The sequence below is a fragment of the Pinus tabuliformis genome, chromosome J, assembly GCF_031772625.1.
Source record: "Pinus tabuliformis cultivar Carrire ecotype Pingquan chromosome J, CPIR1, whole genome shotgun sequence".
In the NCBI taxonomy this organism is placed as follows: Eukaryota; Viridiplantae; Streptophyta; class Pinopsida; order Pinales; family Pinaceae; genus Pinus; species Pinus tabuliformis.
In genome coordinates this window covers 320,313,875-320,385,963 of record NC_142295.1, presented here as the reverse complement: position 1 = coordinate 320,385,963, position 72,089 = coordinate 320,313,875, and the positions used below count along the sequence as shown (strand labels likewise).

Below are 72,089 nucleotides of genomic sequence, written 5' to 3'. Positions count from 1 at the left end.
ACTTATTATTGATTCACATACATTGGTGTATCGATTATTGCATCCTTGATCTCAAATGTGCTAGATGAAATTTATGCTGCTTCAATCATTAGTTGGTATGGTTCTCCATTGTATGAATTCCATTACCTAGAAAATGGTGCTAAGAATTGAACTTGTTTATTATATGCTAGCATTAGATATATGTTTTATCACTTTTAACTTAGTAAAGATGTTACCTTATTACTATTTCTAACCATTTTAGGACATAATTGCTTCTGGATAAGTATGCCTTAGAATAGACCATTAGGTGCTATTGGGAAGTCAAGGTGGGTAGCATGCAAATATCCCTTCCATAATTAACATTTTATGTCAAATATTCTTACACTTTCCATCCCATTTATAAAAAAAAAAAATCCATAACCTATGGTTAACTTGCCAAATATCATTCAAAAAATAGTCGTGAAGAAAGATCAAGAAAAAAATGCAAGCGTAAATAAATGATAAAATAAAAGGCTAAAGAGGTGAGGACAAAAATAAAATAAATAAAGGAAACTACTTAATCATGCCTCCCCTCCCCTTAAAAGTCCTAAGAGTAGAACACTTCTCTAAATAAAAGAGATTTATAAAACACTAAGTTAAAGAAAAATTTGTCTGAGCACACACAAAAATACACAACAATTGATAAAGTGTGTGGTACCTTTCTCATCCATATTATAAAAATTAATACAATGTCAGTGACCCTTGGTTTTCATCTTCTAAGAGGTCCCTTAGACTTCTCATGACTCTTGGCATTCAATTGAGGATTTTCACCTTCCTCTCAAGCGAATAAGTCAAATTTGCATAACCCACAATGATTATGTTTCCAACATTTCACCCCTTAATCCGAACGAGTGTACATGAGCCTAACAAGAGAGTTGAAATAAAAAGGTGGATAGAAGCCAATAGTTGGTTTTGGTCTTTAAAAGTGATTTTAAGGTCAAAATCCAAATGAAGTAGTAGAAGCCAAAGTGTTCTATTGGTGGTGGTTTAAGGCTAACCATCAACTTTGGAACTTGGCTCGAAATAGTTCTTGGAACAATTCCAAATTTTGTTAGAAGTTGAAGTCTCTTGTGAAATCTAAGTTCTACCTAATGATTCTTTAAGTATGACCATTAAATTGAAATGTGGGTTAGCAGAAACGAAATTTTTCTGTTGGTGGTGGTTTAAGGCAAGCCACCAACCAAAGCGTGCATATAAAACATGAGTTTGTCTCTAGCTACAATTCTGACTCTAGATTTGGATGATTGTGGCTCTAGGATTTGGAAGGTGGATTTGGTTCAAGATGTGGCTTAGGCTCATTTGATATAACTTCAAATACAATATTTGAGTATCAATTCCCCTCTATCAGATACGAGGTGAGAAGATGAAGATCTCTCCACTACAATACATGTCAGTATGACCAATATATCTTCTTGTCTATTGAAGGCCATTGCAAAGAAGCAATCCATCCAAGGTGAATATTTGTACTTGCAGGATCCTTATTTCCAGAACATTTGTATGAATGATGTGTATGTTTTCCACAATTCTCATAAGGATGAAGATCAAAACATTAATCTTTAGTGTGGCCAACTCGATCACAATGTTGCCATTTGATATCTAACTTGGTTGTGGAGGAGGAACAATATTAGATGAGTTTTCCTGAAGAAATTCGACACTCTAAAATTGGATTGGTTTAGAGTAGTCTAGAATATGAAAGTCCACATCCTTTTCATATATGAGACAAATTTTGTGCATATTGCCGATAGCTTCCTCCCAAGGTCTGATGATGGGTTTGGGAAGTGCAAGTAGAACCTATGCATCCTCTTGTAAGTTTTCTCCTAAAATGGCATCATTGATTTGATCATGTGTTAACTTTTGAAAAGAGTCTTTCTCAAACTAAAAAAGAGATTTTTTCTAAACAAGAACTAGTTCAAAATGTTAAAATTATTTCTATAAGTCATTTTTCTCGAGTTGTGACTTGAGTTTTAAAAACTCAATCTTATCATGTACATATTGTAAATAGGTTAGAATGTTTGAGAGAGTGGCTTTGTCGATTTCGACTATACTATCAACATTAGATACTAGTATAGTGTTCAATAACTCTAATAATCCATATATATTCGTTTAAAGATATCAAAGGGTTTCTTGCAACTCCACCATTGAACAATCAATTAAAAATATAAAAATGGAAAAAGAGTGAGGAAAAAACAGATATCAACCTGGACTCTTAGCAAATCAAGATGAAGAAAAGAATCCAGACTTTGTAGAATCCTAATGATAACAAATATGCCCCTGCGATAGACTTCATAAGCCACTTGCAAGGAATGGAGAGCAATTTTAGTTTTTGAGCAGAAGAATTTTCTTACCAAACTACTTCTGTATCAAAAGGAGAAGAACGTTGATGTAGTCTTGAGCTTGATGATTTTCCAATGAGTTGAGCTTGCATATCCACTCTACAGAGTTTATCTGCCAAAGAATTATTGTGCTTGTGTTGTCATATCTACTTTAATCATTGTTGAAATCAATATGCCTTGTTCACGATTGATTGTAGATGGATCTCTCTTTTATGTTAATATTTTTGGCATAACTACCACTAAACTAGATATGATCTCACACTAGAAGTTTTGTCAATTGTTTACAACTTAGTATACTCCGTTAACTTTGGCTTATATATCTATGCAAGCCCACTATTTTCACATTATAATGTGTTATTCTCATCTTGTTGAAGTTGAAACAATAATAGCTACATTGATCCCTTTGATGGTTGCATAAGCTGCTACCTGGAAGAGGTGGCCACTTCATTTGAATTAGTTCAGGGAACCAAAATATTTTGATAGCATAGAGTCTTTGGAATCAAAATCCTTTGATATCATGGAATCCAAGGAAGACAATGTAGAGGTATCTGAACATTCCAACAGTGAAGAATATGAAAACTCTAACTATGAAGTTTCTTGAAACTATAATGTTAAGGAAGCATTAGAGAAATTTTGAGGTAAAAAATAGGCCTCAAAACAAAAATGTATAACAAAAATCAATTTTATGAGAACCAATAGGATTCAAGATGATGATGTCAACCATGGGGGATGATTCAACATTTTTAGAGTAAAAAGGTAAAAAGATTGAAAAAATACAAATAAAAAAAACTACATTTTCAACTCGTATTTTCAACTTATCTCCCTACAGTTTTACTCAAATTTCGAGTAGGAGCATTGTTGGGTGATTTAATTGTGAGTTAAATCCATGTCATTAAATTTTCAACTTGGGATTTGTGAACTAATGAGGTATACATGTAATATATGTACTATGTGATTATTTCTTAGAATAGATTAATCTAATGCAATAAAATTGAAACTAATTACAAAGCAAATTAAATCAATCAAATCCAATCCAATTCAATCCAAATATAAAGAAATTGAATCAATCTTAACAAAACAACATGAATAAAAATAACATAAAAGAAAAAACTAAACTTGCATAAATGAAACCACACTTGCTTAAAATAAAAATTACACTTATGGAATTGAAAATCATACTTGCTTAAAATGAAAATCACACTTTCTAAATTGAAAATCACACTTGCTTAAAATCAAAATAAATGAAATAACATAATTACGCAATATTACCAATATGTAAAAAAATTGAAAAATGTGTGCGAACCGTGGTTGATGGGGGCCTCCACTCCTCAACAAGCACACCGAATGGTTATCAAAACTTGGAGATCGAAGAAATAATATGTATTCCATAAAACGAAGTTGGAGAAAAGCTCCAAAGATATTACAATAATTAAACTCTCTTCCTCTCTATCCTCACTTTAGAAATTACATATCTTGGATGGAACTTGGAACTCCTTTCTATGAAGGATGCACTCCTATTTATACAAAAATTTAAGATAACTAATCAATAAATATATATCCTAAAATCTCTCATAAAGCCACATTTATCTCTTGTGGTTACAACCAATCACCTAAAAATATGAGATACAAATCCTCTCAAAATTTTCACCTAGTTTTTATAGGAGACACATATCAAGACATCCATGACTTTTCTCCTTTGGATGTGCTTAGTCAATGACCCAAATCTTCTACAATTCTCCCACAAATATTCACGAGTTGGAATTGAAATTCGAATTTTTGGTTGAGTAGCCAAATAGGGCCCTTCTATAATCTTCAAATAGGCCTACAATATCAAAAAACTCATATCACTTTTAGATATATATGAAAACATGTTAATTTCCTAATATTTAATCATAAATTCTCTTAAAATAATTAAAATAAATGACTTGGAAAATAATAATGATAAACCCATATTGTTATAGACATTTTTGGGCACTACAACCCCAAGCATGAAATGTCCATAAACCAAGGGCTCCTAAGTCCCTAAAAGTGTTGTTCTAACCCCTAAAGGAACAAGGTCAACAGATTACAGCTTCTCCCAGAAGTTCTCCATGAAAAACTGCTTAGAATTGGTCAAAACGGGATCATTTCAGCTGCTCCACTGGCCAAGTGTGTTGCATCTCACCTAAATACACTGTGTGGGTGCATTGCATTTCAAAAATCCCTTCTATGGGGTGCGATGGGCGAGAAATGAAAAATGGCAGTGTCATTCCGTGAGGTGGAGAGGCAATGGAAGCTTCCAGAATCTTCTCCTGTGACACTTGCCTCTCTGAATTCGACCAAGGATGAGTAAGAGATCATAAATCTCCAAGTGGAAGCAAAAACTATCAAAGGGAAGACACTAATCAAATCATAAGCTGAATCACCTCCATTACAGATATCTATATATGGATCCCTCATCCCAGAGATCCAGAGGCTGGAATTTTGCATATTGTAAGGAATTGCTGTTGATTTCTTGAGACAAACATCAGATTTTTGGGTGATCTAAGCTTTGTTTGAGGTGAAGAGGGGCTTCCTTGCTGAGAGGTTGATGCTGGGTCAGAACAACTGGTTGTAACTCCTCTTGGCTCTTTCTTGTTTATCAATAAAAGCTATTCAATTTTTCCTCCATGTTCTTGTGTCAATTATGTTTGCTACATTTGTATGGTCAATTTACATATGATCCTAGATTGTTTATGATTATAGATCCATGTCTTTGTATAGTGCTATGCTACTTTAATCTTACAGGTACTTTGTGAAGCTGGGCGTGCAAGGGAGCAGGTAGCTAAAGACTATCAAAGAAGAGAGGAATCAAATCAGGAGATTAGCGCAAGACAGAGGTTGGTCTTTCTGTTCCTCTCTACCTATAATTCATAAAGAAAAAACGAAAGTAGCTTTTCTCTGTTTGTTTCTAAGGCAGCTGTCACACCTTAGTGGGATAGAGCAGTTCTATATAGACACTTCTCCCTGTAACACATATGATCATGAAAATGGTTATTAATGTAGGGTTATGGAGCTACAAAATATGGTAAAGAGTTATGGAATATGGTAAAATGATGGAAATGAGGGTAAAAGAGGATGACATTCCCCCCCAACTGAAGATATTGTGTGTCCTCATGCAATTTTGCATTGATACCCCTAATTATAAGTTGACCTTTTTTCTTTTATATGAACTTTGGCTTTGTATTGATTCTATTTTAACTTTGCATCATCATATCATTTGATAACTTTATTCTCTTTGCAAAGTGTACTTTGAAAGACATTTGATTGCAACGTATTTTTTATGGTTGTTTCTTGTGTGACAACCAAAAATTTATGAGTATTGGTTCTTGTGTTACAATACATTTCTTATTTTTGCTGCATCAAAATACTTGAAAACATTGAGAATTCCTTTTTAAGGCCCCATTGTGTTTGTAATCCATTTAATGTTCTTATCAATTGATTAATGCAAAACATATAAAAACTTGGAATCACAATGCAATAATAGTAGATTGGGAAAAAATATGTTGGTTAGGATGAATTTAAATGTGACATGTGACATGAAATATGAATATGAATTAAGATCCCTTCCCCCCAACTAAAGGTGCTTTCAGTTTTTTGCAAACGAGAAAGGGAATATAAATGTGGTGAGGGATTTTCCAAAATCACAATTTCAACATTTAAGGAATTACATGATTAAATATTAGAAAACAACATACCTTCACCTACTTGAAAAGTGGACAAGCTATATGTATAGAAGAGTGTGGCTCCAGCTATTGGATCATGGAATTGTTGGATTGTGTTATATTCTTTCCACGACCCTATATTAGGTGGGAAAACCTACCTATGGTTTTTTGCATGGATTTAGCACATGGTTTTGGGCATGATGGTTTTCCGTCCATGGTATTTTGTAGATCGGTCAGGGGAACTACGGTTATGTTCTAATCTAGGGTTAATGGATTGGGGTTGATGGATGCTTCGGCATATATATATATATATATATATATATATATATATATATATATATATATATATTGTAACATTGACAGGAATATAATGAAAAATCAATTTGGTAGTCCCGGTTTTGGGATCCAGGGGAAAATCTATGTGTATATTTGTTTTATGTTTTATGCTCTTGCCATTGTTTATTTTCTATTTTTATAATTCGTATGCAAGAAATTTTGTACAGGGCTATAAACTACATTTGGTATCAAAAATGTTTTGGCTTCAAGGGGACGACCTTACTACAGAGGGGTTTTTTCTCGGGCCTGTGGTACAACCTGTTCAGTGGGAGATAGACGATATTGATTCTTATGGTAAAAGAAGATGGTGAGCAATGGAAATATAGAGATCAAGAAATTTAATGGCTAGATTTTTGAGTTGTGGAAAATAAAGATGGAGGATCTGCTGGTGGATAAATATCAGTGGATCGCGGTAGATCTGAGTACTAAACCAACAACAATGTCAGCTGAAGACTGGGAAAAGTTTGATCGGAAGGCAAAGAGCACAATACGATTGTGTGCCTCAGATTTAGTATTGTTGAATGTATCAGGGGGAAGCTTCGACGAAGGCTTTGTGGGACAAATTAGGCCTTTGTGCCAATCTAAGTCTCTGGTGAATAAACTATTCCTACAGAAAAAGTTGTAAAGATGAGGATGAAAGATGGAGACTCTGTGATAGAACATCTGAACGCATTTAATATTGTGGTAGGCCAGTTATTATCCGTTGATATTAAAATTTCAAATGAAGATAAGTGCATCAGTTTGTTGTGTTCTCTACCAGATTCGTGGGATAGTTAAGTTGTTGCAATAGGTATCAATGCAACTGCCTTGTAGTTTGATGAAATAGTCTCATCCTTGTTGTTGGAGGCGATGAGACAGAAAAATATGAAGGGCTAGAATGGCGATGCCTTATCTATACGAGGATAGTCCCATAACAAAAGAAAAAATAAGTCCTCGAGTGGGAGATCTAGATCTAGAGGGAGATGTAAATCTCTAGGAAAACTTGTAAAGGTGTGTTGTAAATGCGGAAAGGAAGGGCACTTCAAAAGGGATTATAAATCTAAAGCTCCTGAGAAAGGAAAAGGATCTGATGATGCTCCTTCTACAGAGGCGAAAACCACCTCAAATGAAGTTGGGGATGTGTATTTGGCTTCTTCTTCAAGTATACATGTAGATCATGACACATGGTTGATTGACTTAGGTGCATCCTTTGACTTCACTCCCCATAGAGTTTGGTTTTGCGAGTATGATAAATATGATGGTGGTGATGTCTTCTATGGAAAATTTTAGGGGCTAATGTTCGCCCAGTGGGCTAATTTTCCATGATTTTTCCACAAAAAAGATTCGCCAATTTCCAATTTTATAAAAGACGATTCGCCCAAATTTTAGAATATAAAATTATTTTACCTTAAAAATCGCCAACATTATATAGAGACTATATATAAAATAATTATAAATTTGAATAATTTTACAAATATATCAATAAACATTTATAATTTGCATATTAGGGATTAGTGAGATTCGCCAATGATTTAAACTTCAAGAAAATTTTCCATCCTTAAAATTTTCCCATTGTCTTCTTAGGGTATGGAAGGAAGGTTAGAATTGTTGGTTGCAAAAGATTCAAGTTGAAGTTGCAAGGTGGAAGGATTAGAACAATTCCGGGTGTTCTGCATATTCTTGTATTGGCTAGAAATTTGATTTCTATAAGCAAACTGGATGATGCAGGTGAAAAAATAGTGTTCGAGAAAGATACCTACAAGATGGTTTGGGGAGCACTGGTATTGATGCAAGGAGTTCGAATTGGAACTTTTTACAAGCTTCAAGGTAGCATTGTTACTGATGGGTGCAACAATTATGTGGTTCCTGAAAGTGGGGCAGAAAATCTTGTGGTCTTTGGAGAAAAGACCATGTTATGGCATCAAAAGCTTGGACATACTGGAGAGAAGGGCCTTCGAATACTTCATGGTAATGGTATGATAAAAGGTATGTCTAATTTCTCTCTAGATTTTGATTTCTGTCAAAATTGTGTATATGAGAAGAAAAATCCGGTGAGTTTCCCTTCTACTGCTAAGAGGGCGAAACAAATATTAGAGCTTGTGCACAGTGATGTGTTTGGACCTGTGTCAGTTCCATCACTAGGTAAGACAGTGTATTATGTATCATTTATATATGAATTCTCAAGGAATACATGGATATATTTCCTCAGGAAGAAATATGAAGTCTTTGACAAGTTCAAAGAATTTAACACTCTGGTGGAAAAACAAATAGAGAAGAAGATAAAGGTGTTGAGGAAAGATAACAATGGAGAATTTTGCAAGAAGGAATTTGGAGAGTTATATAAGAAGTGTGGTATAGCATGACAGAAGACTACTCCATACACACCTCAACAAAATGGAGATGCAAAAAGAGTGAACAAGGCGTTGATGGAAAAGGAAAGAAGCATGCTCATTGGTGTGAGGTTAGGACAAGAATTCTAGGCAGAGGCAGTGGAGACTACATGTTACCTGGTCAACAAATCACCTTCATCGGCATTGGAGGATAAGACTCCAAAAGAGGTATGGACTATTAAGAAACCTTCTCTTTCACATCTGGGGGTATTTGTATGTGATGCATATACACATGTTCCAAAGAAGAAAAGAACAAAATTGGATAGTAAATCTGAAAAGTGTATATTTATTGGGTATAAGGATGGTTTAAAAGATTATAAGATTTGGAACCCAGAAAAAAAGAAGGTTGTGTACAGTTGAGATGTGGTGTTTAGAGAGGTGAAATATGTTACTAAACATGAAGTCCTGCCAAAGGAACCTACGAAGATAGAGTTTGAGCTAAAGGATGAAGAATCAGGCTCTATAGCAGAAGAGGAATCAGAAAATGAAAAACCACAAACTCCAGCTGTGAGAAGATCAGTTCGAAAAAGAAGGCGACCAGAAAGGTATAATCCATCTGCTTTTTTTTCAAATTGTTCTTTATCTATTACTGATGATGATCCCACAATTTTGAGGGAAGCAGTAGATTCAGAGGATGGAAAAATATGGAAAGAGGCCATGGTTGATGAAATGTAATCTTTTCACAAAAATGAGGCCTAGGATCTGGTGGAGTTGTCAGCTGGAAGGAAACCCATTGGAAAAAAATGGGTGTTTAAGAAGAAGATGAATGCAAAAGGAAAGGTGGAGAAATAAAAATATCGGTTGGTATCAAAAGGTTATTCCTAGGTTGTGGGAATTGATTTTGATGATATTTTCTCTCTTGTTGCCAAGGTAGCTTCTATTAGATCACTTTTATCTATTATTGCTAGTTTTTATTTTGAGATGGAGCAAATGGATGTGAAGACAAAAAAAATTCACAGGGATCTGGAAGAAGAGATCTACATGAAGCAACTTGAAGGCTTTGTAGTGAAGTATAAGAAAGAACTGGTATGCAAGTTAAAAAGCTCTCTATATGGGTTAAAACAGTCACCAAGGATGTGGTATCAAAAAGTTGATACATTTATACGGGGACTTGGATTCACCATAAGTAAAGTAGATCACAGTGTGTATTTTAAATTAATTGGTGATTGTGTTATTTATCTGGTCTTGCTTGTGGATGATATGTTGCTAGTTGGAAATGAAAAAGAAATTATCCAATATTTGAAGACCCAATTGTCCTCCAAATTTGACATAAAAGATCTTGGTGCTACAAAATATATTTTGGGTATGGAAATTACATGAGATTGGTCAAAGAGGAAGCTTTGGTTAAACCAGAGGAAGTATGTCGAAAGAATACTGCATATGTTTAATATGCAGGATAGTAAACAGTGAAGGTTCCTATTCCTGTAGGTGTAAAGTTATCTGTTGAACAGTATCCGAAGACACAAGAAGAGGAAGAAGAAGAGGACATGTCCCGTGTTCCATATGCAAGTGTAGTCAGTAGTATGATGTATGCGATGGTCTATAATAGACCAGACATTACACATGCAGTGGGAGTATTGAGCGGGTTTATGTCAAAACTAGGGAAGGAGCAATGGACAATATTGAAGCAGGTTTTCAGATATTTTCATGGCACTATTGATCATGGTTTATGCTACCAAGGAAGACCAAGATTGGATAGAGTTTTGGACATCTATGGCTTTGTTGATGCAGACTGAGCCGGAGATCTGGATCAGAGAAGATCTACAAGTGGGTATGTGTCTAACCTATTTGGAGGTGCAATCAGCTGGATGACTAAGAGACAATCTATAGTGGCACTCTCAACTATAGAGACAGAATACATGACAAACACTCGTGCAAGAAAGGAAGCAGTTTGGTTGCAGAGATTGTGTTCAAGTATAAGGTTAGTACAATGAGCTATAAGGATAGATTTTGATAGCCAAAGTGAAATTTTCTTGGCAAAGAACCTTGCTTATCATTCAAAGACAAAGCACATTAATGTTCAGTATCACTTTGTGAGGGATAGCGTTGAGGACAAAAAGGTGTTGTTGGTAAAGGTGGAAAGTTTGAAGAATATTGCGGATGCATTGACAAAGTCTGTGAACATTGAGAAGCTCCTTTGGTGTAGATAAATAATAGGAATTGTAGGGCTAGATCAATGACTAAGCTCTCTTGTGGCCCCCTGTGGAAAGAAAACAAAAAGTAGTAGAATGTTGGGTTGTGTTATATTCTTTCTGACATTATATTAGGTAGGTGGACCTACCTATGGTTTTGTGCATCGATTTCGCACATGGTCTTGGGCATGATGGTTTTTTGTCCATGGTATTTTGTAGTACTGATCAAGGGAACTACGATTATGTTCTAATCCAAGGTTAATGGATTCTTCAGCATATATGTGTGTGTGTGTCTGTGTCTGTGTTGTAACATTGAAAGGAATATAATGGAAAATCAATCTAGTATTTTCAGTTTTGGGATCTCGGGGAAAGTCTCTTTGTATATTTGTTTTATGTTTTATGCTATCGCCATTGTTTATTTTCTGTTTTTAAAATTCGTATGCAGGTAATTAATGTACATGGTTATAAGCTACAGGAATGTGAAGTAAAAGAATATGATCTGCTTTTTCTTTCTCTTGGTTCTATGAATAGAGAAAGAATATGATCTAAAATTTGAATCTTTATTGCTATGACTGTTGAATTCTAAGTTGAGTCCTGCTGTAAGATGTTGAAATCATATAGTCTTCATTTATTCCCACTCAGTGGCATAATTCTTATCTATGTGAATAGATGTGTTGATATCAAACATAGAAAAGAAATTGTTGTATTATTGTCCATTAATGAATGTCATTAACAAACACGAGACTACTCACGATTGATTTCAATGAGAGTCAATATGCCTAGGTACATCTTACTAGGTACAAATAGATGTGTCGTAGTCAAGTCACCTAGAAGATTCGACAAACAAGGGACATTGATGTATTCCCATTGTTTATTGGCGAGAGAACTTGCCATTAACGCATGCAAGCCTTAAGGTACTTGAAAAATCTCTAGTCTTGATCCAAGATGATGTGTTAGAGTCAATAGGTCAAGACTTGTTAGAAGGGACTTAATAAATCCTCCATCATCTAACATGAGTATAAAATAATAATTTGAAGGACCATAGATGAAAGATTTTCATTATGAAGCAAGTTTTATTTTTCATAAAGGAAGAGGAAAATGGTGTGACTCAACTTTGTAAGGGAGCTTAATGACTTTATTTTTGGGTTAAGGGTGAGTGAAAATGAGGCAGGAAAGCATGAAGATTGTAAATGGAAAATGAGTTTTGAAATCATGGTTTGACAATAGGGAGATGGAAATTTATCGATCAATTGTAGGCTTAAAATGAGTAGCAATGGTAAAATTAGTATCTGTGAGGCCTTGTTTAGTAGAAATAGTGTAATGGATCTGATTTGACATGGAATGAGCATGCTCTTCTCAAATAAACTTGGTCTTTAAAAGACGCTCATGCATATAGTGATCTTCTTTCATTGTCCTAGAACCTGCAAAAACTTAGCATTTTTCTGCAATAATGTAATATTATCGAGATAGAGAGAGAAAGAGGTGATTAGTCTCTCTTCATCTGATATATATACAAGAAAACTCAGAAATAGTATTAATAAAACAAATTCAAGGAAGACAAATTAAATGCACTTTTACCTATTTGGAAAACGGTACTTTGGATGACCTGTTGGTGTTTTGTTGGTAACTTATTTAATTTTTTACTGTTTCAAATGCTGATGAAAACTCTCTCATTGTGTAGATATTGTTGAGATATTTCCAACGACATTTGAGTCATTGAAAATTGATGTTGTATGAAAGAGTGATTGTTTGAAGTTTTTATGAAACAGGAAATACAATTGTGCATGGGTGCCACATGGTAACATGATGTTGATGTGGATGCTAAAGTGGGTAGATGACATGGCATGCAAACATCATGAGCTGAATTTTCAAAGTGACATGGTGGACAATGGGGCAATGTCTATGTAATGTTGACTAATAATACACTACCACGTGGACCTTGCCATATGGTAGCAAAATTGTTGCATAGTTAAGGATTATCAAAATTGTAGGTCAATTAACACATCTTAGATTTACTCCATTTGAACTCATGGCCTCTCTTTTACAAATTCAAATACTTAACAATAAACCACAATTCAAATTTAAGCCATAAAAACGTTAATTAAAGTTAAAAATATTAATCATTCTACAAATTTGACTAACGAGACAACAATATAACAAATGCCCAACAAAACAAAAATCAAGACTTTTAGGAGAAAATCAAGTGTGTAAGGGCACTTGTCAATCAATTTCATGGCACCAAAATATTCGATTTTCAATTGAATTTATCCTCTTGCCAAAAAGAGTGGATCTCACAACCAATTTATTCTATAAAAAATGGGAAAACATCTAAGATACAACTCATAATTTATTTTTTCTCTGTTGTGGGTTGCTACAAGGTATGTTATAGCAAAATTCGTGGGTCATTTCCTCTCAAAGTATCCATTGGATTTTTCTCAAATTTTGTGGACGTGTTCCTACTATTCTAATGTTTATGCATACCAAAAATCAACACCATCCAATTCACGTATTTTGAGATATAATCGAAATTGCTATAAATTTCAGGAATGATTTTCCCACAAACTATGAATCGGATTCAGGTGAAATTTTGTAGGAAGGTTCCTATGGTCCGAATGCATCTACAGACCAAAACTCAAATCGATCCAATGCACATATCTCGAGATCTAGGTGAAATGGATGAAGGTGATGATACTTATTTTATCGAAAATCATGAAGACGATTGGGCTGAAATTTACAAGGGTTGTTCATCATAATATTATGCACTTCCCATCCAAAAATTATGAAAATCCAGTTCCTAGTTTGTGAGATATATTCAGTTTAATTTTTGCATTTTGTATTTTTTTTAAATTGTTTTTTTTTATTTGTTTTATTTGAAAAATCTAATTTGTTTTATTTGTTTTTAATTTGTTTTAATTACTTTGTTTTTTGTTTTGATATTCAAAAGTAAAGACTTTATTTAAATTAAAAAAAAAAAAAAAAAAAAAATAAAAATAGCAAATTTTGAAATAGATCTAATCGAAATTTGGAGATTAAATTTTGAGTATTTTTAGAATGAATAATAAATTTAGATCTCCTATGCAATTTTTTAGATCTATGAGTTTTATTACAAAATTTCAATGCTAACTTTATTCAATTTTCCTTTATGATATTCCAGGTCGCACAAGGTACAAGAAGAGAGCATACTTGGGAATTTTGTCAGCTCTTTTATTCTTTTTAAATCTAAAATAAATAAATAAACAAAGTAAAAAGGTTCGATCTCAAACCTCAAATCTTAGCTCTCAAAAATCTGTTTGTTATCCTCTATTTTTATATTTTCCTGCAAAATGATTGGTAAGTGAGGTGGCTCTTACTGCAGCACCAAAAATAAAATCTGACTTAAAAAAACTTAAAAACATCACCAAACTTGGTTTTATTTATGATTTTTTTCTACTCTAATGGAAATGGAAACATTGGTTAAAGTGTATGCATATTTCCATTGTAACCATGTGCATAACATGAGTAAAAAGATATTCATGCTTAGGTTTGAAAAATATGCATTAAAATACATCAAAGCATGAAAAGCCAGTTGTTTTGATAATGCAATCAAGAATTAAGGAAAAATGAAAGAGTGATGTGACTTGATCCAAAGATATTCATGCTTAGGTTTGAAAAATATGCATAAAAATACATCAAAGCATGAAAAACTAGTTGTTTTGATAATGCAATCAAGAAGTAAGGAAGAATGAAAGAATGATGTGACTTGATCCCTGGTTAGAACCATCTTTCAATAAAGCTATGACATTCTGGATTCCTTTCTTGGTTTAGATCACATTGAATATCCTCCTTTATTATGCATTCCTCAATCGTAGATTCTAGTGGTTGCACCCCATCAAAAGTATTCCACGATTCTTCACTCTCTTCAATAGATTGACAAGGGGAATCAAAAGAGACTTGGATATCTTCTTGTAGAGGTGGAGAGATAGACAAGTTTCTGAATGCAATTAAAATATTACCTTCCTGAGAGGCAGATATCCCAATTGTTGCTAGGATTCAAGAAAGTTATTGGAAGAACACCTTTCAAACTTTGAATTACTCCAATTGGTTGGTACTTCCTATCTTGCACACAAATTAGTACAAAATATTGAAAAATTATTGAATATTTAATATGCATCATAAATTATTTTAATATGATTTTAATCATGCATATAAGAATGAATGCAACTATCATGAGTTGTCTAAGCTTTCAAAATAAGAACCTATGTATACCTCCCTCGACAATGACGCCAAAATGTTGGGTGATTTAATTGTGAGTTAAATCCCTGTATTTAAATTGTGAACTCAGGATTCGTGAACTGATGAGGTATACGTGTACTATGTACTAGGTGATTATTTCTCAGAATAGATTAATCTAGTGCAAGAAACTTGAAAATAATTACAATGTAAATTAAATCAATCTAATCCAATCCAATCCAATTGAAACATAAAGAAATTGAATCAATCTTAATAAAACAACATGAATCAAAATAACATAAAATAAACTAAACTAAACTTGCATAAATGAAACCACACTTGCCTAAAATGAAAATAAATGAACATAATTATATAATGTTACCAATATGTACAACAATGAAAAATGTGTGCAAATTGTGGTTGATGGGAGCCGTCCACTCCTCAGCAAGCACATCGAATGATTATCAAAGCTTGGAGATCAAAGCAACAATATGTATTCCATAAAATGAAGTTGGAGAAAAGCTCCAAAAATATTACAATAATTCAACTCTCTTCCTCTCTATCCTCACTTTACAAATTACATATCTTGGATGGAACTTGGAACTCCTTTGTATGAAGGATGCACTCCTATTTATACAAAAAATTAAGATAACTAATCAATAAATATAGATCCTCAAATCTCTCCTAAATCCACATTTATCTCATGGTTACAACCAATCACCTAAAAATATGAGAAACAAATCATCTCAAAATTATCTCATAGTTTTGATAGGAGACACTTATCAAAACATCTAAGGTTTTTCTCCTTTGAATGTGCTTAGTCAATGATCTAAATCTTCTACAATTATCCCACAAATCTTCATGAGTTGGAATTGAAACTCGAATCTATGGTTGAGTAGCCAAATAGGGCCCTTTTAGAATCTTCAAATAGGCCTACAATATCATAAAACACATACCACTTTAACATATATATGAAAACATGTTAATTTCCTAATATTAAGCATAAATTCTCTTAAAATGCTTAAAATAATTAACTTGGAAAATAATAATGATAAACCCATATGACCATGAAAATGGTTATTAATGTAGGGTTATGGAGCTACAGAATATGGTAAAGAGTTATGGAATATGGTAAAATGATGGAAATGAGGTTAAAAGAGGATGACATGTTGGAGGACCAACAAGCACATGTTGGATGCAAATTTAATTTCTCATCTATGGAATACCCATGTTGCATATTTTCAATGGACCCTCCTACACGAAAAATGAGAAATACATGAAAAAATGTGATTGCAATAACGTTTTTCATGTATTTCTCATTTTACCTATAGTAGGGTACATCAAAAGTATGCAACATGGGTACTCCTTGGATGAAGAATCAAAATTCACATCCAATGAGTGCTATCACTCGAAATTTGAGTAAAACGGTAAGGAGATAAGTTTAAAATACAAGTTGAAAAAGTAGTTTTTTCTTTTTTCCCTCTAAAATTTGATAATGTAATATAATCTTATTTTATAATATTCCTTAGGAGGCCCATTTTAGACCTCAAAATTCCTCTTATGGGCAAGTGGACAATAACTATGATGGCAATGTTGGAAATACTCTAAATGATCCACAAGTGAGAAAGCTTGAAATAACAAAGGTAAGAACCCTTATTGGATGGGAACAAAAGTCTCTTTACATGAAGGACTACCCCTTATGGTTTAAGACTTTGGCTAGATATAAAACCTAAGAGTGAAAAAAATGAGTGTTGAACCCCCTTGGCTTACCAATAAGTTGGGGATTTGTCCTCAGAATTGTTGAATCTTGTCCAATATTCAATGTGGTTTCGCAACTACTAGCTCAAGAAAGTTATGAAACACTCAAAGACATGAAATGTTTTGTCGATATGTTCACAAAAACCCTTTAATACACTGACGAGGTCAATAATTTTTTGGATCTCGAGTTGCAACTTGAAGAAGTGCTTCTGCAATTTTCTATGACAATTTGATCCTAGAGGAACTCCATTTTTGACATATCTTCACAATCAATGGGAACAATAATTGTCTGAGAATAAGGCCTCATTCTCCTTGCCATGTGAGACCAAGGTGGAAACCCTAGGTATGCAGTGTTACATTAGAGGGAAATAACACAAAGAAACAAATATTAGATTTGACAAGGGAAGATGGGAAAAACATTACTTCATGTGGGACAAAGTAACACCCAATGGTCAATGGGTAAGAAAATAACTCACTCTTTGAAAGTTTCAGGAAAAGTTCACATTGAAAAGTTTACATTGGTGTGAATACAAAAAAAAATAACCAAATGTCACGAGGAGATAGTAAAGGCTAACATAGAAAATTGATGGCATTTCTGAGAGTTGAGGTAGTAGATGGAAGAAATGCACACACTCAAAAAATGCTATAAATTCTTTGGAAGGTTCATGAAAATTGTGGGTTTGTGCCCCATCAACTCAAAAAGTGTAGTAAATAGGGTTGTCAGGACTGTAAGCACGAGAGAGATAATTGTTCTCTACTTTGACAAATGCACAAAAAGCAATGATGGTAAAGAACTGACAAAGCCAAAAATGACAAAGCAGAGTTACACTGATACCTAATGTGCTCTGATAGCACTATTAAACACATACAATAATAATAAAGTAATTAAGATAAATCGTGTGATACCTTTCTCATTCATATGGTACACATTAATGCAATTTCACTGACCCTTGGTTTTCATCTTCCAAGAGGCATTTTGGACTTCTCATGTTTGTTGGCCTTCCCTTGAAGCTTTTCACCTTCCTCTCAATTGTAACGGGGTAAGGTTGTTTCCTTAATTACTTTTCGAGTAATTTGGTAATATTGGATATGTTATTTATGTTCATTTATCTTATCTTTGTAATTTATAACTCATAGTTGAAGTTGAATGTATTATTAAAGGTTTGAAACCATGCATTGATGAACATGTCAATCAACATGGATAACTACATGGTGCTTCATCATCTCCAAATATCTACAACAATATTATTTGGAGAATTAATTCTAATGTGCAAGGTTTTCCTAGCACATACATGAGAAATATTTCCCTTGTCCATGTTCACATTTAAAAAAATATTTAATATAAAAATGGACTAGTTTGGTCAAATGAACACAACTAACTTTAATTATCATATTTCTAGAAGTTTCAAAAAGTGCTTTGACCCCTTTAGTATTTTAATCAATTTTCTAGAAAATGGGTACAATTATTTTGTTCACATTTATTTATTTATTTTGACCTTATCAATGTGGCCAAAATTAGTGTGGAATCCACTTGTATTCTCCCATGGTTCTCAAGAGCACATGGAATTGGATTTGTAATTAATGTATTGTAGTTTTCCGTGTTCTATAAAAGGAAGACACTCTACCTCATTTGACAGATTTGGAGATAATAAAAGATTATTTTTTTGCTAATTATCTGATGTATTTTTCTCTTTTCTTTGATAGTGTTCTATTATGTTTAAACAAAATCACGCAGAAGTTCATTCTCTTAAATGATCAGGGTCAACATAAAGATGGTGGGAGAGGTATTTTTTTTTTTTTTTTTCCTCATTGTTTTGTTTAAGTCAAAAAAAACATTTAAAATAGTTGGGGAGAATATCATAAGATTTTCCCTCATATGTTGTGTTTTATTTGAGAAAAACCTTTTTATTTTGATTTGGTTATTTTACTAGATTTAACCTCCTTAGGGAGCAATATATTTCCTTTTGTTTTAGTTTGTTACTTTTCCTTCATTCTTTATGTGGTGGAATATTGCATCACTAACATTTACAGGAGAACTGCAAGTGAAAGAGGGTCGAAATTGATGTACTTTGGTAGGAATTTCTCTTCACATCTTAAAATATAGTACGTAAATATTTCCCAATCATTTGCTTTTTTTTTTAACTTTAGGATCTCTAAATTTTGTTTAGATTTTAGTTTTAAAAAATTCTTCTTCAAATACAAATTAGGATTTTTTTGTTTCTTGTTAAATTTAGTCATAGATTTTAAATTTATTTTGTTAAATCGGCTAATTTAATTTTTTAGTTAGTAATTTTTTCTTGTTTTCTTTTAGTTAGACATTTAGGAATTTAGGAATTCCATTTTTCTTACTTAGTTTTTAATTTTTGTGAATAAGTTTTTTTCTATTAAACTAATACCATATTACATAATATCAAAGTCCTTTTGAAATGGTTTCTAGATTGGAAATCAAACCAATGGCTAAAGTTAATGTCTTTTGTCCCAAATGTCCATATAATAATCAGATATATACAAAAAGGTCTATTGAGGAAGACTTCATTATGCAAGACATTTTTCCAGACTACAAGTAAATTCCAAGTACAAAAACCATAAGTTAATTGAAGCTATGAAGAGGACTTGGAAATATCAATATTGCTTCAAATGGTTGGATTGACTAGAGGTGCAAGAATTGGATTGTTGAAAAGATACTCCTCAATGTAAATCCAGTTCTTTATGTGTTTTCACCCCGAGTGGGGTTTCTTGATATTTCTTTATTAGATCGATAAGTCCTAGTATTTGATGCTCCTATAAATGATTTCTCTAGCTCGCTAAAAGGTGAATGTGAATGTCATTACATCCCAAGTTGGCTATAAAGTCTGCTACCTTATTTCTTTTTCTCCTTACGTGAGAGGGAATAATTGTTGGAAATATTGAGAGGGAGTGAATTAGTATTTCTTTACAATTAGATAATTTTAATCTTTAGAAAAATAATTATCATTAACATCAAATCAATATAAACATTCATCAACAGTAAGAAACACCATTTAACAATGCACAATAATCAAGACAACAGACACAAAGATTTTTAGGTGGAAAACCCCCTCTGGGTCAAAAACCACCAAATGCTTCTTAATATTTGTCTTCAAAATAATTACATCAAGTTTTCAGCTCCAAATAAAGGATGCCCCAACCCCCAGATTTATATGATCTAGCTTGTAGGATGCTCCAACACCCTATTTACCAATTGCAACTTGGACGATGCTCTAAAGCCCTACATCTCATGCTCCACCCTCATGGATGCTCCAACACCATTTATACCAGTTGCAACTGGATAGATTCTCTAACACCTTGTGTAGGCTACAACCTGTCATAGCACAACCTTGCTAACCTAAAGTGTTCTCGGACTCCAATCTTAAGGTGACTTCAATCACCTACCTTACACCACTCTGCCACCTTGAAAAGCCGGTGGACCATGTTTCACAATTTATAGACTAGATTCCATTGTGCTCTAAACCAATATATAGAAATTTTAATAACGATTCTACTGCTCTGCTCGATAGATATATCACAGTCAAGCCATGGAATCCTCATTACTCAACACTACTCAACTGACCATTATATAATATTACCTCAAACACAATCTTGCCTCGGCTTAATCACATAGCCAATTCAAACCACTACACAGTCTACACATTAAACCCTAGTTGCCACATCAACTGACTACTGCATAACACTGCCTCACTCACATCATCAAAGTTGTTGATATACCAAACCCAAATCTGCCAAGTGTCATTTTGTTATGTCATTCAAGTACTCTTATGTCATCAAGCCAACATCCAGACAATATCCCTAGGTAATTGTTATCATCACAAGGAAATTATCATGTACAATGAGCACCATCAAGTACCAAAGTACACTATAAAATACCAAGTGCTTTGTCATGTAGATCAATGCAATAACACTATTGACATACCATCACAAAGAAACAACTCCCAAAACCCTAATCATTGTCATGTATTCAAGGTACTGTCAGAATGATTACTATTATAAATACTTGTCAATTCAAGACATAACAAGTGTCACTGTCAAGGATACTTACTAGATATTACTAGAAGTCATTGTCTTATTATCATAGTCTGAGGTCACTGTAGGTTATTGTTGTATCACTGATCCAAAATTTAAAAATGAAGGTTTCATGAAATGATTTGCAAGCTATTTTGTTCTTTTAGGCAATGGATCATGATTTGAAAAGCACAGAACCTAAAGTAAATTTGCATAATTTTAACAGTTAAAATGGATAATAAGAAACATCAAAACACAAGAAATTGATGACGAAGTTCATCCCTCCTAAGCTACATCTCTGGGTCTAGCTTCTAATAATGCCCTTTTTAAAATATTCTCAAATGTTAAAATACATCAAAATACAAGCCTCAACTTGCAAAAATAACACTGCTATTGCATCCAAAATGCCCAAAAACCCTTGTGTAAGATCATCTTAGGCTCAGAAAGGCTGAAAAATGGCCAAGATAGGACTCCTGCAAACTGCCTGCAAATAACTCTATAAATTGATTCGCTCTGCAACTTGGGAAAAAAAAGAGTTTGGTGGTGTAATGGTTTGGCACTTAGTTATAAACTCGAAGGTATCAAGTTCAATCCACAAAACTTGACAAAGGTTATCGTTTTTGTGCATTGTGTTAAATATTAAATAGATTTTTTTATAAGGATCAATCCCTCTCCTTATGTCGTGTTGTTGGTCGTTTGGGACCACATGTGATCGAGGGGTGCAGGCCATAGGCCACATGACCTCCCTAGCCCTGCTCCCAGTCTCGTGACACTCATATAACCTGGGTGCCCCTTCACTTCCACCGGTGGTCACTTATACACCAAATAACCAAGGGTCGAGTCAGTCGGGCGCACCCATTACCACAACCGCTAGGGTCCTAAAGTTTAAATAGGGCCGACCTCCATTGAATACCAAGCAACAGTTGTGGTGCACTAGTAGGGAGTCGATTTTGCAAACAAGAGGTTACATGTTCGATTCTTGTGGAGGTTTTTTGGTCCATTCAACAAATTTTTGGTGCCAAAACAGGGGCACTTGGCGGCCTCTAATAGGGCCACGTGGCACCCTCTAGTTGGCCCATGTGGTGACCTATGATTGGTCTACTATATCAACCATAACCCATTCATTGTGCGTCACGTGCCCTCATGCTATTGGTCCACCTTATCTTTGTAAAACCCAATCTATTGATGATGTCAACATGACATCATCGTACGAACTACCATGTGGCATTCATACCCTGCATAGTCAACCTTGCAAGTTGACTTTTTAATTGTTTTCCAATAACTTCAGAACATGATAACTTCCTCACATAGTGTCAGATTGAGGTGATTTAAGCATCGTTTGAATCAAAATGAAGAGATGTACAATTTGATTATAATTTTGGGAGATTTTGAGCACTTTCATTTTTTAGCAAGTTTTTTATCCCCTGGATCATTCCTCCCCACTAAAGCTTTTAGACCACCAAAAGTTTATTTTTGCTCAACAAGTGAGGGTACAACTCCCTCACTTTCCTTATCTCTACCCACCTTACTTTTCTTGGATTGGTAACTTTGAGCCAAACACAAAGATACTCCACATTGCCTCTACATGAAATTCTTATCCTCCTGCCAAGAATTGAGCCTTCCTGTAGCTCATTTAAATATTCAGGAGACAAATCTTCTATAGATGGAATCTGAACATTCTCTTATTTATCAACAATCATAGGAGGCTCTCATACAATCTCAAGTTTTCGACATTCACAGTAGAATAAATTTGCATGCAAGGTGGAAAATCTAATCGGAAACCGTTGTTACGAATCTTGTCGAAGATTTTGAAAGGAGCATATTTGATTGACTTGATATTTTTACCTTCGCCTTGTAGTCTTTGCTTGTTGATATACAACCAAACTTGATCTCCCACTTGGAAATCATGATCAAACTGACGCTTATCATGCCTTGCTTTATACTTGGCTTTGATTTTCTTCAATTATGCATATGCCCTTTGATGCACTAGCTAAATTTGTTCAATGAAATGTTTGGCTTTGTCCACATCACTATTTCCATCTAATGCAATATATTTACCAAAGATGAAATCCAAAGAAGACTTTGGCAAATAACCCAAATAAGCTTCAAATACAGATACTTGTGTAGATGAATGCTTGGCAAGATTGCAGGCATGCTAGATGTAATGAAAATGCTCATCCCAAAGTTTAGGATGCCTACCATAATATCCTTGAAGGATGTGCACTATTTTTTGTTCACTACTTATGTGTGACCATCGGTTTGTGGATGGAATGTTGTGATCTTATTCAATTTTTTGTTCATGAGTTCCCATAAACTTGACCAAAACATCCTGATAAATCAAGAATCTTGATGAGAAATAATAAAACTAGGTAACCCAAAATGAAACCATACATTTTGGAAGAACATATTTGCAATTTGTTTAGCTGTAACCTGTTTCTTACATGGCATCAACACACACATTTCACTGAAATGATCCACTAAAGCATATAAATAATCATGAACTTTCCTTGAAATTGGTATTCCCCCAAAAAAATCCCATAGAAATACTTTCCGAAGGATGAGAAGGGATAGTAAGTGGAATATACAAACCTAATTTCCTATTGCTTGGCTTGCTAATAACGCACATAGAACATCCTTTTACATATCTTGATACAATTTCATTCATGTGAAGCCAATAACAATACCTCTATAATTGAGAAAGTATTTTGCGTGCACCAAAGTGACCAATAATAAGAGAAGTATGGGCTTCCCTTATGACTTTGATTCTTTCACCCTATGGAACACATAACTTTCCAAGATAACAACTTGTTATGAACATGATAATCCAACTCTTCAACATGATTTCCTTGACTCAAACTTGCATAAACATATTTAAAATATTCATCTTGAGCATATTGTTCAATATAAATTTCATTCATGATTGAGTTATGCTTAAGAGTAACATATGCATTAATAATAAGTCTTGATAGCATATTTGTAACTTTTTTGTATATACCTTTCTTATACCTAATTACCAAATGAAATTGTTGCAGGAATCCCATTCATCTTAAATGTCTAGCTTGGTTTGCGATTGAAATATTGCGAAGGTTGATGGTTAGTATGAATAATGATTTCTTTACCCATCAAATTGTGCTTCCATTTCTTCATTCCTTTTACCAAAGCATACAAATATTTATCATAAGTTGTTAATTACTACATTGGAAAAGGTTGAAGAATAATAACATATTGGCTTACCATGTTGCATCAAAACTGCTCCCATAACATATTTGCTTGCATCAGTTTGAATTTCAAAGGGCTTATTAAGATCTGAAAATGTTAGAACTGGTGTTGTACTTATTTTCTCTTTCAAAGTGTCGAAGACTTTTTTTTTCTTGCGTCCCCACTGAAAGACCTACTTCACACTTTTCAAAGCATGTAATGGTGTTGCAATGAATGAGAAGCTAACGATAATTTTTTTCCAATATTGGGTTTCTCCCAAGAAGCTCCTAACTTCTATTACATTGTTGGGTTTAGACCAATTCAAAATTACATCAAATTTGGAGGGATAAATTTTCAATTCACCACCTCCTATAATATGACCCAAATAAACCACAAAGATTCTCCCAAATTCACATTTAGACATCTTCAAATACAATGTTTCCTTTCTCAAGACATCTAGAGCTTGCCTTACATGTTTGACATTCCCTTCACGAGTCTTACTAAAAATCAAAATATCATCTAAGTAAACTAGGAAAAAATCACCAAGGAATGGTCGCAATACATCACTCATAACTCTCATGAATGTGGCAGGTGCATTGCAAATCCCAAACAACATAACTAACCATTCAAACAAACCTTGTTTTGTCTTGAAAGCAATTTTCCAAATATCATCTTCAGCAATCCTTATCTGGTGATAGCTGCTTCTCAAATCTAACTTAGTAATTAAACAATATCCTTTAAATGATCAAGAAAATTGTCAATGTGAGGAAGAGGATAGCGATTCTTTACCCTCATCCTGTTTAAGGCTCAAAAATACACAAACATGTTCCATGTACCATATTTCTTCGGAACCAAAAGAATAGGAGACCCTCAAAGATATGTATTAGGTCTCATGACCCATTTTTCAAGTAGCTCTTGAATTTTCTTCTTAATTTTTGCATTCTCCAAAACTGGCATTCTATACATGCCAATATTCAGAAGTAGTGTATCTTGTTGCCACTAAATCTCATGTTGGATTACTCTTTTTGGAGGTAACCCTTCAAGTTCCTGAAACATATTGTCATAAGTGTTAACAACTTCAACTAGTTCATGCTTAAGTTTAGAATCACATCCTAATAAAGCTTCAGATTCAACAATATCTTTATATTTAATCATCAACAACACAAAATTCTTACTAACATTCACAAGCCTTTTCATTTGACCAACACTAACAAGAGATAAGTACATCTTCTTGCAATGCGCTCTAACAATATACTCAGCTCCATATTTTAATATATGATATTTGTTCTCATGAAAATAGAATATGGCTTTCCGGTCATATAAATATGGACTCCCTAAGACAATCCTACAAATATAAAATAGTACAACATCAAGTTCTACCTCATCTATAAAAATAGAAGTGATAGAAAATTTGAGTTTACATTTTCTTGTCACTTGTAGTTTGGCATCATCACATACCAAACCCAATGGGTAAGTTTTTTACATGAGTTGTAGTCTCTAAATTAATTTTCTTAAAAATTGATTCACAGATAAGGTTGGCTTGAGATCCACTATAAAATAATGTATCAACATTTTTATGTTTTGTAATGAACCTGACATGGAAAAACTCACTTCTTTCTTTATCACTTTGAAATTCAATAGGTTTACTAGAAGAACTAGTACTTGCATTAGAAGTTATACCTTTCATTCCCATGGTTGTGATTTTGGTTTTATCACCTAAACCAGATCCTAGATCTTGTTGATTTGTAGCAACAGTCTTTTGTTTCCCCTTGTTATTGAACTTCTTTGGTCTCAATCCTAGTTGAAATTTCCAATAATGATCTTCATCATGGCCATCTTTTGAACAATGATTATGGGTAAGTTTCTCTCCCTCTTCCTTGAAAATAACATTCTTATTTCCTTTGATTTTAAACTTCCCCTTTCATTTCTCTCCAGATTTAAAATGTTTCTTGCTAGACCCTTGAGAAAAATTCTTTCCTCTTGATTTTAAATGAGTTTCCTCAACACATACTTCATCTAGATTGGTGGGATTAAACATAAGTATAGTATGTCTCAAATAACTATGTAATCCACCTATATACTTAAGGAGAGTATCTTGTGAGGCCAAATCAACACCCAATATTAAATATCTTCTTCTAAATCCTTATGTGTCACTTTGGACACTCTGACCTTTAGCTTGTCTAAAATTTCGCCAATCCATAATGTAGGTTTTAACCTCGTACAGAAATTACCTGCATACGAATTCTAAAACACAGAAAATAAACAATGCGCGAGAAGAACACATAAAACACATATACACAGAGATTTTCCCCTGGATCCCAAAATCGAGACTACCAGCTTGATTTTTCATTATGTTCCTTTCAATGTTACAATACATATTTATACATGCCGAAGCAACCAATACCATGGACCGAAAACCATCGCGTCCAAGACCATGGACCGAAAACCATCACATCCAAAAAACATGTGCAAAAATCATGCACAAAACCATAGGTGGGTCCGCCCAACCTAACATAGGGTCCAAAACCAAAATTTTCCTGGGTGCTGCCCCGGACCCCATAAAGTGGGGTTATGGGTGCCCTTCAAACCCCCTGTTAACTACGTGGAAAGAATATAACACAACCCAACATTCTCCCACTTGTTGTTTTCTTTCTACAGGGGGCCACAAGAGAGCTTAGTCATTTTTCCAGCCCTGAAATGCCCATTGTCTCTCTACACCAAGAGAACTTCTTAGAGCTCACAGATTTTGTCAATGCATCTGCAATATTCTTCAAAGTGTCCACCTTTACCAGCAACACCTTTTTGTCTTCTATCATATCCCTCACAAAGTGATACTGAACATCGATGTGCTTTGTCTTTGAATGATATGCGGGGTTCTTTGCCAAGAAAATTGCACTTTGGCTGTCACAGTCTATCCTTATAGCTCCCTGTACTAACCCCATACTTGAACATAATCTCTGCAACCAAACTACTTCTTTGCTTGCATGAGTGGCTGCCATGTATTCTACCTCTGTAGTTGATAGTGCCACTACAGATTGTTTCTTACTCATCCAACTGACTGCACCTCCAAATAGGTTAAACACATACGGACTTGTAGATCTTCTCTGATCTAGATCTCCTGCCCAGTCTGCATCAAAAAAGCCATGAAATATCCAATATTTTGTCCAATCCTGGTCTTTCTTGGTAGCATAAACCATAATCACTAGTGCCATGCAAATATCTGAAAACCCGCTTCATTGTTGTCCAGTGCTCCTTCCCTGGTTTTGACATAAACCTGCTCGATACTCCCACTGCATGTGCAATGTCTGGTGTAGTATAGACGATTGCATATATCAAGCTACCAACTACACTTGCATATGGAACACAGGACATGTCCTCTTCCTCTTCTTGTGTCTTTTGACACTGTTCAGTAGATAAACTCACACCTACAGGAATAGGAACCTTCACCGGTTTACTATCCTGCATATTAAACCTCTGCAGTATTGTATTGACATACTTCCTCTGGTTTAACCAGAGCTTCCTCTTTTCCCAATCTCTTTTAATTTCCATTCCCAAAATATAGTTTGTAACACCAAGATCTTTCATGTCGAATTTGGAGGACAATTGGGTCTTCAAATCCTAGATAATTTCTTTGTCATTTCCAACCAGCAAGATATCATCCACATGCAAGACCAGATAAATAACACGGTCACCAATTAATTTAAAATACACATAGTGATCTGCTTTGCTTCTTGTGAAGCCAAGTCCCCGTATAAATGTATCAAATTTCTGATACCACATCCTTGGTGACTGTTTTAACCCATACAGAGACTTCTTTAACTTGCATACCAATTCTTTCTTACCCTTCACTGCAAAGCCTTCAGGTTGCTTCATGTAGATTTCCTCTTCCAGATCCCCGTGAAGAAATGTTGTCTTCACATCCATCTATTCTACCTCAAAATCAAAAGCAGCAGCAACAGATAAAAGTAATCTAATAGAAGTTACCTTGGCAACAGGAGACAAAATAACACCAAAATTAATTCCCAGCACTTGGGAATAACCTTTTTCTACCAACCGAGCTTTGTATTTCTCCACTTTTCCTTCTGCATTTGTTTTCTTTTTGAACACCCATTTGCTGCCAATGGGTTTCCTTCCAGCTGGCAACTCCACCAAATCCCAAGCCTCATTTTGTGCAAAGATGCCATTTCATCAACCATGGCCTCTTTCCAGAGTTTTCCATCCTCTGAATCCACTGCTTCCTTCACAGTTCTGGGATCATCATCAGTAATAGATAAAGAAAAATTTGAACGGAAAGAAGATGGACTATACCTTTCAGGGTGCCTTCTTTCTCAAACTGATCTTCTCATAGTCGGAGATTGTGGCTCTTCATCTTCTGATTCCTCCTCTGTTGTAGAGTCTGATTCTTCCTCCTTTAGCTCAAACTCTATCTTCTCAGGTTCCTTTCATTGGACTTCATGTTTAATAACATATTTCACCTCTCTAAACACCACATCTCGACTATACACAACCTTCCATGTGACTGGGTTCCAAAGCTTATAACCCTTCAAACCATCTTTATACCCAATAAAGATGCACTTTTTAGATTTACTATCCAACTTGGTTCGTTTCTCCTTTGGAACATGTACATATGCATCACATCCAAATACCCTCAAATGTGAAAGAGAGGGTTTCTTACCAGTCCATACCTCTTGTGGAGTCTTATCCTCCAATGCTGATGAAGGTGACCTGTTGACTAGGTAACATGCAGTATCCACGACCTCTGCATAGAATTCTTGTCCTAACCTAGCACCATTGAGCATGCTTCTTGCCCTTTCCATCAACGTCATATTCATTCTTTCTGCAACTCCATTTTTCTGAGGTGTATATGGAGTAGTCTTCTACTGTGCTATACCACACTTCTTACAGAATTCTTCAAGTTCCTTACTACAAAACTCTCCACCGTTATCTGTTCTCAGCACCTTTATCTTCTTCTCTGTCTGGTTTTCCACCAGAGCCTTAAATTCTTTAAACCTGTCAATGACTTCAGATTTCTTCTTAAGGAAATATATCCATGTATTCCTTGAGAAGTCATCTATAAATGAGACATAGTACATAGACTTACCCAGTGATGGAACCTTCACAGGTCCAAACACATCACTGTGCACAAGCTCTAATATCTGTTTCGCCCTCTTACTTCCAGAGGGGAAAATCACCCGATTTTGCTTCCCATATACACAATTTTCAGAGAAATCAAAATCCAAAGAGCTATTACTCATACCTTCTACCATAACTTTACCATGAAGTATCCGAAGGCCCTTTTCTCCAATATGTCCAAGCCTTTGATGCCACAGCATGGTCTTCTCTCTAGAGACCACTAGATTTTCTGCTCCACTTACAGGAACCACAGAACTATTGCACCCATCAATAAAAGTTCTACCTTGTAGCTTGTACAGAGTTCCAATCCGAACTCCCCGCATCAATACCAGTGCTTCCCGAACCATCTTACAGGTATCCTTCTTGAACACTATTTTTACACCTGCATCATCCAGCTTGCTAACAGAAATCAGATTTCTGGCTAATGCAGGAATATGTAGAACAACTGGAAGCCTTCTAACCCTTCCACCTTGCAACTTCAACTTTACTTTTCCGCGACCAATGATTTTAGCCTTCCTGTCATCCCCCAAGAAGACATCACCACCATCATATTTCTCGTACTAGTAGAACCACTCTCTATGGGGAGTGAAGTGAAAGGATGCACCTGAGTCAATCAACCATGCCCCATGATCTACATGTGTACTTGAAGAAGCCAAGTACACATCCCCACCTTCATCTGAGGTGGTTTTCGCCTCTGCAAAAGGAGCCTCATCAGATCCCTTTCCTTTGTCAAGAGCTTTAGATTTACATTCCCTTTTGTAGGGCCCTTCCTTTCCACATTTCCAGCACACCACTTTTACAGTTTTTCCTGGAGATTTAGATCTCCCTTTAGATTTAGATCTCCCACTGCATGAATTATTTTTGTTTCTGTTCTGGGTCTGCCCTCGTACAGATAAGGCATCACCATTTTGGCTCTCCATATTTTTCTATATCATCTCCTCCGTCAACAAGGATGAGACTATTTCATCAAAGTGCAAGGCAGTTGCATTGCTACCTATTGCAATAACCAAACTATCCCACGAATCTGGTAGAGAACACAACAAACTGATGCACTTATCTTCCTCTGAAATTTTAATATCAACATATGCTAACTGGATTACCACAGTATTAAATGCATTTAGATGCTCTGTCACCGAGTCTCCATCTTTCATCCTTAGGTTATACAGCTTTTTCCGCAGGAACAGTTTATTCACCAGAGACTTAGATTGGTACAGAGTCCCTAACTTGTCCCACAAAGCCTTCGTCGTAGCTTCCCCTGATACATTCAGCAATACTGAATCTGAGACACACAATCATATTGTGCTCTTTGCCTTCCAATCCAACTTCTTCCATTCTTCATCGGACACTCCCGTTGGTTTAGTACCCGGATCTACCGCAATCCACTGGTCTTTATCCACCAACAGATCCTCCATCTTGAGTTTCCACAATTCAAAACTCTGACCATTAAATTTTTCAATCTCTATCTCTCCACTGCTCGCCATCTTCTTTCACCACCAGAATCGATCTCGTAGATCTCCCACTGAACATGGTCTACCACAGGCCCGAGTAAAACCCCTCAGCAACGAAGGCGTCCCCTTGAAGCCAGAACAACTCTGATACCAAATGTAGGTTTTAATCCCATACAAAAATTACCTGCATACAAATTCTAATACACAGAAAATAAATAATGAGAGAGCAAAACACATAGAACGCATATACACAAAGATTTTCCCCTCGATCCCAAAACCGGGACTACCAGCTTGATTTTTCATTGTGTTCCTTTCAATGTTACAATACATATTTATACATGTCGAAGCATCCAATACCATGGACGGAAAATCACCGCATCCAATACCATGGACGGAAAATCACCGCGTCCAATACCATGGACCGAAAACCATCGCGTCCAAAAAACATGTGCGAAAATCATGCACAAAACCATAGGTGGGTCTGCCCAACCTAACATAGGGTCCAAAACCAAAATTTTCCGGGGCGCTGCCTTGGACCCCATAAAGTGGGGTTACGGGTGCCCTTCAAACCCCCTGTTAACTACGTGGAAAGAATATAACACAACCCAACACATAATTTATTTTCGCATGTAAGCTAATGGATAAAATTTTCTTCTTAATGTAACTGTAAAATCATTCCAAGAAGAGATGATTTTACCAAATTTCTTCAAATCTTCTTGAGTTATGGCCTCCCACCAAATGAGAGTTGCACCTTCAAAGTGAAGAGAATCAAATTGGATGTTAGTGACATCATAATCAATCTTTTGAATCTTGAAATAAACTTCAATTTGTTGAACCCAATTATCCAACTTTTCAGCATTTACTTCCCTATTTTACATTAGCAATTCAAACTTGACATTAATATTAATTAAAGGAGACTTAGCATGTCCTCTCAAAGATGTAGGAGGAGTGGGTCTATGGGATGAAGGAGGTGAAGAAGGAGGTGAGGATGGGGGTGTAGATGGAGGCGGAGGAGGAGGAGGAGGTGGAGGCTTGATCCCATTATCCTCATTACATTTTGGTTGATTATAACTTTCTCATTGAAACCTTTTTTTCTCTCATTGTATAACACTCTCACCATCTCAGTCATATCAAAGAAAGTATTTCTAAAATCTCTCTCATCCTTGGACATCATATCTTATCCTTGTCCTTCTTCATGTGCCTTGACTGATGGATATTGTGACCTGCTTCAGACAATTTGAGGGTTAGGTTCTTCAAGTGCTCATTCTCCTCTTCTCAATTTAGACCTTGTAAGCATTGAAAAACCTTGAAAATTATGTCAAACCTTCACAAAAACCATGCTCTGCTACCAAACTGATCCAAAATTTAAAAATGAAGGTTTCATGAAATGATTTGCAAGATAGTTTACAAATTTTAGGAAATAAACCATGATTGCAAAAGCACACAAACTAAAGTAAATTTTGCATAATTTTAATAGTTAAAATGGACAATAAGCAACATCAAAACACAACAAATTGATGACATATTTCACCCCTCCTCCGATATGTCTCTGGGTCTAGATTCAAATGGTGGCCTATTTATTATATGTTCAAATGTTCAAATAGATCAACATAAAAGCCTCAAATTGAAAAAATAACACTTCCATTGTGTCCAGAATGCCCAAAAACCCTTGTGTAGCATTTTCTTGGGCTAAAAAAGACTGAAAATGGTTAAGATAGACCTACTTCTCCTAATTGCCTGCAAATAGCTCTACAAACTGGTTCACTCTACAACTTGGGCAACAAAATTGTTTTGTGGTGTAATGGTTTAGTACTCAGTTAGAAACCCAGAGGTCTCGAGTTCTATCCACAAAACTTGGCACAGGATAGCATTTTGGTGCGTTGTGTTAAATATTAAAAAATTTAATTTTTATAAGGTTGAATCCCTCTCCTTATGCCACGATATTGGTCATTTGAGACCACATGTAACTCAGGGGTGTGGGCCATAGGCCACGCATCCTCCCTGGCCCGATCCCGGTCTCATGGCGCTTATATAACCTGGGTCTATGGCGTGAGCAATACCATGCACCTACACCCTTCACTTCCACTCGTGGTTGCATATACACCAAATAACCAAGGGTCAGGTCAGTAAGGCATGCCCGCCGACCCGCCCATTACCATAACCACCAAGCTCCTAAAGTTTAAATAGGGTTGACCTCCATTGAAAAGCAAGCGACACTTCCGACAAACCAGTAGGGCATTAATTTGGCAGATGAGAGATTGCATGTTTGATTCCTATGGAGCTTTTTCAGTCTGTTCAACTATTCTTTGGCGCAAAAACCAAGGGCAGTTGGTGGCCTCTCATAGGGTCATGTAGCACCCTCTCGTTGGCCCATGTGGTGACAATTATTGGTCCACCATATCAACTGTACTCCCACTCACCATGCGCCATGTGCCCTCACGCCATTGGTCCCCCTGATATTCATACATCCCGATTAGTTGATGACATCAACATGAAATCATCATATGGGCTGTCACATGGAATCTGTACAATGTATAGTTAGCCCTACAAGTTGACTTTTTAGTTGTTCGCTAAATAATTCAAAATGTGATAACTTCCTCATACGATGTCGGATTGAGGCGATTCAAGAGTTGTTGGAATCAAAACAACGAGATAAAAAATTTGACATTGGTTTCAGGAGATTTTGAGCACTTCATTTTTTTAGAATATTTTTGATCCCTTAGATCAATCAGTTAACTTGTTGCTATCAAGATTAAACTATTTCTTCTACAAAATTACTGTCAGTATTTTACATATAGATGATAGCTTCAAGGCAAATTCAATGGTATCACAAAGTCATTATAGATTCATTATTTTCATGGCCATATGTATGAGTATATCCTTGTAACAAGGGTTCACTATGTTTTACCTACTATTCGACTTGTTTCACGATACATTTACAAAGATAATAGGACCACTAATTTTGTCCCAAATGTCTTATTGACTTCTAATATGTTGTCATTTGTTTCATCAATAATAACACTATTATGTCATGTAAATCATTAAGACTTGTAGTTGCGGTAGGAGAGTCACTGATCACATATCATGGAGTATATTTTCATGCCTCCCTAAGGGTTACAGTATAGTATTAGTCACAGTCATGTCTCCACAACACTTGTTAATATTATCACAAAGGTTATGTCCACAAATGTATGTTATTGTCAATGACAAGTTCACCATATAGGAGATCATTATCAAATATCACTATTTGTTTATTTCAAAACACTAAAAGGTTTTGTGCATTTTTCATACCAAAGTGCTAAGAATTACGATGTTACTCATCCATGAACTTGGCAATCCACAGTCTAGCAAGTTGACTCATTGAAGGTGCCCAAAACACAACAAAAATTATAAATCAATAATTGGATTTGTTCATCTAATCCTTGAAGTGGTTCAACTCAACTATACAATTCTATCATAGTTCAAAAGCCACCATTATTTTGTCCTTATTTGCAAAAGTATTAAAACCATGACAGCCCCTTAATTAAATTCACCAACTTATCTATGTGAATGAGTGACCCTTATTCAAAACAAGGCCAAATGATTGGTTCTTCCTAGTAGTTTTAGGCCACACACAGACACACACACACACATATATATATATATATATATGAGTATGTTTTGAAGACTTTATCTTTAGTATTATATTAAAACAATTTGAACTTACAACACCCAATAGTTCTAGCAAAGGCTTTATGTGAGGCATCCATATAAGGAGATCCTAAAAAACAAATGGGATATTGAGTACAAGGATAAGAATGGGATTCATGGGTTAAACTTATTTTGAGATCACAAAGTCTTTTACTGTCTCAAGGTCTTTTTCTAATTGTTGATTTATCAAACACTGTCTTTGACAGTGACAATTTCCAAGTCTAGGGTTACAGATGCTCTCTGCATACCTTGTGGGATGCCTGAGACAATCTATAAAATTAGCAGTGAAGGAAAATTTGAGTTCACATTTTCTTGTCACTTGTAATTTGGCATCATCACATACCAAACCCAATGGGTAAGTTTTTTACATGAGTTGTAGTATCTAAATTAATTTTCTTCAGAATTGATTCATAGATAAGATTGGCTTGACATCCACTATCAAATAATGTATCAACCTTTTTATGTTTTGTAATGACCCTGTCATGGAAAAGTTCACTTCTTTATTTATCACTTTGAAATTCAATAGGTTTACTAGAAGAACTAGTACTTGCATTAGAAGTTATACCCTTCATTCCCATGGTTGTGATTTTGCTTTCATCACCTCAATCAGATCCCAGATCTTGTTGATTTGTAGCAACAATCTTTTGTTTCCCCTTGTTATTGAACTTCTTTGGTCTCAATCCTAGATGTAATTTCCAACAATGGTCTTCATCATGGCCATCTTTTGAACAATGTTTACAAGTAAGTTTCTCTCCCTATTCCTTGACAATAACATTCTTATTTCCTTTTCTTTTAAACTTCCCCTTTCATTTCTCTCCAGATTTTAAAAGGTTTCTTGCTCAACCCTTGAGAAACATTCTTTCCTCTTGATTTTAAATGAATTTCCTCAACACATACTTCATCTAGATTGGTGGGATTAAACAAAAGTATAGTATGTCTCAAATAACTATGTAATCCACCCATATACTTAAGGGGAGTATCTTGTGAGGCCAAATCAACACCCAATATTAAATATCTTCTTCTAAATCCTTATGTGTCACTGTGGACACTCTGACCTTTAGCTTGTCTAAAATTTTTCCAATCCATAATTTCTTTTCACATGTAAGCTAATGGATAAAATTTCCTTCTTAATGTAACTGTTAAATCATTCCAAGAAGAGATGATTTTACCAAATTTCTTCAAATTTTATTGAGTTATGGCCTCCCACCAAATGAGAGTTTCACCTTCAAAGTGAAGAGAATCAAATTGGATCTTAGTGACATCATCATCAATCTTTTGAATCTTGCAATAAACTTCAATTTTTTGAACACAATTATCCAACATTTCAGCATTTACTTCCCTATTGTACATTAGCAATTCAAACTTGACATTAATATTAATCAAAGGAGACTTAGCATGTCCTCTGAGAGATGTAGGACGAGTGGATCTATGGGATGAAGGAGGTGAATAAGTAGGTGAGGATGGAGGTGAGGATGGAGTAGATGGAGGTGTAGATGGAGGTGGAAGAGGAGGAAGAGGTGGAGGCTTGATCCCATTATCCTCATTACATTTTGGTTGATTATAACTTTGTCCTTGAAACCTTTTTGTTCTCTCATTATATAACACTTTCACCATCTCATTTGTAGCAAAGAAAGTATTTCTAAATTCTCTCTCATCCGTGAACATCATATCTTGTCCTTCTCCTTCTTCATGTGCCTTGACTTATGGAGTTTGTGGCCTCCTTCAACCAATTTGAGGGTTAGGTTCTTCAAGTTCTCATTCTCCTCTTCTCAATTCAGACCTTGTAAGCATTGAAAAACCTTGAAATTATGTCAAACCTTCACAAAAACCATGCTCTGATACCAAACTGATCCAAAATTTAAAAATGAAGGTTTCATGAAATGATTTGCAAGGTAGTTTATGTCTTTTAGGAAATAAACCATGATTGCAAAAGCACAGAAACTAAAGTAAATTTTGCACAATTTTAATAGTTAAAATGGACAATAAGCAGCATCAAAACACAACAAATTGATGATAGATTTCACCCCTCCTCCGATACGTCTCCGCGTCCAGATACAAATGGTGGCCTTTTTATAATATGTTCATATGTTCAAATAGATCAACATAAAATCCTCATATAAAAAAAATAACACCTCCATTGTGTCTAGAATGCCCAAAAACCCTTGTGCAGCCTCTTCTTGGGCTAAAAAAGGCTGAAAAATGGTCAAGATAGACCTCCTTCTCCAAATTGCTTGCAAATAGCTCTACAAGCTAGTTCACTTTGCATCTTGGGAAACAAAATTGTTTTGTGGTGTAATGGTTTAGTACTCAGTTAGAAATCCAGAGATCTCAGGTTCGATCCACAAAACTTGGTGCAGGATAGCGTTTTGGTGCATTGTGTTAAATATTAAACAATTTAATTTTTATAAGGTTGAAGCCCTCTCCTTATGCCACACTATTGGTCATTTGAGACCACATGTGACTGAGGGGCATGAGCCATAGGCCATGCATCCTCCCTAGCCCTGATCCCGGTCCCATGGCGCTTATATAACCTTGGCCTATGGTGCGAGCAAGGTGCCATGCAGCCACCACCCTTCACTTCCACTCGTGGTTGCATATACACCAAATAACCAAGGGTCAGGTCAGTAAGGCCTGCCCGCTGACCCGCCCATTACCACAACCACCAAGCTCCTAAAGTTTAAATAGGGTTGACCTCCATTGAAAAGCAAGTGACACTTCTGACACACCAGTAGGGCATTAATTTGGTAGACGAGAGATTACATGTTCAATTCCTATGTAGCTTCGTCAGTCTGTTCAACAATTCTTTGGTGCAAAAACCAAGGGCAGTTGGTGGCCTCTCATAGGGTCATGTAGCACCCTCTCGTTGGCCCATGTGGTGACAATTATTGGTCCACCACATCAACCATACTCCCATTCACCGTGCGCCACGTGCCCTCATGCCATTGGTCCACCTGATATTCATACATCCCAATCAATTGATGACATCAACATGAAATCATCATATGGACTGTCACATGGAATCTGTACCATGTATAGTCGACCCTACAAGTTGACTTTTTAGTTGTTCGCTAAATAATTTAGAATGCGATAACTTCCTCATACGGTGTCGGATTGAAGTGATTCAAGAGTTGTTGGAATCAAAACAACAAGATCAAAAAATTGACGTTGGTTTCGGGAGATTTTGAGAACTTTAATTTTTTAGAATATTTTTGATCCCTTGGATCAATCAGTCAACTTGTTTCTATCAAGAGTAAACTATTGCTTCTACAAAATTACTATCAATATTTTACATATAGATGATAGCTTGAAGGCAAATTCAGTGGTATCACAAAGTCATTATAGATTCATTATTTTCATGGCCATATGTATGAGTATATCCTTGTAACATGGGTTCACTATGTTTTACCTACTATTCAACTTTTTTCACAATACATTTACAAAGATAATAGGACCACTAATTTTCTCCCAAATGTCTTATTGACTTCTAATATGTTGTCATTAGTTTCATCAATAATAACACTATTATGTCATGTAAATCATTAAGACTTGTAGTTGTGGTAGGAGAGTCACTGATCACATATCATGGAGTATATTTTCATGCCTCCCCAAGGGTTACAGTATAGAGTATTAGTCACAGTCATGTCTCCACAACACTTGTTAATATTATCACAAAGGTTATGTCCACAAATGTATGTTATTGTCAATGACAAGTTCACCGTATACGAGATCATTATCAAATATCACTATTTGTTTATTTCAAAACGCTAAAAGGTTTTGTGCATTTTTCATACCAAAGTGCTAAGAATTACGATGTTACTCATCCATGAACTTGGCAATCCACAGTCTAGTAGGTTGACTCATTGAAGGTGCCCAAAACACAACAAAAATTATAAATCAATAATTGGATTTGTTCATTTGATCCTTGAAGTGGTTCAACTCAACTATACAATTCTATCATATTTCAAAAGCCACCATTATTTTGTCCTTATTTGCAAAAGTATTAAAACCATGACAGCCCCTTAATTAAATTCACCAACTTATCTATGTGAACGAGTGACCCTTATTCAAAACAAGGCCAAATGATTGGTTCTTCCTAGTAGTTTCAAGCCACACACACACACACACACACACATATATATATATGAGTATGTTTTGAAGACTTTATCTTTAGTATTATATTAAACCAATTTGGACTTACAAGACCCAATAGTTCTATCAAAGGCTTTATGTGAGGCATCCATTTAAGGAGATCCTCAAAAACAAATGACATATTGAGTACAAGGATAAGAATGGGATTCATGGGTTAAACTTATTTTGAGATCACAAAGTTTTTTACTGTCTCAAGGTCTTTTTCTAATTGTTAATTTATCAAACACTTTCTTTGATAGTGACAATTTCCAAGTCTAGGGTTACAGATGCTCTCTGCATACATTGTGGGGTGATTGAGACAATCTAGTAACATTTTTGGAATGGTGAGTGTGCTAGATCATGCTCAGATATTATTTGGACCTCTTTTAATCACATTTTATAGAATCATTTTTTGGAAGGTTTCCCTATTAGGAATTTAGATGTTAATGTATCAACTTGACTTCACTTTCCCTGGTATGCCTCACCTATCATGATGGAGATGATATTTTTCTTAAGGATATCTAATTGAGTGGTTTTCTTCATTGTATAATGATACAGTGCTAATCACTCTCTTTTTAATTGATTTGTAGGTTTTAACCCTGTAAAAATATTACCTGCAAACAAATTCTTTAAAAAAACAGAAAATATACAATGGATAGAAACTCAAAACAGATACATAAAGATTTTCCCCTAGATCCCAAAACCAGGACTACGAGGTTGATTTTTCATTATATTCCTTTCAATGTTACAATACATATATGTACATGTCAAAGCGTTCATAAACCCCAATCCATTAACCATGGATTAGAACATAACCACAATTCCCTTGAACGGATCTTCAAAATCCCATGGGAAAAAACCATCATTCCCAAAACCATGTGCAAAACCCATGAAAAACACCATAGGTAGGTCTTCCCACCTAATATAGGGTCCAAGAAAATAAATTCTCGGGCCACTGCCTAGACCCCGTGCATGGGGGCTACCACCCCCTCTATCGTGGAAAGAATATAATACACAACCAACATTCTCCCACTTGTTGTTTTCTTTCCACATAAGGAGTCATGGGAGAGTTTAGTCATTGGTCCATCCATGCAATGCCCATTGTTTCTCTACACCAGTAAAACTTCTCAGTGCTCACAGAGTTCATCAATTCCTCTGCAACATTCTTCAAAGTGTCCACCTTTACCAACAACACCTTTGTTTCCTAAACCATATCCCTCACAAAGTGATATTGTACATCAATGTGCTTTGTCTTTGAATGATAAGCAGGGTTCTTTGCCAAGAAAATTGCACTTTGGCTATCACAATCTGTCCTTATAGTTTGTTGTACTAACCCTATACTTGAACACAATCTCTGCAACCAAATTTCTTCCTTTCTTGCATGAGTGTCTATCATGTATTCTAGCTTTGTAGTTGAAAGAGGGACTACAAATTGTATTTTTCTCATCCAACAGTCTGTACCTCCAAATAAGTTAAACACATATCCACTTATATATATTCTCTGATCTAGATCTCCAGCCCAATCTGCATCAACAAAGCCACAGATGTCTAAAAAAATTTCCAATCCTAGTCTTCCTTGGTAGCACAAACCATAATCAATAGTGCCACACAAATACCTGAAAACCCACTTCACTGTTGCCCAATGCTCATTCACTAGTTTTGACATAAACCTACTCAAAATTCCCACTGCATGTGCAATGTTTGGTCTAGTATAGACCATTTCATACATCAGGCTACCAACTGCACTTGCATATGGAACATGGGGCACGTCCTCTTCCTCTTCACGTGTCTTGGAACACTATTCAACAAATAAATTTACACCTACAGGAATAGGAACCTTCACCGGTTTACTATCCTTCATATTAAACTTATGCAGTATTCTCTTGACATACTTCCTCTGGTTTAACCAGAACTTCCTCTTTTCCTGATCTCATTTAATTTTCATGCCCAAAATATAGTTTGCAGCACCAAGATCTTTCATGTCAAACTTGGAGGACAATTGGATCTTCAAATCTTGGATAATTTCTTTGTCATTTCTAATTAGAAACATATCATCCACATACAAGACCAAACAAATAAAACGTCACCAATTAATTTAAAATACACAGAGTGATCTACTTTCCTTCTGGTGAAGCCAATTCCCCATATATATGTATCAAATTTATGAAACCACATCCTTGGTGACTGTTTTAACCCATACATAGACTTTTTTTTAACCTGCATACCAGTTATTTCTTACCCTTCACCACAAATCTTTTAGGTTGCTTCATGTAGATCCCCTCTTCTAGATCCCCATGAAGAAATGTTGTCTTCATCCATCTGTTCTACCTCTTCATGTAGATCCCCTCTTCTAGATCCTCGTGAAGAAATGTTGTCTTCATCCATCTGTTCTACCTCAAAATAAAAATTAGCAGCAACAGATAAAAGTAATCTAATAGAATCTACCTTGGCAACGGAAGAAAAAATATCACCAAAATCAATTCCCGACACCTAGGAATAACCTTTGTCTACCAACCAAGCTTTGTATTTCTCGACCTTGCCTTTTTCATTCATCTTCTTAAACACCCATTTGCTTCCAATGGATTTCTTTTCCAGCTGACAACTCCACCAACTTTATCTTTTGAGGTTCATTTGGTAGTACTTCATGTTTAATAACATCTTTCACCTCTCTAAACACCACATATCGGTTGTACACAACCTTCCTTATTCATGGGTTCCAAACATTATAACCTTTTAAACCATCCTTATACCCAATAAAGATGCACCTTTCATATTTACTATCCAACTTGGTTCTTCTCTCCTTTGGAGCATGTACATATGCATCATAGTCCAATACCCTTAGATGTTAAAGAGAGGGTTTCTTACCAGTCCAAACCTTATGTGGAGCATTATCCTCCAACGGTGATGAAGGTGATCTATTAACCAGGTAACATGTAGTCTTCATCACCTCTGCCTACAACTCTTGACCTAACCCAGAACCATTGAGCATGCTTCTTGCCTTTTCCATCATCGCGCTCTTCATTCTTTCTGCAAGTCCATTTTTTTGAGGTGTGTATGGATTATTCTTCTACCATGATATACCACACTTCTTACAAAACTCTTCAAATTCCTTCTTGCAGAACTCTCCACCATTATTTGTCCTCAATACCTTTATCTTCTTCTCTGTCTAGTTTTCCACAAGAGCCTTAAATTATTTAAACCCGTCAAAGACTTCAGATTTATTCTTGAGGAAATATATCCATTTATTCCTTGAGAATTCATCTATAAATGATACAGACTTACCTAGTGATGGAACTAACACAGGTCCAAACACATCATTTTGCACAAGCTCTAATATCCCTTTGACCCTCTTAGCACTGGAGGGGAAAATCATCTAATTCTTCTTCCTATATACACAATGTTACAAAAATCGAAATCCAGGGAAAAATAGACATACCTTATACCATAACATTACCATGAAGTATTTGAAGGCCCTTCTCTCCAATATATCCAAGCCTTTGATGCATAACATGGTCTTTTCTCTAGAAACCACAAGCTTTTCTTCTCCACTTTCAAGAACCACAAAACTGTTGCACCCATCACTAATGGTGCTACCTAGAAGCTTGCACAGAGTTCCAATCTAAACTCTCCACATCAATACCAGTTCTCCCCAAAGCATCTTGCAGGTATCTTTCTCAAACACAATTTTTACACCTGCATCATCCATCTTTCTTATAGAAATTAGGTTTCTGGCCAATGCAAGAATATCCAGAACAACCAAAAGTGTTCTAATCCTTCAACCTTTCATCTTCAGCGTGAATTTTCTGCTTCCGATGATTCTAGCCTTCCTGTCATCCCCTAAGAAGACAAAACCACCATTATATTTCTCATACTCAAAGAACCACTCCCTATGGGGAGTGAAGTGAAAGGATGAAATCGAGTCAATCAACCATGCCTCATGATCAACATGTGTACTTCAAGAAGAAGCCAAGTACACATCCCCACCTTCATCTAAGGTGGTTTTTGCCTCTGCAAAATGATCATCTTCAAATCCCTTTCCTTTCTTTGCATCTTTAGATCTACAGTCCTTTTTTAAGTGCCCTTCCTTTTCACATTTCCAGCACACCTTTACAGGTTTTCCTGGAGATTTATATCTCCCACCCCAAGAATTATTTTTGTTTATGATTTAGGACCGCCCTAATATAAACAAGGAATCTCCATTTTGGCCCTCCATATTTTTCCATTTCATCTCCTCCGACAACAAGGATGAGACTATTTCATCAAACTTCAAGGTATTTGTATTTCTACCTATTGCAACAACCAGACTATCCCACAAATATGGTAGAGAGCACAACAAAATGATGCACTTATCTTCATCTAAAATTTTAATATCAACAGATAACAATTGGCTTACCACAGTATTAATGATGTTCATATGCTCTGTCACTGAGTCTCCATAGGAGAATTTTGTTCATCAGAGACTTAAATTGGTACAAAATCCCTAACTTTTCCCACAAATCCTTTGTCGTAGCTTCCCCTGATACATTCAACATTACTAAATCTAATATACACAACCCTATTATGCTCTTTGCTTTCCGATCCAACTTCGTCTAGTATTCATCTGACGTTGTCATTGGTTTAGTACCTGGATCTACCGCAATCCACTGATCTTTATCCACTAGCAGATCCTCCATCTTGAGTTTCCACAACTCAAAAATCTAACCATTAAATTTCTCAACCTCTATCTTTCCACTGCTCACCATCTCTTTCACTGCAAGTATCGATCCTGCAGATCTCCCATTGAACAAGGTCTACCACAGACCCAAGCAAAACACCTCAACCTAAAGGCATCCCCTTGAAGCCGAAACAACTCCAATACCAAATGTAGGTTTTAACACTGTACATAAATTACTTGCAAACGATTTCTTAAAAAACTGAAAATATATAATGGCGAGAAAGTCAAAATAAATACAAAGAGATTTTTCCTTGGATCCCAAAACTGGGACTACCATATTGACTTTCATTATATTCCTTTCACTGTTGCAATAGATATATATACATGTCTAAGAATTCATAAACCCCAATACATTAACCATGGATTAGAACATAATGGTATTTCCTATTTAGTCAATTTAGTGTCCTAAATTGCTACATAAATTATCAATCTAGGTATCGTAAACTGATGAAGTGTAGTGCACTATATGTGCTAGGTGACCTTTCCTTACCTCACTATTTTCAAGTTTATGTTTGTTTTGGGGTTTCATTCTTTTGATTCCTAAGGTTCTGCAATGTAATTGAAATCTTAATCTACTGTTGCTAAGAACCCAGAAAAATGAAGAGTCTAAAAGTGCTTTTAGGCCAAATTTGGAAGTGAGGTTTTCAAAACAAGAAAGTGAAAAATAGAGCTTCTCTTCTTGCTATTGTAATTGTTCCCAAATCATGAGCTGAAAGGACTCTTAAAACTGTTGTCTACTTAATTACAAAACCAAAACTTAAGTGAGAAAATGGAATTGTAGCTATCTATAACAAACTAGAAATAAAATATTGGAAACAAAACTACTTCTGTTGTCTAGTCTACTTGCAAAATTAAAGCTTAGTGAACTAATGAATATGGAACTGCAATTAAACTAAGGGAAAGGAAAAAAAATGAAATTGCAACTATTCTATTGGTAAAAGAAAAACTAAATGAAGTATTGTTATCACTCTGCTATATAATTTAGGGAGAATTAATTCCTTATGATAGCAATATTTGAGAGATTTCATTCTTCATTGTTCTAAAAGAAGTAAACATGAGAATGCAAGGAAAAACTTAGTCATAAATAAATCATTTCACCACTTAGTTTTAGGTTCAACCATCAACAAAGGGCTTTCAGAAATATCCATTTAAATCACGAGTTACTAAATTGATAAGAAAATGGCATTGGACTACTTAACCCAAGAACTAATGAACAACAATATGAAAGACTCATTTATAAATACAATATTTCACCATTTAGTTTGCAGATTTAACCATCAACGAAAGGCTTTCGGAAATAGTCATTTATATCATGAGTGACTACACTAATAAGAAAAAGCATTAAACAACTTGACTAAAGAACTAATGAACAGCAAGAAGTCTCATTCATAAACTCAACATTTCACCATTTAGTTTGAGGATTAATCATCAACGAAAGGCTTTGGAAAAATTTGTTTATATCATGAGTGTCTACACTAACAAGAAAAAGGCATTAAACAACTTGACTCAAAAACTAATGAACATCAAGAAGTCTCATTCATAAACTCAACAGTTCGCCATTTAGTTTGAGGATTAACCATCAAAAAAGGGCTTTGGAAACATTTGTTTATATCATGAGTGACTACATTAATGGGAAAAAGGAATTAAACAACTTAAATTTAAAAAAACAAAAAACTAAGGAACAGCAGATGAAATAAATCTAATGATGCTACTGACAACAATTTAAAAGCTACATTTAAGAAGCTAGAAAATAATAAAAACTAAAGAACTACTTCTACACTGGAATGCAACTATCCTGAATTAATGCAAACAAATAACACACGCTGCACTGAACACAATGTTAAGAAACAATTATGAACATGATAAAAACACAGTAAATATACAACTGAACGAAGAAAGACAACAAATGAAAATGTACAGAAATGAAATATACCCTTGACCATGCAGGGGCCCTCTGCAAGGTCTAGGACTAGCAACGCAGAATCAACACTTCACACGCTTCAGGTATCCATAAAGAAACAGAGTTTTTATATTAAAAACGGAGTACTGAAGTCTTCATGCTACAAGAAGAAATTGCACTGTTTACATCAGTAAAACATTAACATCTTCTGCATTTTGAACGTTGATATTTATAGGAAAAAGTACACAACTATTTGAATAGAGAAATTATCTACAGCAAACACGAAGACAGGTAGTGTATCCGAAAATTTAGTCTTCGGTTGGCTTGAAAGGTAAATATCTGAATAGTGGTTGTTGGATACTGGTTATGCAGGTGGCAAATGACATCCTTGGCTTTAGGAGATTGCCTCAGATTCATTTACTAAGAAACGTGCAAAAACAGAGTTCTACTTGCTGTAGGTTTCTTCCGTTGACTCCCCTTTGACCATGGTTCTCCTTATCGATTTTGATCAAATGGATAGGACACCATCCATGTTCAGATGTTTTCCTAGCTACCCATATGATTCGTTTTCTCTCTTGACACTTGTAACCTACAAAAGCAAGGAGATGGTTGTGGAACAGTTGGTTAGCTACGGAATTTGGCTGCGTTCTATAGCTGAAAAACAAAAACCTATCCAAATAAAAAACATAACAATATAACTTAAAAATCACTGAGATGTACTCCTTGAGGCAATATGCAATGGATTTTGATGATTTAGGATGCATTTTCATGGAAAAACAAAGGAATAAGGATGAAGAAATTGCTTAAGAAAGAGGCAGTTTTGGAACTCAACATACCCCCATTGCGAGACTATTGCATGTCCCCATGAAATCAAAATTGTAACACCCTCCTTATACTGCATCTGCTCTGAAACTTCAGCTAGAACATCCAACCTTTTCTTAATTCTCTTTGTTGCAACTGCCATTCTAGGCTTTCTCATGAGGAATCTATATTTAAGGTTAATGAGAGCTATGCTTAACTTCCTATTTTTCCTCTTTAATTTTATGTTCTTCTTATGCCACAGACTCAAATGAAGCATGGTATTATCATGAATTATCTTGTCCAACTTGTTTTGTTCTTTTAAAGCTTCATTTTCCTTCTGAATATGCCTATTTAAGACCTCTAGCTCATAGATTTCTTGCTTAAGTGAGCTAATCAGAGTCTCTTGTGATGTAGTTGGCTGCTCAGGGTTGGATGAAGTCCCCTGATCTACTGATGTGTTCTTCTGCTCCAATGACTCAATATAATCATAAATCTGTTGTTGAACTGGGTCAATCCCTAGAGAGATTCTCCGTGGACTACTTTCAAAGTTTTGTTGAGGAGAATCTTGTGAACTTTTCTCAAATGAGATGTTGTCTTGGGATTGAGTCGGAGTCTCCCCTCCCAAATCTATAAATTGGGCCTCTTTTGACTTTGTTTTCTTCATTCTGCCCTTAAGCCTAGAGCTTCTCCTCAAACTTTGTGAGCCTTTGTTTTCTTCCTATTTTCTTTTCCCCTTTTCCTTCTCTTTCTTGGATTGTTCCTTGATGTTGATTCATTTTTCAGAAAGTAATTGTTCTTCCTCTAATGAAGGTTCAAGAGTTTGATAGATTTCCTCAACTTTTCTTTTCATTTTTCCTCTCTGTTTTGTTTGCTTTATAATTTCTGTTAGAGTTTCAGAGAGAGGTTCTTCCTCACTGTTTTCTTTTGCTGAACTTGTAGGAGTGTTTTGAATTGCAAGACTTGTTCTTCTCCTCCTACTCTTTTTCACTGAACTTCCTTTAGGTAACTCGGGTGGATCTTGGAAAAAGTTCCTGATCATAAAGTTTTCCCATGTGTCTCCTATATTCTTCAAGTAATATTCAACTAGAATTTTTATGAGACCATGGTGATAAAGGTGAGGTTCTATATCTTCTATTTTCTTCTGAACAGTGGTGGACATCCTCCTTAAGCTATTCAATAGAAAGTATGGGAGATTGATGGTTCCGTTTTCAAGAAAGTTCATCAACAACCTTATGTGATACATATACATTGAACCATATCTACCCTCACATGTGATAAATTTCTGCAAAATCAATAGCAAGCTACTCCATTTATCCTTAAGTGCAGAGATGGGAATTCCTCTTTTGAAAATTGAAATATCCATACCTGGGTTTTGGAGAATGACTTTCCAAGTCTCATCATGGAATTCCTTATTCTTGAACCACCTCTCTCCAACTTTTGGTAGTTCAATTGCAGCTGCAATTAAAGACTCAGTCACTGAAAACTTTATGTCACCAATATCCACATCCATCCCATCAAACGATCTAGAAAATGACTTGGTGATTTCTTTGTGATGGCCATTAAATTTCTCAATAAACTTTAGCCAGCCAACCTTCTTCAACATCCCTTTCAACTGAGGGTATCCCTCCATATATTTCAGTCCTATAGGTTCTGTTCTTATAATGGGACCAATTACTCATTTTCTATGCTTTTTCATTGTCTATGTGTAGAAGACTCTGTAAACAGTAGTGGTATATAGGAGTAAAAACAATTATAGAGACGGAAATGAAATGTCAGGGTATGTGGAAAGAAAATGATGGATATGGGAGTGAAACGTAGTGAGTATATAAAGCAGGGAATTCGTATGCATGAAATAGTGCAGAGGATGTAATAAATGCAGGTGCTGCATACGTAGACTGTATGAAAACAGAGTGTTGGTATGAAATGTCAGGGTATGTGGAAAGAAAATGATGGATATGGGAGTGAAACGTAGTGAGTATATAAAGCAGGGAAATCGTATGCTTGAAATAGTGTAGAGGATGTAATAAATGCAGGTGCTGCATACGTAGACTGTATGAAAACAGAGTGTTGCTTATACGCAGAGAGAACCAAAAACTGAATGATCAATCTGAGTGCTCGTTTACATAGGAAGGCTACGGAGGTAAAAACGAGAAACTCGATATATTAAAGGAATGATATGGATGTAAAAGAGCCATATCCAATTGGGTCAAGTTATATAATTAGCCGTTAAACAAGTGGAGTAGAGAAGTACAGAGAAGTACAAGTTAAATTCGGAGATCAAATCATGAGACCGTTAAGCATTAAGTTGGAAGGCATGGTGGAGTAATTACAACAATCAAATCACATGATGACAAGTAAGGAGTAATGTGATTATTCAAATTATACAACTTATCTTTTATATTGCTATTTGAAATAGGTTTTTATTCTCACCTTTAGAACCATACCTTTCCATTTGCTAACCCTTTTTTGTTTTCTTTTCTGGTGCTTAGATGTTGTTGTGTCTTCAAAAGTTGTTTTCTCCTTCAATAACTGCGTATGACATTTATTATGAACTGGCCTTTTTATTTTTTGAAGCTAATGATCAAACTGTTACTGCAGAGTCAAATTGGCTGCAGAACAGGTTTAGCTGCAGAACTGGAGAATAGCTGTGGAATGTAAAACAGTAAATAAAATATGACTTGATCAATGAGTAAATATGGAAATGACAGTATGGATGAAATATGGCAGAATGGAGATGAAAAATGGATATGGAAGAAATGTTGAAGAAGAAAAATTTATTGATGAAATATGGTGGTGAAATGGAGTGATATTTGCAGAAATAAAATGGAATGAAATGAAGTAAACCATGAATTTTCAGAATGCATAATGAGTCACCATTTTTGGAAAATATAGGGTGTCAGAATCTTCTGATTTCCACCCTGTATTTTCTGTATAAGGATACCAATCAGTGATTGGTTTTCAACCTTATACATTATTATTTTATTTATTTATTTTTTATTTTTTATTTTTTTTCAATTGATGAAAAGAACAAAGACTAAGTTGGTGTAGAAGAAGGATTCTTCTTCACCAAATTCATTTCAGAATTATTTTGAAAGATCTTAATAAACTCCTCCTTTGAGATTGGCTTTTGATAAATCTTCAGCCTATGACCATTCACAAGGAGAAGATTTTGATGCTCATCTATTGTTCTGATTCTTACTGCTCCATTACTAAAAACTTTTTCAATCTCATATGGCCCAAGCCAATGAGTTTGAAACTTTCCTTGAAAATCCTTAAACTTTGAATCAAATAGCAATGCCCAATCTCCCTCTTGAAACCTTTTGTCCTTGATGTACTTGTCATGCCACTTAGCTCTCTGTTGCTGAACTAGACCAGTCCTTTGAACAACTTCTTGTCTGATTTCATCAAGTTCATTTAACTGCTCCAGTCTATGCTTTTGAGCTTCTGACAAATCCATCCCCAACTTGACCGCCATCTTGAAAGTTTTGACTTGGAACTCAATGGGGAACAGGACTTGCTTTCCATAAACAAGTTCATAAGGTGTATGTCATGTTGTGTTCCTCCATGTAGTTCTATAGGCCCACAAGGCTTCAAGAAGCCTTTCTACCCAATCTCTTCTATGTAGATGCACAATCTTGGTGAGGATTCCTTCAATCACTTTATTTGTAGACTCCACTTGACCATTTGCTTGTGGATGATAGGGAGTGGATTTCCTATGCTTGATCTTGTACTCTTCCATAAGCCTCTCCATCATTTTGGATGTGAATTGAGATCCCTGATCTCTTACAATTTCTCTTGGAACACCGAAGCAAGTAAAAATATCCTCAAAAAGAAAATTAACTACAGATTTTTCGTTAGCAAAAAGTAATGCTCTGGCTTCTACCCATTTGGTGACATAATCAGTGCATACCAATATATACTTTTTCTGCTTGGATGGAGGATTAATAGGTCCAATAAAGTCTAAAGCCCATTTTTCAAAGGGTTCGATAAGTATCTGAGGTTGTAATGGCATCTCATTTGATGGAGCAAGTTTCCCTACCCTTTGGTAGTTGTCACACCTTCTGACATATTCTTTAGCATCTCTGAAAATGGATGGCCAATAATATCCTAAAGAAAGGATTTTATAGGCTGTCCTCTTGTCAGCAAAGTGTCCACCACACGGCTCATCATGACATGCTTTGAGAATATCAGGCATTTCATCTTCCCTAACACAGTTTCTAATCATAAGATTTGGCCCTGTTTTATACAATTCGTTAGAGATCCATGAATATCTTGCATTATTTTCAATAATCTTTCTTTTTTCTCTGAAATAAATGTGAAGGTAACTTCCCTGTAACCAAATAGTTAGCAACATCTACAAACCAAGGATTTTGAGTAGTTACTGCAAATAAATATTCATCAAGGAACTTATCCTCAACCAGAGAGTCTTCTTTGATATTCTGAATCCTAGACAAGAAATCAGCAACTATGTTTTTTTTTCCAGGTCAATCTAGCACAGTGATATTGAATTCTTGCAAAAGTAAAAGCCATCTTGTAACTCTGCCATTAGTAATAGGTTTATTCATCAAATATCTAATTGCAGAGTGATTTGTATGAACAAAAGTTTCATAGCCTCTTACATAGTGTCTAAACTTGTTAATTGCATGAACAACAGCTAAGAACTCTTTTTCAGTCACAGTATAATTCAACTCAGTGGGAGTCAAACTTTTACTTGTATAGTAAATGGCATAAGGAATCAAATCTTTTTGTCCCAGTACAGCTCCTAGATCTATATCTAAAAAATCTATAGAAATATGGAAAGGAAATTTCCAATTTGGTCCTCTTAAGATAGGTGCTTTAGATATTTTTGCTTTCAAGGTTTCAAATGCTAGTTGGCAATCAAGATTCCACTTGAATTCACAATCTTTTGTAAGCAATTTGAAGAGTGGAGATGCTACTTTGGTAAAGTTTTCTATAAAGCTTCTATAATATCCTGTAAATCCTAGAAAACTCCTAACATATTTTTGGCAATTTGGAATTGGTAACTTAGAGATGACTTCAACTTTTGATTTGTCTACTTTAATCCCATCTCTTGAAATGTGTTGTCCTAAAACAATACCTTCCGTAAGCATCATAAAGCATATTTCATGGGTTAGTGAAAGGTTTGTTTCTTTACATCTTTTAAGGACTTTTCCCAAATTTTACAAGGCTTATTCAAATGTGTTACCATAGACTGTAAAATCATCCATATATACCTCTACAAAACCATGTATTAGATCAGAAAAAATTCCTAATACTGCTCTTTGGAATGTTGCGGGTGCATTACATAACCCAAAATGAATCACTCGGTAGGCAAAAGTTCCCCGTGGACAAGTAAATGTGGTCTTATCCTGATCCTCAGGTGCTACCCGAATTTGATTATAACCACTAAAACCATCCAAAAATGAAAAGTACTTTTTACCTGCTAATGTATCTAATACCTGATCTATAAAGGGCAAAGGAAAGTAATATTTCAAGGTTGCTTTATTCAATTCTCTGTAATCAATGCACACCCTCCATTTACCATTCTCTTTAGTCACAATTACCAAAGGAGAAACCCATTGGCTATCTAAGATTGGGTAAATGAAATTTACATTGAGTAGTTTTTGGAGCTCTTCTTTCACAATCTCCCTAATATTTGGATTCATTCTTCTCTGAGGTTGTCTGTTTGGTCTACTATTTTCCTCAATATAGATATGATGGATACAAGTCTTAGGGTCAATACCTTTCATGTCAGTATACTCCCATGAAAATGTAGCAGAATGCTTTTGTAGGATCTTGGTTAGCTCCTCTTGTTGTAATTTCTCCAAGTTTTTGTTTATGTTCAATGTTCTACCTAGAAAAATTTCAATTGTAAAGCTACCAAAATCTTCCATAGAATAGAGAGACATCTGCCTAGATGAAAAGTATTCAGCATTAGATTTTACTTGAAATTGTGCATGATCATACTCTGAAGATGTTTCAAAATTTTCTAATGTGTTCAAAATTTGACTATCCTCACTAATTTCTGATATAGTAAAGATAGGTTGTATAACATCTTCATCATCGATCCATTCCCTGTCATCTATTTCTGTGATTGCTTTTGCAGTAGGATACAAAGTAAATTTCTTTGTTGAATTACCATAAAAAATGTACATGTCACCAAATCTAAAACTAATAAAAGCATCAGCTGTGGCCAGCCAAGGTCTTCCTAAGATAAGTGGGTGTCCTCCTAGATCATTCTTGGAAGTTAAAATCATGAAATCAACGAGATATTCCCAAGAATCTAAGGAGACTAAAATGTCTTCTAGCACACCATCTGGTTTGATTACTGATCTATATGCAAGTTGCAGCAAGGTAGGTGTGTAAGGAAGATTAGGAAGTTTAAGCTGTTCCATAGTCTGTCTACTCATAATGTTTATTGCTTCCCCTAAGTCAATCAATGTGTTTGGAATTTCAATCCCATTTATGTGTGTCTTGACATTTGAACTTCCTGGATCCACATATTTCTGCATGCCAATCTTTCCCATCATGATATTTGTTATTTTTCCTACCAGGTGAATTCTTTTTGTGTCTCTTGGTTTTCTTCCGGTTCTTTTCATGTTCAACTCCTTTATTTTTTTTGCTAGAATAGGAATTTTTCTAATGGCTTGTAACAAAGGAATCTTGATACAAACATTCTTTAATTCATCTAGGAAGTCATAATTGGGCAACAAGATCTGTTTTTCCACTCCTCTATCAATTTGTAATCTCTCGGGAAAAGGAGGTGTAGAAGTAGATACAGGTTGCTCAATTATAGGAGTTGTGTTTATTGACTCTTTTTGTTTTTCTTTTTGAATGTTTTGGTTTTGAAGGGATGTTCCCTCAAAACTTTTATTGAATTTCAGAGAATCCTCCTCAGAAGCATCTTGTTCTTGAATATCTATAAAAGGTTTTTCCTTTTCTAATATCCTACTAGATCTAAGTTGAACATCATTAAGATCTAGAGGAACAATCATGTAAATAGGAACTTGTTGTCCTTCTACCATATAAGCATTTTGAGGGTTTTTATTATTGGGGTTTGGTAATGGTTGGGCTGGTAGTTGATTTTGCTTTTGTTGAAATGGAAGTAAAAGTTGAGGATTTTGACCTTGTTGTGGAGGTTGTTGTGGAAATGGCAATGAAAGGTAAGGGCTTTGATTTGGAAATTGTGATTGTTGATTTTGCTGTTGATTTTGTGGGGGACGATGTTCTGATAAGATGGAGGATATTAATAATATTAAGAAAATCTCCCATAAGGATTTTGTACCCCTTGTGCCCATGGTTGAGATTGATACTGATTTTGAGGTTGAGGCCAAGGTTGCTGCCAAGAATTCCAGTTTGGTGGGGACTGAAAATTCATTGATTGTTAAATCCTTGATTTTGTGGCCCTTGCAAATGTCTTCTTGCAACAAAAAAAAGGTTCTGTAGAATTTGGGACTACTTCCTCTTGAAAGACAACCTTAAGCCCTGAGATTGAAGGACAACCCTTGGTCTCATGACTTTCTGAACAAATCATACAACTTTCTACAATTTTTGCATCTAAATGGCATTCCCTTAGAGCATGTTTCTTTCTGCATTTTGGACAAAAGATGGCTAAAGCATCAACTTCTGTTTTCTACTTGTTTGGGATTTTGAGGGTGTCTAGCTGCTCACTAACGCTCCCTAAAATATCAGTTTTGAACTCATCAAGCATATTTCCAATTTCTGCCCTACTTACAAATCCAGTTGCAGATTTGTTTGCTCTAATAAGAGAAGGATCTCTTGGTATTTTCCTAGTTTTATATTTCCCTCTTGAGAGATGAACACATAGTTCTGCTATGTCACTCAATGGAAGTTGAGAGATGTCTCCCTTCCCCATCATGTTAAGGATATCTATCCATTCATCTCTAATGGCCTTCAACAAAAGAGCTTTCAAAGTTTCTTCATCTAAATTGCTCATTTTCAATCTTTTCAAATTGTAGTTAAACCTCTCAAGCAAATCCTCTAATTTTTCATCTTCCTTTTGCATCATTTTGAACACTTCATCCTTATGATTAGTAGGTATACAGTAATCCAAGTATCTATCCAAAAATGCTTGTTTCATATCATTCCAAGTCCTAATGGATTGAGTGACTAACCCCATAAACCATTTCAAAGTAGCCCCTTTTAGTGTTGAAGGGAACAATTTGAGTTTTTGAGAGTCTTCTAGATAATCATAGGTTCTACATAAGACTTCAAACTCAAACAAAAATGTTTCAGGATCCTCACTTCTCAACCCATAGAAGTTTGGGAGGACAGATGGTGAAATGTTTTTCATTGTTGTATGTGTTTCCTCTTCTACTATAGGGAATCCAAATGAGTTATCTCCTTCCCTATTTTCTCTGTCTCCTCCATTATTTCCTCTACCTCCTCCATTGTTTCCTTTACCTCTCCCTCTACCCCCTCCTCCAAATAGTGAAAATTCTCCATCTTGTTCTTCTTCTGCCATGATAGTTTCCTCATAATCTTCTGGTTCTTCTATTAATGGCTTATGAGAGAGAGTTTTTACTTCTTCTTCATCACTGGGTATTCCTACTTCTTCAACTACAATAGGCTCCATTGTAGAGGTGAAAAAGGTTTCCTCTCCTAGGTTTGGTTTAGTAGACGAAGTGGGAGAATCTTCCAACTGAGTTGTTGCCCATTGAATTCCAAGAATCCTAAGGTTGGGAGTATGAGTCTAGGATGGAGGTGTGTCCTTTATAACCCTTGGTGGAGTAGGTGGAGTTGTGGAAATCGAACTTCTGCCCTTAGCTATAAATCTTACCCTAGAATCTCTTCCTCTATGCATGTCATTGTTTTGTTTTGTTGTTTTTATTTTTTTTATGAATGTAAGAAGTAAGGCTACCTAGTTACACATCCCTGACAACGGCGCCAAAATCTTTAGTCAATTTAGTGTCCTAAATTGCTACATAAATTATCAATCCGGGTATCGTAAACTAATGAAGTGTAGTGCACTATATGTGCTAGGTTACCTTTCCTTACCTCACTATTTTCAAGTTTATGTTTGTTTTGGGGTTTTGTTCTTTTGATTCCTAAGGTTCTGTAATGTAATTGAAATCTTAATCTACTACTGCTAAGAACCTAGAAAAATGAAGTGAGAGTCTAAAAGTGCTTTTAGGCCAAATTTGGAAGTGAGGTTTTCAAAACAAGAAAGTGAAAAACAAAGCTTCTCTTCTTGCTATTGTAATTGTTCCCAAATCATGAGCTGAAAGGACTCTTAAAATTGTTGTCTACTTAATTACAAAACCAAAACTTAAATGAGAAAATGGAATTGTAGCTATCTATAACAAACTGAAAATGAAATACTGGAAACAAAACTACTTCTCCTGTCTAGTCTACTTGCAAAATTAAAGCTTAGTGAACTACTAAATATGGAACTGCAATTAAACTAAGGGAAAGAAACAAAAATGAAATTGCAACTATTCTATTTGTGAAAGCAAAACTAAATGAAGTATTGTTATCACTCTGCTATATAATTTAGGGAGAATTAACTCCTTATGATAGCAATATTTGAGAGATTTCATTCTTCATCATTCTAAAAGAAGTAAACATGAGAATGCAAGGAAAAACTCAGTCATAAATAAAACATTTCACCACTTAGTCTTAGGTTCAACCATCAATGAAGGGCTTTTGGAAATATCCATTTAAATCATGAGTTACTAAATTGATAAGAAAATGGCATTGGACTACTTAACCCAAGAACTAATGAACAACAATTATAATGAAAGACTCATTTATAAATACAACATTTCACCATTTAGTTTGCGGATTAACCATCAACGAAAGGCTTTTGGAAACATTCATTTATATCATGAGTGACTACACTAATAAGAAAAATGCATTAAACAACTTGACTCAAAAACTAATGAACAACAAGAAGTCTCATTCATAAACTCAACATTTCACCATTTAGTTTGAGGATTAACCATCAACGAAAGGCTTTGGAAACATTTTTTTATATCATGAGTGTCTACACTAATGAGAAAAAGGCATTAAACAACTTGACTCAAAAACTAATGAACAAAAAGAAGTCTCATTCATAAATTCAACATTTTGCCATTTAGTTTGAGGACTAACCATCAACGAAATGTTTTGGAAACATTTGTTTATATAATGAGTGACTACACTAATGGGAAAAAGGCATTAAACAACTTAAATTTTAAAAAACTAAAAACTAAGGAGAAACAGATGAAATAAATCTAATGATGCTACTGCCAATAATTTAAAAACTACAGTTAAGAAGCTAGAAAATAATAGAAACTAAAGAACTACTTCTACGTTGGAATGCAACTATCCTGAATTAGTGGAAACAAATAACACAAGCTGCAATGAACACAATGTTAAGAAACAATTATGAACATGATAAAAACACAGTAAATATACAAATGAACGAAGAAAAACAACGAATGAAAATGTACAGAAATGAAATATACCCTTGACCATGCAGGGGCCCTCTGCAAGGTCAAGGACTAGCAACGCAGAATCAACACTTCACACACTTCACGTATCCATAAAGAAACAGAGCTTTTATATTAAAAATAGAGTACTGAAGTCTTAAACCTACAAGCGGAAATTGCATTGTTTACATCAGTAAAAGATTAACATCTTCTGCATTCTAAATGTTGATATTTATAGGAAAAAATACACAACTTTTTGAAGAGAGAAATTATCTTCAACAAACACGTAGACAGGTAGTGTATCTGGAAATTTAGTCTTCGGTTGGCTTGAAAATTAAATCTCCGATAGTGGCTATTGGATACTGGTTATGCAAGTGGAAAATGACATCCTTGGCTTCAGAAGACTGCCTCGAATTCATTTACTAAGAAATGTGCAAAAACAGAGTTCTACTTGTTGTAGGTTTCTTTCGTTGACTCCCCTTTGACTGCGGTTCTCCTTATCAATTTTGATCAAATGGATAGGACACCATCCATGCTCAAACATTTTCCCAACTACCCATATGATTCATTTTCTCTCTTGACACCTGTAACCTACAAAAGCATGGAGATGGCTGCGGAACAATCGGTTAGCTACAGAATGTGGTTACCTTCCATAGCTAAAAAACAAAACCCTATCCAAATAACAAACATAATAGTATAACTTGAAAATCACTGAGATGTACTCCTTGAGGCAATATGCAATGGCTTTTGATGATTTAGGATGCATTTTCATGGAAAAACAAAGGATGAAGGATGAAGAAATTGCTTAAGAAAGAGGCAGTTTTGGAACTCAACAGTTCCCTTGACCAAATCTACAAAATACCGTGGGAAAAAAACCATCATGCCTAAAACCATGTGCGAATCCCATGCACAAAACCATAGGTAGGTTCATCCACCTAATATTGTGTCCAAAAAAAAATACGTGGGGAGTTTCTCAGGACCTTGTGCAGGGGGTTACCACCCCCCTATAAACCCCCCAAAAGGGGGGCTATCGCCCCCCTATCACCGAAAGAATATAAAACTCAAACAACATGATTGGCAGTGTTAGAAATCTCTACTTAACATTTTTTTAATCACAACTTTTCTTCAATGCTTTGTTTTGCACATATGCATTGCAGAAAACACTTTCTTGATGGGAAAGCCATGTCGTTGAATGTGGGATTTGGAACAATTGTTGAGATTTTCAACCCATTATCTCATAATTAACTCTCTTCAGTTTCTTTCTTGAAGCATTCTTGTTCATCCTCAACACTCTCAAAACCATCTTGGTAACTATGGTTTCTAGAACACTCATTTTCAACCTATTAACACATGGTTAACTCTCTTAAGTTGCTTTCTTGAAGCATTCATGATCGTCCTTAGCACTCTTGCTCTAGTAACATCTGCATCAATTCACTTTTATCTTCAACATGATTTTGATGTTGTCTTTGTCATATCTTAAAGATTATTCTTTGACAACATTGTGGGAATTATATCCCCTTTGATTGTTCATACATATGCTTGTTTAGACTTGTATTTTGTTGGTTCCAAAGAGGATCATTTGAACATGTTTTGGACAATGTTATTAGAACTGAACTAGTCACTGAACGAGTCAACCTACCAAATTAGGAATATATCTAGAACTAGAAAAGAACTGGAAAAAAAATAAGTTACCAAGAAATATATCTTTGAACCAAAAATACATCAACAAAGAGGCTCTAGATGGCCTCTAGTGTAAAAAAAAGCATGCCACAACACATACCTACATGTCATCAAAATCATTTCCTATATTTGGACCCTCATCATCAATATATCTCTTAACCAAAAAAATGCATGTATGAACCAAAAATGCATCAACAAACAAGTTACAGATGGCCTCTAACATAAAAAAAAAAAAAAATCATGTACAAAAGTAACACTTCCATTTTCCGTGGGACAATTCAAACCTTCTCTATGGGTATTGTCATTTTATTTTTTAAACTTTCTTCTAATCACATTGGAAAATAGTTGTATATTTTATTCAATATAAAGAGATGAATTTTGGAGACGCCATTGATATTGCATGATATATTTGCAAGATGCATCTGAAAAAGAGAAAAAACAAAGACTGATCCCTTAGTTCCCATTGAATGGATCTCAAAAATGAGGGTTTTTTCCCCTCACACATAATCCAAGCATAACAACTCTTTGAGATACAAAATTTAAGTCAAACCAAAATTACATCATAATCCTACAAATGAAAAGTTCTTCTCTCAGTATAACTAAAAGAGGTTCAAGCAAGGCCTTTGTAGGCATTGAACCTTGTATCAAAAACAAGATAAATCTTAATAGGTCTCACAAGAAGCTGAAAACCCGCACTTGAGAACTGACCCCTAATCAAAGAAAAGGAAGGTTGGATTTTGATACCAGTGTCCCATCCTTTGACTCCTTTCATATGCATGAACTAACTGCCAACTAGAGTCCTTCGTTTGATAAATATTCTACTTCAAAATTATGTTTTTTATAGACATGGATAAGGAAATTTTATCAAACACAAAAAACATAGTTTTTTACCTCATCATATATAGGACTAACTATCGATTTCTCCATTTTATAGATTCATTTTATCTAATTGATGACCACTATATTATCCCCATACACTTGAAAGTTTGAAACTCCTTCCTTGCAACAATTTTTAGAGAAATATTTATAGCTAATAGTCCAATGAATTTATTTGAACCCCCTCTCAAACCTGCTTTGATATTAATATGATGGAAGCATTGAAAAATAGAAGGCCACTTGCCCCACATCAAAGCAGGGTTCCTTGGTTGGCTCCATCAAAGAAACCCCATATATCAGTTTTGGAAATGGAATTGTATGATAAAATCCTTTTAGGAGAGATATTGGATATAGTTTTGAGGCAATATAAAAGATATTTGGCTTGAACTGCACGTTGAAAAGGAGACATGAGTCTCTTGGCGAACCATATTCCTTAAGGCTACTATTATTGGCAAGGATTTAAATTCCTTTAGAGAATATTTTTTTTTTTCTATTTTGTGAAACAATCCTCTACAAAAACCCCTGGTAGCTATCCTTTGTTCCAAGGAGAAGACCCATTTCAGTGCACATAGACCTTGCATAAGAGAAAGCAATTGGAAGGTGAGCAATAATTTCAAGATATTATTTGCACAAGGGAAATCTACCCAAACAATGTTTGTTCCTTCTTTGAAGGATACCCCAAGTGAGTGCTTTGTCTCTAATAACTGACCACATAAATATCCAATACTTTAGAGGATATTTGATATTCCAACGGTGGTTTCCACTTCCATTGCATGTCCAAAAATCTGTTTGGAACAAACATGGCCTTCTATCCTAGATTCAGAGTGTAAAGTTCCAAACCAAGATTTTTTTCACCATATTAGCTTATCTTTGGTCTCTTTGATATGAATAAATTTGACCTTTAATAATGTTGTATATGCCTCTCATTGCTCCTTTTTAGGACCTTCTTGACCCAATTGATTAGATCTTTCCCATTCTTACTATGAAATGGTAGTTTTCCCAATTGATGTTGCTTGTGCCAAATTGAAAACAAAATTCTTATGTAGTGATAAAACCAATTGGTTTGGTAACTTGTGAGAAACTTCACATCCCACACAAGGATACCACACCATACCCTTAATAGTTTAACATTTAGAACTTCATAAATCTAGAGTTATCAACTGTAATTCAAATGAAGAAGAACTAAAAATGTACCTACATATTTTCTTATCATAGGTTTTATGGCATTGGCATGAGGTCCAATCACAACCAAAATTTTAATCTAATTTGTTGGTAGGGCCAACAATCCCTCGGTTTTCTCAAGAACTATAAAATCCTTGGTTGTTTCAACAACCATCTCCTGATTTTGAGCACTGTGGAAATCATTTGGTCCCAAATTTGCATAATCCTCGTCTACCTCAAAGAAACCTAATCTCATCAAAACAATATACATGTTTATTGCATATTTATCCATATTTTATTCCTTGGCCTTTCCTTGCAAAACTATAGATTCAAGATAATCTGGATAGAATGATCCACAATCCAAGCCCAATCCTGATTTAAAGGAAAAAACCATGACATGGAGTGAATTGTTCATTTTAATGAAAGACTGGATTAGGATAATAGATAATCTATGCCTTATTCAAATTGCGCTAAAGAGTAAATACAATTCGTCCCATATCCGAAGGACATTGTTGAGCCATAGCAGAAGTTTGTGAATTTGAATCTTCCTTAGAAAGAGAAAAATAATTTTGAGGGATCATTGATCCATTATGCTTCCTTTTGCCATCTCTATACACAAACAAACTTTTTCGAGCAATATTAAACCCATTGATTCTAGTTTGTTGATAAAGGTCAAGTATATCAAAGCACTTAACAAAGTATAACTTCCTATCTTTAGCCTTAGTTTTGGCTCTTCTCCCTCATATCTCATCATGTTGTATTCATGTAGCATTGATAAAAGTGAAACTTAAGTATTTCAAGGACATAAAAGGAAGTGAATGTAGCTGGAAACGTGCCATGAAAAACTATCCATAAACATACTTAAGCAATTTAAGTTAATTCAAAGATGTTATGAATCCCAAGAAAATTCCCTAAGTGATAAAATTAAAAAAGAGCTAAATGATTATTTCAATTCATCATAGAAGAAAATTGTTACCCTTTCTAGGTGCCTAATATATTCTGAGTAGCTTCATAATCGTGAACTTTGAGGGTTTTAATACTTTCAGACATATAAATTGTTTTATTTATTACAATGAAACAATGCATAAGTTATAACCAATGTTTTAAAAATTGAAATCTACAAAGTCATTGAGGCCAAGTATGCACTAGTTATAGTGATAAGTTGCATTTCAATGGCGTGCAGGGTAATAAGCATGTTTAGCATTGAATATAAATAGTAGGAACGATTAATTTTATTGATTTTTGAACTCAGCATGATATTTTTGTTATTATTTTTATATTTAGTTCCATCCACACATTTAAGCAATCATTTTCTTTAGGACTATGAAGTTGGTTCATATTTTCTCAGCATGATAACATGTGCTATTATCCTTATTTTTGGTGCATTGTCATATCCCTCGCGTAATTCAACATAAAATGAGTTATGAGTTAGTTACAATTCCTCACGTAACTCATCATAACTAACAGTTGTGAATGGTTATTCAGTTTAGGAACTGATCCTTAACCTCCGGAACTGATTCTTGATGAGATCGAATATGGGAGGCATTACTTCACATCTGGTTAATTTTCCATTACGAAATCGATGGAACGATTATTAACTGAATCTGTTTAACAGCATTGGGATGGAGTATGCGCAAAGAAAAGGTACCATAGTCCCACGGGCCCATATGGCAGTTGATGAAATATGAGTGGTTGCGAGCAAAACAAGGGAAGGGGGTGTTGCATTGATTAATCCAGTGGTCACCATACAGACTGGGCGCGCGCATTCGGAAAGAAGGACTCCGTAAGAAAGACTCCGTGTAACTGTCGCAGACCAGTGATGGAGATTGGATGGAAGAGCGTGAGACTGAATATCTCTGAGCGTTCGATTTGTATCTTGGATGGCTTTATTCAAAAGACATTGGCTTTAGTGTTGGTCGCTCGGAGTGGTGGGTGAAAGCAGGAAGGGGAGGCCATCTGATGCGAACCATCAGATCTCATTCATTTCTGCGGAGATCTTCTTCTGCGTATTCCTCTTCTCTGTGGTTGTTCCCTTTCTATCATTTCATCCTTTAAAATCTACGATGGCGAGCTTAATACCTGGAGAATCATCTGACGGGTAAGCCAGTTCTCTCCTGTGTGGTTTTCCTTTTTCTAAAATTACATCATTTGGGATCTACAATGGCGAGCTTAGTACCTAGAGAATCATCCGAAGGGTAAGTGAGTCCTCCTCTCTCATGGTTTCCTGACATTGTATAATCTCAGCGAACTTCTTCTCACGGTCATGAACTCTGGCTGAGATTAACAAAGCTTGTCATTATTAATTTCAGATGGGTTGTTAGACAATGTGAAGTGTTCCAAACCTTAGTGACTGATTATAAGCCATTGCTTTCTGCGGAAACGATGAAACTCTGGCCTCAGTGTCTTTGCACACAACATGCACCGTATTACGATTTTTTGTGTTCCATATTTTCTGTGAATGCAGTGACCATTCTTAAACACCGTGAAAGAACCCCTCTCTGGGCGCCTCGTCTCTTGATGAGATAATCTAATCGCCAGTGTTACTGCAGGTTGATTGGACTTCACTATTGTGTGAAGGGTTAGCTAATGGCGTGCTTTTGGGTTTATAGTTATTCATTCTTGTAGCTTCTTTTGGTAAGAGAATACGTACTTCAAGTATGTGTTCTTTGTATGTTAGCAAGAATATGATAAAATCTTGGAAAATAACTGTGGAAAGAAATGCATGTGCAAGGGCGCGGAGCAGTAGTTTACTTGGTATGCAAACATAACTAATGTGTTATATGTTTTAGAAGAAAACATGGACTTGTAGAACTAATGAATAGAACTTTAGTTGTGTTATATGTTTTAGAAGAAAACATGGACTTGTAAAACTAATGAATAGAACTTTTAGAGAGAGATATGTGTGAAAAGTAGAACAAGAATTTACTCGAACAGATGCACGAGTAGCAGTAAGTGATGCTTGCTCATGCAGATGAGTAGATGATAAAGATCATTTTTAGAGGTTGTTTAATGGATTATTGATAATGTAACTAATCTTGTTGCCAAGATTGTGTCAACAGCATTGACAGGAAAAGATGGCGGTTGGTGCCAAAGGAAAGTAATGTTTAACAATGGCAGGAAAAGGATTATTCGTCCATGCAGATGAGATCAAGCTGCAGTAATGTCCATTGCTAGAGCAATTATGCCACAAGGAATGTTGCATGTGGCGGTATGTAAATAAAAGATTACATGGAAATTATATTAGCTTTTAGCTAGTTATGTGACAACTTAATGATAATTCATTGTAAAGATTTTAATACAATGGTTAAGGGATGGAATCCCTTATAAGCCATTGAGTGAGGGGTGAAAACCCTCACGAGCGTTTAATAAAAAGATTAAATGTTTGCTGGTTTTCACCCTACAGGGTTTCCAGGGTATATCCGTGTTCAAATGGTGTAAATGATGTGATTGCCTTATGTGTCCGTTGATAATGATGGGTCCTTAATGATGATGGTTCTTTATTTGATGTGACAACCATAATGTCTTAGTACATGATTATCTAACATGGTTAAGGATATCAAGAAATGGATGCATGGATTCATGAGACAGTTTATGTTATTACAGTGATGGTAAAGGTTATGCAATGGTTATGAAACTTACTGTCTTTGATGGCAATTTACTTGATGTAATAATTAATAGTATATCTACGGTTAATGATGATTTGTGGAGTTGTGAATTGACTAATTACTTGTGGTAATTGCATAAAAACTTCTAACTCCCTATTTTTACATGCGAGGTTACCGGGGTATGTGACATGCATCCACACATTTAAGCAACCATTTCTCTTTTTTAGCATTGTGGCACTAGACTAAGAGGTGGGACCCTATATATTGTACATAATAGCCATTTTTTTAAAGGTCGTGAACATGCATTAAGAGGTGTGATAGTGTATACATTACACAAAATAACCATTTTCTCTTTTGAAGGTTGTGGAGTTGGACTAAGAGGTGGGACACTATATACATGGTAGTGTCAAGCCCTAGTTTTTTCCATCAATGAATCCACAAGTATTTCCAAGATATCATGTAAGTTAAGAACACACATATCACAAATTAATAGACTCAAGCACCCATTTTCTCTTAATACTGATTCCAAAGATCCTTGTTTCTCTTAGTGAAAATATCATATCGATTCCATGTATATGAGTTTATAGAGTTTCTAACATGGATTTGAGATTGACCTTGGGAATTGGAAAAATTTAATTTTTTTCAACGTGAAAATAATTTTAATGCTCAGAGACAAGGAAGGAACTAGACTACTTTTTTTATTCTTATGACTATTGGATTCTGTCTCTTGAAAGTTGAAATTGATTTCTAAAACTAGTTTTGATCTCACAAATTTTCATTAAATTCTTGGGAATATTAAGGAGGAAATTTATAAATTTTGTTTAGTACACTCAGAGCTCAAAATTTTGGTGACACTCATACTGGAATATCACCAACATAATTCTACTGCATATCGCCATATTTCATTTCATTAAAAATTGGGTTCACAGTCTTCTCCATACTTTTACTACATGTTATCATCTGGTATGTTCTTGAAACATATGGCCTCAAAGTAATTATTTCCCTATCTATTAATGGGTAGTGAATTTAGGTCTTCTGGTATAGACTTGGGGGACACATCTTTTAGTAAACTTTAGAAATATTGATTGGGGTAGTTACTTGTCTTCTCAGTGTACCTAATTGGCATGTTTGGAAAATAGTGACATCAACATAAACCTTTTGGTAATAGTTATTTTGTATGCAACGATCCCGATATATACTCTTTTTCACTCCTAGTAGAGTAGTGTATAGATTTTAGTCAACATATGCCGCATTACAAATGTAACAAACCTACCCCACATAAACTTCAAACGATAGCATTTTGGTTTGCTAACATTATATCTGTAACCTCAATAAGAAATGGACTGTGAGTATTTTTCTTTTCTTAAATTTGAATAGTTTCCCACAAGAAACAATGTAAAATGCAAAAAACAAAATGTGCCGAGACTCTAAAAAACCAAACCTCAATAATAAATGGAGACTTGTGAGTTTTTTTATTTTCTTAAAGTTGAATAGTTTCCCACAGGAAACGGATGTAAAATGCAAAAAAAAAAATGTGTCGAGACTCTAAAAAACCAAAGAAGACATAGGAACCTACTTAGTATTCAATAGAGAAGAAATAACTATGTCCATTTCACCCTTAGTGGGATCACTCATGCACAAGGGCTCAAACTGCACCAGCAGATGATTAGACTCATCAAGCCAAGTTTTGTAAAGTTGCAAGTATATGTGTGATAGAGTGTTATTAGGGCTGTCACATGAGAATTCATTAATTATACCTACAAATATTATTAAGGGGATTTCCATGTCACACCCACTATAATACCAAGTGAATGTGTTCAACACAACTCTCTAATATTTAATGCAGATTAACTATTTTCAAAGCACTAATATGGAATTACAAAATATGCCACATTAGCATATGAACAAGTATTACTAATGTTACTACTAGTAATGAGAGTTACAGAAGATGGTTTCACATCAATCTATGGACTTGCAACCCAAAGTCATCTAAGCTAAGGTTCTAACTAGGAAGCATTGCTTGGTTGTAATAAATCAGGTTTACAATCCTTACCATCTGAAATTATTGTATTGTCATATGTTAATTTTTAGGTCAATTGTAATTATTTAGTTCTTTCTTATGTTGGGGAAAATATTTAATGATTTTACTGCGCATTGAGATGGTAATTAATGTGCCACTAGATTGTAGGATCTCTCTCAATAAGAGAACAAATAGGTTTGTCATCCACTTGAACATTTCTTGTTTAATTCATCTTTGACATCATATTAGAAATAAGAAATGTCACTGCCATTTCCATTTGCGAAATTCATGGCTGACTGGTTGGATTGTGAAGCTTGTTTATGTTCATTAAAGACCAATAATTCTCTGTGTTTTGGAAGCCTTCCCTCACTGGTAGACTAGAACAATGCATCAAAGTGAGTCGGCCCATAGCTCTTGAAAACACTGAAACAACAGAGGGAGGGCCAATGGTAGACCATAACAATGCTTTGAAACAAATGAGCGTGCTATTTTTGAAAATAATTGAAATAGAGGGAGGATGATGGAGGTGATAATAAAGTGTGCATCTACTAAACATACTTCACTTATATCAATCTTTGAGTTGAGACTTGAGAGGTTTTCTGGTTGGCATCGTCTGGATGAGCTACACATAGAAACAATAACAAATTTGGAAGAGTAGATTTTGTTCACCAAAACATGTAATGATTTGGATAAGTAGTCGATCATAAAAGGACTAACTCATAAATCCTTAAAACCAGGCCTTTTAAAATGACCATATCAAATCATCAAAATTTAATAGGCATGAATGAAATAAAGAACATTCTATTGTATATTTGAATTCATCCAATTATAATATTCTATGGTTTCTCTCAGGATGAAAGAAGTCACAGATCATTCTCAACAAATGTCTCTATCAGTTTTTTGTTCAAAAGGTAAATTAATTATGGATGAATGGAGTGAGTGGGGTATAGGAATTAGCCAAATTAGCTTTTAATTTATTTCAGATACCTTTTTAGTGGTCATTTTGGTTCTCTCTAGGACTGGAACTGGAAGATCAAAGTGTTTTTTTTGTTTGTGGTGTGTGTGAAAAGGGTATAAGGTTGGGGTTTTAGGTTTTGAGGCCTTGTACTGCAAGTTCTAGAAGATTGGGCACTATATAGATCTTTGAGATAATTTATATTACTACAAAACTAAATATTTTGCGGTGTATAGAGAGCTTAATTTTTGCATCTAGAATTCAGGGATTGAGATGAGTGCACTGCAATATTGTGTGGTAGGCTCATAAGGTGAAGGAAAAAGAAAGACTCGTCTAATGAGGGATTCTGGCATCTGTTATCTCAAGATACAACAAGAAGTCCCCACTCTCTGATTTAAGTAAGCCTCTCAGCAGGCCAATCGACGTAGTTTATGGAGATGCAGATCAGTGCAAGGATTTCATTCAATCTAAGAAAAGTAGAAGCAGAAGAAGCCTATATAGGTCTAGTAGAGAATATTGGAATGAGAAGGCTTGGGAAAGGAAAAGAGATCAATCTCTATCACATAAATTGTCTTGCAATTATAATTCTTTCAGTTATTTCTAGTCCTCTAAGATAACTTCTGACTCAACCAGCAAAGAGGCCAAGGCTAATTCTCCTTATTAAACTTTAAGACATACTTCTAGTACTACCCAAGTTAGGAAGCTTTCAAAGATGGACTTAGGTGACTTGAATGGGTATCTATATCTAGGATTTAGTTACAATTATGAAGAAATTTCTAAGAACTCAATATCTTGCTAACCTTGGAGTTATGTTAGCAATCGGCCAATAATTTCAATATGACCATCATAAGAAATCATGTCTTGTGTCTACTCTTGATAACAGGGATTCTATAAACAATGAGGGCTTTGGACAATCTCCTATTACCAATTGGAAAATCTCTAGCCGAGGAGACCATCCCCAACAAGTTAAGGAACGATTGAAATTTTGGACTCAAGTTGTCGCCTATATTGTTCATCTCTAAAGATGATACTCAAAAAATGAAAGAAAAATCTATATCTAAGGCTTAATATGTGAGATCTTATGTCATATTTTGTTGGAGAGTGATGAAGTATGGAGAATTCTTTTTCATAGATATATCTATGGTGTTGCTAGAAAACTATATGACCTTTACATTTGCAATGCTTTATTCTTATTCCTGTATGGGGAATCCTCTCTTACTCCCACCCTCTGTTACAATATCAATTGACTTGTAAATGTGTTCCTATAATTTTCGTGGACAAAAATTTTAACACTTCAAATAAATCAAATATTTAGTGATCTGATGATTATTCCCAAGAAAGTTAATTGTTTTGAATCTTGCACATTATTCCAACTCAGCGATAATGATAGAATAGCTAATTTTTTTCCTATTTAAGAAATTCCTACAATTCATATTTCAATTAACTCTTCTTTTGGACGTTGTGCAAATGAATTTCATGGGGAAACGCCTCAATACCTATCTAATTCTTCTGAGTTTAAGATGTTCAATTAATTTTGGGATAGTTGATGTGAAATTTCAACCACCTACTTCCTATCCATTTCATCTTGAAAACCCTCCTAAAGCTCCATCATCACCTCATGTGGAAACACTGATATGTTATGAATAGGTACAAGCTCTAGTATGAACAACATGCTATGTACAAAGTTGGTGGATACAATGTGTTATCCTTATACAATACTTATGAGTACAATGGTCCCAACTCATGTTCCTTCATTATAACTATTCTGGAGCTTGTTGAATATGTAAAGATCTATAAGCTTACTTGTATTCATAGATTACTATATTCCACTGTACTAGTTCAACTTAGCTTATAGTGATAATTTGGTTCAATTCCAATAACTCTAGTAACTTTGTTTTAAAGTGTAATGTATATCAAACCATGTAACGAATTATCATTATAGAAACTACTAATCTCCTTATATAATGTTAATAAATCACACATTATCTAGTTGTATTAGTGTAACTACTTACTTTGTTGATTGGACCAGTATGAATACATTATGTTAGTTTAACCAAAGGTGATAGTTCAAGAATTAAATATATGCAGTAAAGAACTTGGTGTTACAACTTATCACAACCATGTAGCATTCAGACGTGATAGTATGCCTATTTATATCTGCTCATAGACTAGTGATTACAGTTGTTAAGAGTAAAGGACATAATACTAGTTTAGTTATTGTGTATTATATGTGAGGACCAATTCTATACTATACTATATATATATATATATATATATATATATATATATATATATATATATATTTCTTTTTCTTTTTTTTTAGAAACAATTCACAATAAAATACAACCAGAAGAAAAAAACATTGGGAATTCAAATTTATTCAGCAAACTTTCTAACACATTCCTAAATTTCATTTCACTGAACATGTCATAAAATGGACATTATTTAACTAATTCCATAAAGAAATCATACAAAATCATATTGCAACACACATGTACCATTCACCAGAAGATGAGACTCCACTTGATTTGCCGTTACTTGTCTTCCCTTGTTGCCAATCACCTCCGAGAGTGAATGATGTCATACTTCATCTAAATGCAATGACCCACCGGTTAACCTCCTAGCCTACTCCTTGGGTACTCTTCTTCCACACAAACCCCCGAGCTGCAATGGGGTTGTACAATGGAGGAATACAATAGCTAGTAGAGGAGAGCACTCCTTGGCTCAAGAGTCCCCTCTCTAAAATCCTCAACCTCACCAAACTCACTATAGTTTCATAATCATTGCTCTGACATAGTCTCATCCATCCAACAATAGGTTCCCCCCCAAAAAGGGGTCCCTTTATGCATGGCTTGCCCCTTCTTTTATAGGGGTCCTCATAGGTGACACTTGGCATGCCATGCATAATTAATTATTTTTTTATAATTCAATAGTTTTATTATTCACCACCCATGTGTCACTCTCTCATCAAGGGTCTCCAAAATTATTTACTTAAATTTTAATTTAAAACTAATATTTTCCTCACCTCAACAAAATTCCTACTTCTTCTCCTAGTTGCCTCTTGATCCCCCTTTTTATTCCTTAATTTGTGTTCATTATTAAAGTCAATTAATGAGTCAACATTTGATCCCCTATTTACTCCCTAATTTAACTCAAGTTATCTCTTAGATGGATATTCTTATGTTGGTTGTTGCCACATGGAGGTTCTCTACATTTCTCTAAAATTTAATTTATTAATCTTATTTTTATTCACCTTCCTCTTCTCTTAATTAGGTTTAACTAGTTTAGGATTAATATTTATCCTTACATTTATGTCCCTCTTTCCCCTTTTTACCTAATTAATCTACATAATCTACCTATTATTTTCGAACATGGGGAGGGTAGAGTTTTTAAGATAAAATATTTTATTTCTTCCCATGATCCTCTTAACCCAAGTTTTATTCTTGATTTAATTACCTCGGTTTCTAACATCATTTACCCTTGATGTAAATTTACCTAGTTTTTATTTCTTGTTTATATTTATTAATTTATTTATTTTTAATGATTCCAAGGGTGCCAAGTTTGATTGTGCCCTTCAATAACTTCCCTTGAAGTTCCAAGGGTGCCATGCCTAATAGTTTATTTGTGATGCGAAGGGTGCCAAGTTGGTCGTGCCCTTCAAGAATTTCCCTTGAAGTTCCAAGGGTGCCACACCACTTTCCCTTCAAGCATTCAGTGACTACAAGGGGAAAGTATAGGTGAAACATCATAGACCACTATCATCTCTTATGTTGCCTGCTATAGTGAGACTAATGGTGTCGAGGATTAAGGAATCTGCCTTGATGCGCACCCCCCGGTAAAATCCTCATCAGCGACCCAACTTTGGGACCTGCCCTCATGGCATCATGATCTTCAAGGCAAAGGTGTTTCAACCGTTGCAGCCCAAGTCATGGTGGGAGTGCTAGTGGGTGAGATCAAGGACACTGTCCCACTGCTCCCATGTAGTTCCATCCACTTGTACAACCCCATCACCCATATGTGAGTCATTCAGCCAAGCAACTAATCTGTGCTTGCAACCACTACCATATCATCAGAATATAGATAAACATATATAGTAAGTTTCAAAATTGACTTAGAATTTCAAAGATCAATTAATATAAATTTTCATCAAACTAGGTGTTGTCAACTCGTCATATGTGAGTGCCTCTGGTGGTTTCCTACCATACTCAATAATCATCAGTAACAAGGTTTCTCAGTGTTAGCCATTGTCATAATAACATCATCGCCATCACCTAGTCATTCGCATCATTGTTCATTGTGAACTAGAACTAATGCAAGTAGGTAACATAGGGGACACATCCATCATGGCTATCATCATCATAACATCAATGAAAACATACCTATCCATCAAAGCTATCATCATCATGATATCAATAGAGAGCATACATATCCTTTAGTGCTATCATCATCATAAATTCAATAGAGAACAAACATAACCATTTATACCACAATCATCATAATATTAATAAAGAACGTGCATAACCATTAATGTTACAATCATCATAATACCAATAGAGAACATACCTAACCCTTAATACTCTCATCATCATAATGTCAATGGAGAACATACATAAACATCACAACCACTAATACCACAATCACTAATAATAGAGTCATGTGTCCAGATCCTTAACCTTAGGTCCTCAAAGAATAAAGTATCTAAGATAATGTCATATTAGGGTCAGGAAGCTAGAGTGGGCACTACATACACCCCCTCTTAACAATGGACTTTGTCCTAAAGTCCTTAGAGCATAAAGGAAAAACAACAACACATATCCTAGGAACCCTTCCTGAACTCTTGCTAACCTTCTAGTGGGCAGGTTATAATTTTCTCAAGGTATCTATACCATGAATTCCATTATAAAGTAAAGGACTATATCTAGGGAACATTCCAGCCCAATTTTTTTTTTTTTTTAATGGACTAAGCAACAACAAGACAAGGGGCAGGATAATCACAATCAATATTCATCTCATGGTACAATTAATATATGATGCTTTCAACCAAGTAAAGTCGTCCACACACTGTACTCTTGTAGCTTCCAATTATAGTCGTTCATTTCAAACTATGTCTACATGACCCTATAAGTGACAATGTCAGGTACACAAAGTGATTTGTATGATCATCATTGCATATGGTAGAGTTCACTGTCATAGATGTTGCAATAATATTGTCGTAGAAGAAAAGATCGTATAAATTATCCATACGTTTGATATTTTCAAAAGTCTTAAATTCTAAGTTATCCCTTCTGATAATTCTGCAATATTTTCCCCAATATCTCAATAAGTGTCATTTTGGACCCTTGTCAGTATGTTCCCTAAAATGATATTTGTAGCATTGCATTTAGGCCATAGGCGGAAAAATGTCGAAGGAGGTGGACAAGTAAGAATAAGAAATTCAAATGGCGAACTTAAGCTCACGAGCTAGCAAAAAA

General features: G+C 35.1%; 1 pseudogene; it reads left to right on the top strand.

The window, feature by feature from the left end:
* Positions 1 to 61,857: 61,857 nt before the first annotated feature.
* On the top strand, positions 61,858 to 67,640 carry LOC149227037 (uncharacterized; annotated as a pseudogene).
* The last annotated feature ends 4,449 nt before the right edge of the window (positions 67,641 to 72,089 follow it).